We start from the raw sequence: 72,089 nt of genomic DNA on the forward strand, positions 1-72,089 counted from the left end.
TGTGCGAATGATAGTGGGATACATTTCAGTCCGATTGATTTTAATGCATGCAGAGTATATGTAAACTTTTTAAATAGAAGTGCATATTTTATTTCTACCTTTGAAGTGGAAAAGAACGTAAGAATTTTGCTTGAGGGAATTAAATGCCCAGTTTTATCAAGTATCACTTTCAAAACAGTGGGCTAGATTTACAAGCTGAATATTGCAGAACAATGGGCAAATTATAAGCAGTGCAACCATCTGGAGACATGAAGATGGGAATTGCTGATATAGAAGTTTCATTGACTTAACATTGTTGACAGTTTCTCTATTAACTTGTCCAATCTCCCTTCAAAGATATCTAAATAGCCATCTCCATATGTTATGATTTCCAATTCCATAAGTAAATGATGTGCTGTACAAAATAATACCCTCCCTCTCTCTTTGCCTAAATTGAATCTACTGTCAATCCATTCAATTAGAAACCCATGCCTTTTAGAGTAATAAGGGGAGGAAAAAAATGTTGCCTTATTGAAGGATCCATACTGCAAAGATTGAGCTACAAGAAATTGAGATCCAAGTTATTTTCATGTTTGGAAATAGTGAGGCATGACACAAAGACTTTGACTCGTAGTACTGAATAAGTGTACTTTAAATAAGCAGGATAGGAAGTGAAAGTGCCATGTCCCACTGATACAAAGATTTGTTCTTTGCTTTTGAGACACCGTCCTACTGACCAATAGCTGTTATGTGTGTGTACATATGAATGTATGTGTATACATATTGTATGTTTTTGTGCTTATATAAGATGCTCTTAGTAAATAATTTTGTAACTGACACTCAATTACATGTCTAATCATATGATAATGTCATGTGAGCACATGTTCTGGGGTGCTAGATAAAAGAAGAAGCCCCCCTCCTAAGAAAGAGTATATATGCATGTATGTATGGTATGTATGCATGCTTGTATGTGCATATATGTATGTGTATGTATGTCCACATACACACATATACACAGGCAGACCAGTGTTTCTCAACCTTGGCCACCTGAGATGTTGGGAGTTCAGTGTGCTGCAGATCAATTTATCCTTTTACTTACTCAGTTCTCAAATAGCCCAGTTTTGATTCACATACTGTTCTTTCCTATTTGCACAGAGAGGGGGGCAAGCTGTGTTTATAAAGAAGTAATGATATATTCTTAGAAACAATGGAAATAATGGTCCTGGTGGTTACTTCTTTTACATCAGGAGTGTGGTTTAAGCATATGAGTAATGTTGAAATATAAAAATACATTTAATACCAAGCTACCCTTCTTCTATAAACTGCTCTTTTTTGGTGATAGTACTTCAACATAGAACAATTATGCCCAGAATTTATAAGTTACTAGTTAATTCTCTCAAAATATAATTAATGGAAGTATATATGAGATCTTTATGAGCCATTAAACCAAGTGGGACTGCACTTTAAAGTAATAGCTATACTGTAACAATATATAAGTGGCTTACCATTGCCTTTTTCCAGAATCATTTCTTCTTCTTCAATTTCTAATCTATCTTATAGCACCAGATTTTCTAGTTGACTTCCATCCAAGTACTAATTGCTTAGCTATATAAGCTCAGCCATAGTCAGCTATGCTTCTTAGATGAACAACGCTGTAGGACAACAATGAAGTTCATGTCAATTTGATGTGACAAATGGAATCAATAGGTTCAACTAAATTACCAATTGCCATTGAGCATGTGCAAAGGGTGGATCAGAGAGACTATGCTATAGTTTATAACGATGGAAGCAAACTATGGATGTTTGTTCCTTAGCTTGCTTTTGGCTCCAGTCAATTCCCAGGTAACCTATAAACTCTGGTTCTCTTTGTTGTATCTACCAGCTGTTCTAAACTATAATTTCTAATTTGCATTTTTTCTTAATCCGATACCCAGGTCTACTTCATAGTAGTGTTCATGGATATGGATACAAATAATGCATGAATCAGAATACATCTGTTTTGCAACAGCAGAATTACATTGCATTCCCAAGGGATTTCCCTTTATTTTTTCTAAATGTTTCAAAAATCCAAAGCTTATTTTTATTCAGAGCTTTCAGTAATACATAGGGTGACCAGGAGAATTTTAAAAAAATTCACAACATTTAAATGTGTGTGTATATATAGAAAACTTTCAGTGGATGTTCATGATGAGAAGTTCCAGTTATGGTTTGTTTAATTTATATCCTAATTAGCCTCAAAGAGCAAAAAGCAGTGTAAATAACACTCCCTTCTCAACAATGTCTGGTTTGTTTATCTATCTATCTATCTATCTATCTATCTATCTATCTATCTATCTATCTATCTATCTATCTATCTATTTATTTATTAGACTTATATACCGCTTCATAGGGCTTTCAGCCCTCTCTAAGCAGTTTACAATTGTTTTTAGCAAATTGAGTCAGCAACTTGTCCCCACAGTCCGGGTCCTCATTTCACCCACCTCGGAAGGATGGAAGGCTGAGTCGACCTTGAGCCGGTGAGATTTGAACCGCTGAACTGCAGATCACAGTCAGCTAAAGTGGCCTGCAGTACTGCACCCTAACCACTGCGCCACCTCGGCTGGTTGATTGGTCTAAAAGAAACTGATCAGCTCAAAGTCAGCTATCGAGCTTTTGTTGATGAAGGTGAATTTGAATCTGGACTTGGCAATCAAAGTCCTACTACAGACTGATTTTTTTCTCTCTATGTACTTACTATCCTCCCTCATTAAATACCATTTTTTCAAGGATTTTTTAAAAGCAAAAAAAAAAAAAGATACTTGTAGTGCAGAGACAAGAGGAATAAAATACTATATGTGTATATTTGCTGATTCCTTTTTAAAAAACATTTCCAAGCATGCATCACCCAGACTAACACATCTGGGCCGGTGGTGGGATTCAAAAAAAATTACTACTGGTTCTGTTAGCTGGTTGGTATGGTATGGCTTGGTGGGCATGGCTTGGTGAGCATGGCTTGGAAGGTATGGCAGGAGAAGGATACTGTAAAATCCCCATCCCTTCCCCATTTCCTCCAGATCAGCTGGGACTCAGGAGGCAGAGAATAGATGGGGACGGGGCCAGTCAGAGGTGGTATTTACCAGTTCTCCGAACTACTCAAAATTTCCGCTAATGGTTCTCCAGAACTGGTCAGAACCTGCTGAATCCCACCTCTGATCTGGGCTGCAAAATGTCAAATGATCATCACTAGATAACAGCAAAGATACAGAAAACCTTATTTATCTTCATCTAATGTTCATCTGAGGTTGCCGCCCAGTTTAGGTAACCCTAATTCAAGGTCTACTTTTGGTAATAGTTATAAAAACTAACACATCTGGGCCGGTGGTGGGATTCAAATTTTTTTTACTACTGGTTCTGTTAGCTGGTTGGTATGGTATGGCTTGGTGGGCATGGCTTGGAAGGTATGGCAGGGGAAGGATACTGTAAAATCCCCATCCCTTCCCCTTTTCCTAGGGTGACCAGACATACCGATTTCAGCGTGACAAGGACGGATTTTTAACCGTTTTTCCCGCCTCCCTCCGCCTTTTAAAAAAGGTCCCGATCATTTTCTGGCTTCATCATGTGGAAAGCCCGGTGGATTTGCTTAAGGAATCCTAACCGGGGCAAGACAAAAGAGACACCCTGTCTAACTAACCTCTCTCTCTGTCTCAGTACTTTCACTGAAGACATAATTAAAACGTTAAAGCAAAAAAAAAACGGACCTCCCTTCCCCCCCCCCCACCGCGCCGCTTTTTTACCTCATTTTATAAGGAAAAACATGGCCTAGTACCATAGAGCCGCAGGAAATGGCTAGAGAGGTCGCCAGGGTTACTTCCTGGGTTTTCCGGACGGGAGGGGCAGGGAGGTTGGAGGACTCTCCAAAATGGTGGGAAAAGAAACTTTCTGGTAAGTGAGCTGGGTTTTTTTTTCTTTTATTTTTTTTAATGCATTTTAAAGTGATGTAGGTTTTTAAAAACGTGCAGCTGCTGTTTTTTTTTTTATTCAAAACAATATGTGTAATATATTCCACAATATGTGGAAAAATCATTTTTAAAAAAAAACCTGAAAGAACAAAAGGTGTTTTTTTAGGGTATTTTCCTGATCAAAACTGTAATAGTTTCTGCATGACACCCTTAATCACAAATAGCCAAAACTACACTTCATTCTAAATAGTTTTATTTCCTTTATTGTATGTGATTACTCAAGTCCAGAAACTGAGTTAATTGGATAAACTCAGCTCCACCATTTACTAAATATACAGTTACAGGAATTTCATGTGTATAGTCTGCTGTCTCTTAGGGTTTATTGTAGGAGAATAATATGAGAGGGATTTGATGTAATATAAGCTCTTTTAATGAATTCAAAATCAACGCAGCAGGCAAGACACGGGAGTGAACATAATGCACACTTTAACTATATATATGTATGTATGTATGTATGTATGTATATGTATGTATGTATGTATGTGTATGTATGTATGTATGTATGTATGTATATGTATGTATGTATGTATGTGTATGTATGTATGTATGTATGTATGTGTATGTGTGTGTGTGTGTGTGTGTGTATGTATGTATGTATGTATGTATGTATGTATATGTATGTATGTGTATATATATATATATATATATATATATATATATATATATATATATATATATAGCCATCAAATACTGCAGCAAGTGTGTCAGTAATAATAGCAAGACAGGCATGGGATTTTCCAGCCAGGTTAATTTTACTTTTTTATGGTTTTGACGTTGTATTTAATTTTATCTGTATTAGAAACCTATGAAGGCTGTGCAACATTTTGAGGCGATACAGAGTATATGTAAAGGCATGAATACAGTAGAACCTCTGGTCACAACCATAATTCGTTCCATAACTTTGGTCGCAAACTGATTTGGTCATGAATCAAACCTAATTTTGGAAATTTGGCGCTTACAAAAATAATGGTGCAGAAGGGGAAATCAGCAGCGGGGAGGATGTGAATATTTTGGTCAGAAGCGTTCGTGACCAGAGGTTCTACTGTATAACATCTTCACTTAAGACTTAAGATATAACATCTTCACTTAAGATTCACTTAAGAACTGTGGCAAGAAAGGTGGTATAGTGACCAAAGTTACAATGGCATTGAAAAAAGTGACTGATGACCATTTTTCACACTTAGCGACCATTTTCACACTTAGCGACCATTGCAGCATCCTCATGGTCACACGATCAAAATTTTGATGTTTGGCAACAGATTCGTATTTATGATGGTTTCAGTGTCCTGGGGTCATATAATCACCTTTTGACAAAGTCAAATGGGGAAACCAGATTCACTTATGTTACTAACTTATCAGCTGCAGTTATTCACTTAAGAACTGTGGCAAGAAAGGTGGTATAATGGGCTTAGTGACCAAAGTTACAATGGCATTGAAAAAAGTGACTGATGACCATTTTTCACACTTAGCGACCATTTTCACACTTAGCGACCATTGCAGCATCCTCATGGTCACACGATCAAAATTTTGATGTTTGGCAACAGTTACAATTTATATTTGTAAATTGTAGTTATGTTGAAATAAAAAAAACCCATTACAATACTATTTTTGCGTTGTATGAAAATTTTTGTCACCTTAGTAATACATGAATGTTTGTATACCATGCCCCCTAATATCCATACTTCTTATGAACTCCCTGAAAAATAATTTGCTTAAAGGCAGATTTCCCTAATGTCAATCTTGTTACATGGATTCATCCAACACTGTCTAGCTTGATATATATTACAGATATAAATATTTAGTCTAGTCTGATTGATATTACACATTCATCTACATGGAAATTAATGATGGGATTCTTTTACATCCTTTGGGGAAGGTATCCATTTACTTTTGAGAGTTTCATATTCTAGAGGCCTAAGGGGATAAGTTAAACCTGAACAATTCTAACTTTAGCTACTCAGAGGAATAATATTTTAATAAGGCATTCTTCAAGGATAAAAAATTGGGGTGGGAATTATACAGAGATGTTTTTCAAGACAGTTATGTCAATCTTTTATATGTGTTTTGTGAAAAGGTATGACAGAATTCCTTCAGTCAAACACTATGTGGAAAGGAGGACTCAGCCTACAACATAGTGCAATTGAGACTAGGAGAAAGAGGGGTGGGAAGGATACAGAGGATATGCATACAGAATATATAGGGTATGGCAGCCTCCAGTAATGAACTGTTAAATATAATGTCAGATTATATGATCCAATACTTTCAGGATCCCTGTATGAATATATGGAGCTGGGAAACAGATAAGAAGAACTAGAAGTTTGTAAGTGGACTGCAGGAAGGTTGATGTGGTTTAAAAGGAACTACTAAAACCTAGTAGGATGAAAATTGTGGATAGAATGCAGGGGCTGAAGGAGGTACTAATTTAAAGGTAAATAGGCCAAGAACATTTGAGTATTTTGCAGAATTTACGGTATATAATAATATGTGACTGTCAAGAAGTCATGTTTACAGAATTAGATTTTGAATCTAGAATAAAACACAGACTAAATAAAATGCAACTCCCACCCCAAATCCGTATGTATGTATGTATGTATGTATGTATGCATGCATGCATGCATGCATGCATGCCATGAGGGATGCCTGCTAGTAATCTCCAGTGGTACACTCAGTCAAGAGCCGAGGTGGCGCAGTGGTTAGGGTGCAGTTCTGCAGGCCACTTCAGCTGACTGTTATCTGCAGTTCGGCGGTTCTAATCTCACCGGCTCAAGGTCGACTCAGCCTTCCATCCTTCCGAGGTGGGTGAAATGAGGACCCAGACTGTGGGGGTGATATGCTGACTCTGTAAACCGCTTAGAGAGGGATGAAAGCCCTATGAAGCGGTGTATAAGTCTAATTGCTATTGCTATAGTTGGACCATCCAGCCATAGCAGAATGGCTGTAAGTAGACAAATGAGCTGGCAATTTCACTTTGTGGGATAAGTCCAAAGTTTTCTGCTCTGAATTGTTTGTATTTTATCCTAGACTTGTAGCAGGGCTAGCCTTTGCATTGGCAGTTCAAAAGCTAAACAATAGTTCCTGATAAACTCTCACAGGTGTCCTTGAAAGAATAAATGCCAAATTGCTAGAAGAAAGGATACAGATTTTATCAGTGTTTTGTATGTGACAAAAGGTTCAAAGCTTAGTTGTATGTTCAGTCATCATGGTGAGGTCAGGCTATGGTCCTGAGGTTGCTAGGCAACTCTACCCCCCCCCCCCCATCAGAATATTTCTTATTCTCCTCTGTCAATGGAAAGATAAAATTTCATTTAGGCTTGAATGGTGCAAAATCTTCCCACAGCTGATGTTAAATGCAGGTTCGTTGAAACTAAACTCAATAATAAACCACAGAAATAGTATAAAATAAAGCATCCTAATAAACAGGATCATTTAATTTAACCAACTACTGTTTCTTTCTTCAAAATAAAGGCACTGCACTGAATAAGCTTAACAAGAGAGAAAAGTAGTAATGACATTATTGTTAGGGTTGTATTATAAATTACTAAACCATATGGAAAGTCTGGTTTATTTAATCCTAAAACTAGATTATAGATTTTTTTTTTCAAAACAGACAATATAAGACTTCAGATAAGTGGAGAAAAATAATGCAGCCAAAACCCCCAAAATTCTTCAATACATGCAGTCCTTGACGGAGAACCAGTTGTTTCGTAACCATCCAATTATAATGACCATTTTTCACACAGATGATTGCACTGTGTTCTGGGATCTATTGTGATCTTCAGACAAGAAAAAATGTTAAGATGCTTAATGTAATAGCTGGAGCAGTGAAGGGTGGGACAATGAGTAAGAACACACAATTATAGCTAATTGGTTGAAGAGAGCTGGCCACTGCATGTTGTGACTCAGCAGAAGTTTGCTGTGAGTTGAGTCGGGATGCAAGAATGACAATGCAGCTGGGACTCGTTAGTGTGGTCTTCTGGAGATAAAAGGACTGATGGTGCCACGCCCTGGTTGCAGAAGTCAACGTTCATCGGTCGTGGTTTGCTTGTGAGAGGCACTTGGATAAGTGGTTTGCTTTCTGTAACCCTGATTCAAAGAGACACTTGGAGAAGTGATTTGCTTTCTTTCTGAACACCTGGCTCTGCCGTAAGAGATCTTTGTTTTGCATTCTGTTATCTTCTTGCCAGAGACTTTATTTATGTTTATTTTTGGGCTCGCAGCCAGTCTGAGCCAAGGACTGATAAAGTTATTTCCTTTTAAGCCTGTCTGCCTGTCGTCTTTGAACCAGCGAAGGAGGGGGGACAGAACACTGCATGAGGCAATCTAAGCTTGATTGGTTGCTCTGAGTAGTTTCCTTGTTTCCTGCCTTTTTTCCTCTGTGTGCCCTGTATGATTTATAATTTTCCTCATGGCGTCCTTGCTGTATTGATTTTCCCGATGATGTGCCCATTTGCCTATCTTATTTACTGTAAATATATTTATTAACTGTATATATAAAACTACAAGTTTATGTCAGCCTCTCTGACTTCATTTGAATACCAGCTGCACAATTCCTTGACAAAAATCAATGGAGAAACCAGATTCACTTTAACAACCATGCTACTAACTTAACAATTGCTGTGATTCACTTAACTACTGTGACAAAAAAAGGCTGTAAAGTGGGGTGAAATTCACATAACAACTGTCTTGCTTAGCAACAAAAATTTTGGGCTCAATTGCGGTTGTAAATTGAGGATTACCTGTAGTGTTTGTAGTTTGTAGTTTGTAGTTTAAATTTATTTATAGGCCGCCCTTTTCCCTGAGGGGACTCAGGGCGGCTTACAACTTATATAGGAAGGGGAAACATATAATGACATATAGGACAATACATAATTAAAAGAATAGAGCAACATTCATCATTCGGGTGGGGATGGATTACGATCTTTGTCCCCAGGCCTGACGGGATAGCCAGGTCTTGAGGGCTGTGCGGAAGGTCTGGAGGGTGGTGAGGGTACGAATCTCCACGGGGAGATCGTTCCAAAGTGTCGGAGCTGCTACTGAAAAGGCTCTCCTCCATGTAGTTGCCAGTCGACACTGACTGGCAGATGGAACTCGGAGGAGGCCCAATCTATGCGATCTAATGGGTCGCGAGGAGGTAATTGGCAGGAGGCGGTCTCTCAAGTACCCAGATCCACTACCATGAAGGGCTTTGTAGGTGGTAAGTAGCACCTTGAAGCGTGTTGGCTGACTGTTTCATCATTCCAGAAGCCTGAAAGGTAATTATTCTTCTAGATTTGATCCTAAGGAAGAGGAAAATGCTTTTATCTTTAAGAAAACATTGGAAATAAATCCATATTCATCTTGTATTTGAAAGTTCATCAGAAACTGGAGCATAGTCGTGCATTCACACCTGATGCCAGTAGACAATTTATGAAAACAAAGTTATGAGTGTTAATTCTATTTTCATGCTTTATTTAATTTATTTATATAACATGTAAAATTCAATTTCCATCAAACAATGTGTTGTCAGGGTACAATTCTTTTAGGTATTCCTAATCAAAATGTTTACAATAGTATTCATCACAATAATATTAACACTATAATAACAGTAATATTTAACTTATCTACTTTAATAAATCTTTGTTTTAGCATTTATCCTTTTTTATACCCCCACATTTCTAGCTTCTGTTTCTATTGTCTAACCATTGGTAAAATAGATCTCATTTCAAAAAGAATATTCAGTTTCTTCTTTGTTTTTAATAGTCTTAGTCTATGCATTTCTGCACATTCTAATATTTTCTTAATTACACTCTCATCTGTTGGGATCTCATTGTTCTTCCATTGTTGTGCAAATACAATTCTGGCTGCAGTTAGTACACATAAAATCAAATATATAGTCCTTCATCATACTTTTCTGGCAGAATGCCCAATAAAAATATTTTTGGTTTCAAGTCTATATGCTGCTTTATCATTTTTTCCAAACAAGTATGTATTTTCGTCCAATATTTTTTAGCTTTTTATTAAAGGTATATTATAGGTAGGGTATATTCTGAATATAGTAACAGAACCTTGTAAATGTGAATAGTTCTTTCTTCCTTCCTGCCTTTATCTTTAGAAAACTAACGAGAGTCAAGTCTGAAATGTTTTCTCAAATTAAATTCCTGCTTTGGATTTACATTTCTTCTACCTGATCCTGTGCCTCCTTCTCCTGGTTCTCAAGGTTATTCTTACAGCCTGTTACACGGGATTTCAGGATAGCATATTTCAACAAACTTGGAGAGGAAGCCAGTGGTTTGAAATTTTCAAATCAAAGTAGTACAAGAGATTTGGGAATAAAATATCTAAAAAATAAAATATTGCATTCCATTTCAAGGGGAAAAAAATGAGAACAACTTGGGAAATAATTTTGGGTGCGCTGGGAGGAGCCACAACTTGAAATTAAAAGGAATATCCCAGAACATGGAAGATGGGACAAATCAGAGGTGGGTTTTTCCCGATTCAGCATGGATCGGTAGTGGCATTCAGGCCTGAGTCGCAGAACCGGCAGCGACCCAATCTGCCAGGTCCCTGAACAGGTTTCCTCGCCGCCACTGGGCCACCACCATGTTGTTTTCTAGTGACTGTGCATGCGCAGTTTACTGTAAATTGTCCTGCACATGCACGAAGAACAATTTACATTGAATAGTGCACAAACACATAGTGCACAGGTTGTGAATCAGTAGTAAAACTGGCAGCCACACACTCCTGGGACGAACCACCAAAAGTTGCATAGCAAGAAGCTCATCTTTGCAATAGGAAACTTAAAAAGATTGAAGTACAAATACAATTTAGATTCATTATGAACAAAAGCAACAAAACAGTTTTTAATTACTTTGGTAATTAGAAGAAAAAAGGGCAGTGAAGGGGAAAAAAACCCCTTTGTTGTTAATAAATAGAAGTATAATATTTATTGTCATTGCACTTAAATACAACGAAATTGGTTTTAATCTCACTGGTGCAAAATTATAACAGAAACGAAAAAAGAAAGAAAAAAGCTAATGCAGGCTATAGTAAGAGAATTTTGAAAGTGACAGCATTTTTCTCTCCCCTCTCTCTTACGATGTAACAAAGAGAGTTAAAGCACTTAAAGTATATTTTTCCTCCTTTCCTGTGTTTAATTCATGTTTTGTTAGGTGCCATATTTCTTCTCCAAGGTCATTTCTCTGGTCCTCTTTGCCTTTCGTGACCTTTACAAAAACATAGATGGTAGCAATAGTGGCAAAGAATGGGGAAAGGGCAAACATTGTCCAAAGGAGCAAAAAGAGGAGAAAGGGCAATTATAGAGAAATCAATTTAATGTCAACATTGTATAATATTATAGAACCAGTTAATCAGCAGTTTCTTCAAAAAATATCCACTGCTTGGCAGGACTCGACATAGAAACAAGTCATTCCAAACCAACCTGATCACTCTCTTTCTCTCCCCTCTCCTTTGATACTATGGCTAGTTTAGTGGATTGTGGGAAGGTGGTAGAGTACTTTGTCTTTGATAATTTCTCCAATAACAGCCTAGTAGAGAATCTGAATGGGACGCAGTGGCTCAGTGGCTAAGATGCTGTGCTTGTCGATAAGAAAGGTTGGGGAGGAGCCAACGTAGCGATGATATGGACATGCACTTTTGAATCATTTGATGCACTTTTGGTTCATTTTGGTTCTTGATCAGTCTGAGATCCACAAGAACTTGAAATCTTTTTCACATGATCGATGCTCCGAGACCGCAGCCAAATGTTTGCCTCTGGGTGGTCCAATTGGACCTAAACTGTCCCGCAGAGACAGTGAACAGGAAGAATACTTCTTGCTGACCTCAGGGATACCGCAAAGTCCCTGATAGATGCAAGAGAAGTTCTTCAAACTGGTGACAAAAAATCCAGACAAGGCTGACGAAGTCAGGGCAGCTCCAAAACAGAAGGATACGGAAAGAGAAAGTGTTTTCAGCTGGTAAGGAACTTTTACTGTTTTAAAAAGAGACTGCCTATAAAAAACTTAAAATTAATCCAAATTGGAGAACAGAAGAATTAAGCGGCGGAATTAAATTTGGAATGGTTCTAACCAGAGAAAACATGAATACAGATGGAAAAGACCATATTGTGCATCAGATCATGTGAGAAAGATTTCAAGTTCTTGTGGATCTCAGACTGATCAAGAACCAACATGAACCAAAAGCGCATCAAATGATTCAAAAGTGCATTGTAGCTGCATCAACATAATTATAATAACAATATCAAGAATAAGTTTGACAAACCTCCTAAGATGACATAGGAAGAGGAGGGAATCACACGAGGAACAGCTGTAAATGTTGGCTCTTTTGTTTTATTTATTTTTATATATTGATTAAATTATTATTTTGCCCATCTCCTACAAAGTGACTCTTGTAAGGCAGATGAGCAGCAGCATATATATATAAGGATATATAAGAAAAAAACTAATAATATATGTCTTCAAGCATGTACTAGTCAGATGAGACTTGTTCTGTGTTGTTCCAGAAAACAAGACAAGGAAGAAGAGGTTTAAATCTTGAAGAAAATATTCTGATTGTACATGAAGAAGAATTTTCTTTCTTCAATAGGGGAACAGAAGAAGGTAGATGTTCCTTCCCTGGAAGATTTTAAGTAGAGAAGTGCCATCTGTCAAGACTTTTATAATTCTGAAATCCTGCAGTGGGAGGAAGTTGAACCATATGATCTCCAAAATACTTTCCAAGTCTTAAATTTCTATAACACTATGTGTCTGCACATTCTTTTCGAAATCCAGGCTCTAAAATATCAACTATATAAAGTCTTATGTCCAAATGAGGAATGAAAATGTCATTATTTTTTTTACAAAATATAATACCCCAAAGCATTTAATTCTGTTCTTTGGGGGACCTAGAATCAGGGACATCAGCCTTTAACCTTTCCTCCCCAGAAAATAATTGAAATTCTTCCAAAGGTGACATAATTTGAATTGCATTTTATATATTACAGTGTGTGTGTTAAGGTCAGAAAACTCAATGGGAACTTTCATAGTTGGGAAATTGAACCCTAAAATGCTGGTTAAGCCAACTCATTGCAAGGCATAGCACTTGTGATAGTAACTTTATCAATGTCAGGCATGACAAATCAGGGCCACGTGTTAAGTTTCAATTAAACTGATTTATCGCTCATGCTTAAGCACAAGAATCTAATCAACTAATGGTTAGCACTATTTTGGCATTAGATAAGGCTTAATTTAATTCAGGAAAGTTGGACTTAGTCCACTTGTGGCTATGTTGAGACTCTAGGCTGATTCCGTTTTTGACTCCACCCCCAATTTCTTCCACTCCTTGTTCTAAAATTAAGTATGTTTACACCAACCAAGGAATTCGTCAAATTGCTTTTACTTTTCACAGTGGAACACTTTGGTTACTATGGAATACATGTGCTGATGAAATGTGTGCAGTGGCATGTGATATTGGAAGGTATTTGCCCTCAAATAATACACATCAAGCTTTATTTATAATGCAGCTCTATTATGAATAGAATAGAATAGAATAGAAAAGAATAGAATTCTTTATTGGCCAAGTGTGATTGGACACACAAGGGATTTGTCTTTGGTGCAGATGCTCTCATGTACATAAAAAGACAAGATACATTCATCAAGAATCATAAGATACAACACTTAATAATACTCATAGGGTACAAATAAGTAATCAGGAAATTAAAATGCATAAATAGAAGGAAAATACATACATAAATGTATACATTTATAAAATGTTATAGTTTATTATATTACTCATGAATGCTTCCAAAAAAACTATACAAATGGGAAGAAATGTAGATAAAGTTGCAATCTTTATACATTCCTTGCAAAAATATTTTAGGTTTTTTTTTTTAAAAAAATAGATATACGTTTAGTTTTAAATTGCCCCTTCTTTATATAGATTTCTAAAAAAAAAAAAGTTCCTCTGCAAAGGCTTTATAGACTGATGTACCATCATGTTCAACAACAGTCCCCTCACTGAGATCTGCAAATGTAAATGCATTTAAATTTAACCAACTACTTAATGCATAAAATCAGCGAAGTATTTAACAGATTGACAGCCAAATGATTAAGATAAATAACTGTCAGTACCTTATTCCTATTTATCCTTCTGTTACAGAAGGATAATACAACCAGGCCTATTTCTACCTAGGCATATACCATTCCTATATATTTGATATTGCTGCTAAGACTCCAAGAAGCACTGCAAGATTGATTTTAGGTGGGTTCATGCTCCGGAAAGAAATTAAACGACTCAAATAATAAGATTACATCCAGCTATCTATGTAGTTGCTGGGAGTCAAAGGCTACTGGACAGCATATAATCAATCAATCAATCAATCAATCTGGTATTGAAAAAGGCAAGGAAAGTTGGAGTCTACCAGGGTCTTGGATAGAGATTTGTGCTATAGGATAATTAGAACTACTCAAGAAAAGGTATTGATTCAACAACAGTCAAAGTCCATCATGGTCTGACCTGGCATTAATTCCACTTTCTCTAACACACCTTTTCCAGTGTGCACTTAAATCCAAGAGTGACAATCGGGCTTTTTGCTTCCTTTTGACCTAAAGCAGCAACATGAAAGTCTCTTCTCAATGCAGTTATCCTGAACAATGATACATGTATGATTCCAGAAGACACTATAAGTTCCCAATGAGGGAATAGACTTACTTCATTGAATGTCTTCACAGAGATGACATGGAGAGAAATGACTAAATAAAAAGATGGTTCGTTTGTTCACTTGCTAAAGAATGTGGTGCTTTCTACCCAATGAAGAGACATATCATTGATGGCATTTCATCCAACCTATGCAGCTTTGTTTTTTTCATTGGGTTGAGTGGATTTCCTCCTATTGATTTTGGATTTATCAAACTGTTATTGTTGACTGATGTGGAAAATATCATCCAGACTAATAATAATGTTGGTCCTAAGACAACAAAGTTGACTTTGCTTTAAGAAGTGGTCTAATCGCGTGAGGGGACATGTAGTCGGGGAATTCAGATGACCTCCATAACTATATACCACAGAGGGGGGGAAGGTAAAAGGTAAAATCTCCTCTTTGATGTCACTTGGCCACATCAACCTCAATTTAATCACGTCAGCCCTTCAAAGTAGCGAAGGTCGAGAGAAATCAAAACCACAAGTTCTGTTACTACTTTGACTGCAATATTAAAATAATAGAATCTTATAAGTCCAAAAGCTCATCCTTCTCTCCCGCTTCTCCTTTCCAGAGAACTCACAAAGGTCCTTTCTGAGTTGCTTTTTACAACCCCATTCCTTCTTCGAATCCAGATTTCTTAGACCGGTGTTTCTCAACCTTGGCAACTTGAAGATGTCCGGACTTCAACTCCCAGAATTCCCCAGCCAGCATTCGCTGGCTGGGGAATTCTGGAAGTTGGAGTCCGGACATCTTCAAGTTGTCAAGGTTGAGAAACACTGTCTTAGACCATTGTCTAGGCCAATGATAGCTAATCTTTTTGTTGTTGTGTGACCACACCCATAATGCAATATGTGTGCAACACCCCCCTGTACCCCACCCCCTGTCAATGCATGTGTGATCCCCCATGGAAGCATGTGCGACCCCCTCCACACCCTCTAGCAGGCCTCCCTGCAGCCTCTTGGAACCAAAAATGGGGCACAGGGGGTGCCGCACTCTCCCGTGCAGCGTTGCTGCTGGTTTGGCCAGATCGGGTAAACCGGTAGTAGCGGTGGCAGGAGGTTCCACCCACCCACCTGGACACTTCTGCACATGCGCAGAAGGGTCACATGACCCCGCATGGGAGCACACCCAAAGCAGCAGTAAACAAATTGGCAACACCACCGACACATTTTAGGCCTAGCGGGCCTCCCTGAAGCCTCCTAGGACCAAATATGGGGTGCAGGGATGTGTGCACCACATTCCCCTGTGCTCCCCCTGCCCCCCCACATGCATGCACAACACCCACCCCTATGCACGCACACATGTCTCCTGCATGTGCCCCATCCCACACGCATGCACAGCAGAGACCCAAAAATCAAGTGGCTGGCGGGAGGTGCATGCACATGTGCCTTGGAGCTGGCTGGGGCGATGGCTCTCAAGCCTGCATGCCATCAGTTCACCATTACAGGTCTCGACTGTGGGTCTTTTTCCTGCCTTCCAAAGTTATTCTCATAGCCCATGAGAGAGAGAGGGAGGGAGAGGGAGGGAGGGTGGGAGGGAGAGGGAGAGAGAGAGAGAGAGAGAGAGAGAGAGAGAGAGAGAGAGATTTACCCTTTGCAACATTTTTTGAATTCTTCTATATTGAAAAGAAAGTAGGCTCCAAGTATTTGTGTTTCTTGTAGCATTTGGGGAAATATATACAAAGAATTTTCCATTTCTGTGCCTCCTCGCTCCTCTCAGCAGGTAGCTGTGAAGAAGCCTTGTTGTAAACAAACATTACTAGGTAGCTTAATTGTGCACGGGATATCATAGACCCCACGCAGTGCATGGTTTGACTTCCAAATGCTGAATACAATCCTTTTTCTGTACATTTGGTTTTGAGCAAGGTAACGAAAGGCCGGAGGAGAATAGGAAAATTATTCCTGTCTCTAAATAAGGTGACCAGTAGCTTGACCAATATAAAACTAGGGTGGAATCTTTGAATCAAGAGGAACCAACTCCCCCATGGCAGTTTTTGCTTACGTGATTTGTGTAGGCATATGTCACTCAGTTTGATAGATCTGATAATCCTGCAAAAATGGTACAGTACCAAAACCTGAGAGATCTGTAAGAAAGTTAGCAGTGTTTTAGGCTGAGGATACAAGAAGCGAGATTGAAAGAATGCAACTGCTTTATGATCAAGGGTAAGCGTTTTTGATAATGCAATAGCTCACCTTTGCGACAGCTTAAAAGTCACTGAAATGGGAGAAAAACCACATTAGTGAAGCACAAGCACTAAGGGGAACAGGTCATTTTTACTGTTGAACTATTTTCAATGCAAACAGTCATATGCAACCTATAATTTATTGATGCCATTGCTTTGAGAGCAAAAGAAAATAAGATTTTCATATTCTTCCCTGATAAGAAGTTCCAACTTATTGATCTCGAACTTCATGACTTTTCTACGCACTTAATAAAGTTTATTATCTTTCTCCATTATAGTATCTCACATCAATAATAAAAAAAAAATGTATTGTGCAATGGTATTCTCCGGGTTGAGAATGGGGGAATATATGTTTGAAGGACAGATTCTTTTGAAAAAAAATATGTTTCTTTTTATATTACTGTCAAACTAGAGCAAGACTTAATCCTTTGAGCCGTCTTTATTGCACTGAGAAGCTGTAGATTAAAGCATAATCATTATCTAATCAATATCATCAAGACTGCTCTTTAATTTACTTTAATGTACAGTAATGATCAGCAGGTGCTATAGACAGATATTTTCAACACTGGTGTGTTAACAAGTCTTTCAAACCAGCCTAAGGAAATTGAAAGCTTTTCCAATATCTGGCATCGGCTTCACTTCAGTAAGTGCTGATAAAGTTTCCAATTTAAATATAAAAGGGAAATTAACAAAAGGACATGACTCAGATCAGGCAGAAATGGATAAAAAGTGCTCACACAATTCAGGAAACAATGGAATGTGCTTCAAGCTACCACAATGATTTGTGTCTTCCTAGGCAACATTCAGACAAATGAGAGAAACAGGATTTTTTTTTTAGGAATCACAGTACAGCAAATATTTGCCACTTAGCACCTCTGAGTGATTTAGCATTTTCATAATTCCAATTTTTTTTTCAGTGCAATTACACAAAATTTTGTTTTGGAAAACTGGCACAACACTGAGACATATTTACAACTGCCAGGTTTTTTTTGCATAGTCAGATTGAAAGAGAGGAGAATGGGAAAGGCTGCAATCACATACATAAAAACAATCACATATATATATATATTTCCCCCTCTTCATGTGATTCCTTCTTCATGGCTAAATTCTGGGAAAGATCTAAACAAAAGAATGGGAAAAAAATCACAGATTTCTATGAGCAACAAACTTAACCACCCATTGCATGTATTTTTCTTCCCCATCTCTCCACCTTTTTTACTTAGTGACAAGTTTGGCCTTTCAGTTCATCCATACATCTTTATTTTCTCGGTCTTTTTTACCCACCTACTGCTTACATTTGAAGCATCCCTCTTCCAACCCCTGACTCACAACGCAAATATTCTCTGGGGCTCCAATCCGCCAGCCTGGCCTTGGCTGTATTCTCTCTCAAATGCTCTGATTTATTTTTTTTTAAAGTAGTAAATGAAAATGGATACTTTGAAAAGACTGATTGGCTAACAAGTGATGTAAAAAAGGATAGATTTATACTGATGATTGATACTGATGATTGGACTGTTTACCTGGCTTATCATGCACATAAGAGCCATCTGTATGGACTTTGTAGTACCAACAACATGGGCTTTGTATTGTTATACTTTGATAAGCAGTGTGCCTTTTCTAGTATTTTAATTTGTGATTGTTTTCTCTTTTAAATGTAATGTAGAAAGCTTTTTTTCCCTCTGTTATTACTGATAGGGTGATTGATACATTGCAACATTCTCGAATTTCAATATAATGAAACTTTGCTTTCCAGGTGAGGATAGGATAGGAGTGTGTTTGTCTTAACAGGATGTCCATAGTTTGTCTTTTGGTTAGATAGAGAACTCTTCATTGTTAATTGATATCTGGTTTGTCTCTTTTTTTGGACTCTTAAGTGAACTTTACTTAAACTTTTGACATTTTTTTCCTCATTAATATTCTAAATTCTCTGCCCACAGGTCTTGGAAGTTCATTTAAATGATCATACTAAATTATTATGGGTTAGCATTCACTGATAGTTACTGAGCATGGTCTCCATATGGTTTATGATTCAAATTGTATTGCTCAATGAGAGAAAACATTCCAAACCCAATATGTTTGAACTATATATAAAATTATTTCTCCCCTTCCTAAGGGTGTTTCCAACGTGTACCTTGGGAGACCTATCCTTTACTTATGCATAAATAAAGGATATTTATCTACTTTTCTTTAGTTCAGTTGCTATTTTGGGCAGGGGTACATCAAACTAAAAAACCTTATCATGATTTATGGCCAACAAGGCATTCTCTTTATTTTTGTAAGGTGGAATAACAGACTATTGAAAGCTTATTAGAATTTCTCTATACCTTATATTATACCGAAGAAAATGAAAGTGGGATTACTTTAGATTTCTTTCTGATCCTTCATGTTTTCTGATCTTTTCCCCCCATTAAATAGTTTACTCATTTCTTCCTCATTCAGAAGACCAAGCCTAGATGACTTCACAGTGATGATTCTTGCCCTACTGCACATAATTGATACTATGAGGATGAAAGGTAAGCTGATAACCTTACAATTGAAATAGAAATTAAACTCTCTTCTCGGTCTCCATTCCCAAAGCATTACAGAAAAAATGAAGATAAGTTGATATTTTAAAAGAATTAGAAAGCTATGCATACAAAAGGTTTTCTAGCAGCACTGTGGAATCCTGTTATCTACTTTCATTAGTTACCAAATTTGGACTGTGGACATCCTTTCCCCATGTTTTGAGCCAATAGTCGTGAAGTTGCTAATTTACCAGCTTTGAAGGTCTCTGCCGTTTGTCCTCGGTTTTAAAAATAAACAAGGCTTCTGGCATTAAAATCAGAGATCCCATTTCAACTTGTTCAAATCTCACATCACACACTTTAAGCTGTTAGAAAAAATGCAGCATTGGGCTGCCTGCATTCTTGCTTGCCTGCCTGCTGATCCATCTATCCATCTGTTCAGGAATCCATTTTTATAATGCTGTTGTTATGTATCAGAGAGCTTTGGGGAACTCCTTGCTGATAGTCCTCGGGTTATGAACATTCATAGAGTGACTGTTCAAAGTTACAATGGCAATGAACAAGGGGGGGATTTACATTGGGTCTTTTAAAGTTCTGGCTGCAGCAGCATCCCCATCACATTGAAGGGGAATAGTAATAAGGATACAAACTTGTTGATTAGTAGAAATATTTGTTTTCTGTAACACACATATATTATGTGTTGTATTTGTAATGTATAAGCTTGCATGCTGTAAGTGCCTTTTGTTCTCTGCAACTGACTTCCTGTGCCAATGTTTTTAGGGTCTGTAGAATATCTGGCAAATGTCAAAACCTGTGATCCTTGCCATTTGAACTCTTATCAATCTGCAATCTATGGGCATAGAATTTATCCCAGAATGGAGCTATAAAGAGCTGTAAAACTGACACCTTTGATATGCCCCCATCCTGCCTGAGAATGTATCTCACCTTTGACCTGTGTCCTTCACAACAGGGGCCAAATGGCTAATTGTGGGAACAGAGTTTAGAGATCATGCTGATAAGTCTAGTGAGGAGTATTGTAAAGCCGGGATGTTATTCTATGATGTCTCTAACTGTATAAAACGGAGCTATACCTTCTCTGAAGGGGAGTTCTTCCCTGCATATCCTTGGGGTGTGTTGGGAACAACTGACCACCGTGTCTTTAAACTTTGATCAAAGATTGAATGCTGATTGTTATTCAAGCCTCCGTTTAAGTCTCATGTGTGGCTCGTTGTGACTTGGATGTGTTCTCAAACTTCTAAGGGTCTCAACGTATTCTCAGACCTTACAACGTGATCACAATCAAGGCACCTGGTACCAGACTTATGATTATGAAGTCACAGTGGGCCATAGTCATGTGATCATGATTTTCAACACTCCCTGCTGGTTTCCAACAAGCAAAGTCAACGGGGAAACTAGAAGGAGTCAGAAATCATGATTATATGGCCAACAGTATTGACAGAGTTGCCATCACTAGGCGATGTATTCCACTTTGCAAGTGTGCTGTTGGTGATGGAGTTCCTGATCCCAATTGTCATAACCTGAGGAAATAAGACATGAAAGTGATATGTGGGTGCTTTCTATATTCTGTGCCGTTACTATCTTTAATCTATTACAATGATAATCCTAGTGCCATTATTACTATTATTACTGCTACCTATTACCCAAATGCTGTTACCAATATTCTATGCTCAAGCCATTATATTAATATGCACAAAGGTTGGTTTGTTAATCCTCTGCCTTAAGATCCCTGTCTCTGAGATTCATCTTCTTTTTTTTTTCTGTAAATAGCCAGCATGTAGAACTCTTTACACCTCCTTTGCGTTGTGCTTTTTCCTGCTGGCTGCTATGCAGAGGTGGGTTCCTACCAGTTCGCACCTATTCAGTAGAACCGGTTCGTCAAATCTACCGAACCGGTTAGAAGAGGTTCCACCAGTGGACCCGGAAAGCAGGCCACACCTACAGAAGAGGGTCGAAAATTTTTTGAAACCCACCACTGACACACACACATGCACACACAGACTCACACAAAGAGAGAAAGAGAAAGGAAGGAAGGAAGGAAGGAAGGAAGGAAGGAAGAAAGAAAGAAAGAAAGAAAGAAAGAAAGAAAGAAAGAAAGAAAGAAAGAAAAAGAAAGAAAAAGTGAGAGAGAAATGAAAGCAAAAAAGGAAAAAGGGACAGAGAGACAAAAGGAAGGAAACAGAGAGAGAGGGGGGGGACACATGGCCAGCACGCCACTCCCACCAGGTCACATGGCCAGCAAGCCACTTCCACAAAGGAGGCCACACCCACAGAGTAGGTTCGAAAAATTTTTGAAACCCACCACTGGTGCTATGCTTCCTTTCTTCTTTTTTGGACCATCTACTCCTTCTGAAGGGGGGGGGAAACCAAATACCTCTTTTGTTTGGATGATGTGCTCAATTTGCTAGTGATTGCAGTGCTCCAAAAAGAATGCATCTCCTTCATCCTCCTCCAAACTTTCCCCTCTCTTGTGTTAAAGTTTCAGCTTTATTGATACGTCTACTGGCTGAGAGGGAAGGCTCCAATGGGACAGAAAAAAAGCCAGCACAGACACCTGCAATTTTTTTCCCCCAGCAGTCCTCTCTTCTGCACGAATTTTGATATTACTTATGAATTGTCCAAAGTGTCAGGGCACCACCACTGGGAAATGGACTCATAGTCACAAATCTTCATTATTGTTTCTCCTGAGTCAGCTGTAATAAATACTATTCTCTGTTAGATGGAAGAAGGCGCTGGTCCTAATTTTGCTTGCCAATACCAGTTTTAGGGCAATTCACATCACCTCTCTCATGAAGTTAAATAAAAAAAAGATGATGCTTAAAATCCAGAATCTAAAATAGGTAAGAGATTATTATTTTTTTGTGAATGGCAATCCCCTCCTTTAATTAGTTCCATTAAGCAGTTTCTCAATGACTGCAACATCACAGGAAACCCATTCAATAATTCAACATCTCAGAGCCTTTACAGTTTTTGCAACTTCTGCCACCCTCTTTATGGCCCCAGTGAAAATGTTCAGACGTTTTGTCTTTTCCAATATTTCAAAGGAAGGATAAGTGCTAACACTTAATGAATGACAAGCAAGGGCTGCTTCTGTCTGCTCCCCATTAACCTTCATTAATGTAACAATGCCCATCTGAAAAGTGCTTTTGAGAGGACAGCAATGTGTATTTGTGCTTATTTGACAGAATTCTTTAGCATTTTGCCCTTTCTCTCATTGTTCCAGCTGAGTAATAAAAGAAGACCTAGGCAATACCCCCCTTTACTTCACAACATAATAATATTTCACTGAAGTGTAAGGGCGGTTTAATTCTGTTTACAATGGATATTTGATGATTTTTGATTTTCTGTTTGAGGGAAAGCAACGTCTCAGGAACAGTAAAGGGAAAAAAAAACATTTCTGTTATAAAAAGCTTAATTTCAAGATTAGACCTAGCCTACTATATATTCCTCTGACTGTCACTCATCTTGAGAAACAGCTTGATGATTTGTTTATTTATTTATGGTATTTTTGCAGGGTGAATATACAATTAGCTTCTGCATAAATCACAAACATAAAAATAGGATATTAAAATAGAAGACTCTTTGTGTGTGTGTGTGTGTGTGTGTATTAGAGAGAGAGTGAAATAGAAACAAAATTTGGATATCAATAGCACTATCAAGAAGAGTAAAGGTGATCTTTTCTTTGAGATAGAGTTCCAGGAATTCTGATGACCTAGATCAGTGGTTCCCAAACTTGGCAACTTTAAGACTTGTGGACTTCAACTCCCAGAATTCTCCAGCCAGCTCTGCTAATTCTGGGAGTTGAAGTCCACAAGTCTTAAAGTTGCCAAGTTTGTGAACCACTGATCTAGAGAAGTGATTTACCTCATCCATGGACCACAAATTTAACATTTTTAAGGAACAACAGTCCATAACTTATGTGCAATAAGACTGTTTTTGAATTTCTGCCCCTGCGGTCTACTTCTTTTGGTAGATTATTCACGCCAGGCAGAATCACTTGAAAGTAGCTTAAAGTTCAAGCACATGTGAATGGGGAGAATGCAATATTGTTAGTGACACTTCTTGTTGTTGTTGTTAGTTGCAAAGTCATGTCTGATACATCGTGACTCCATGGACAATGTTCCCCCAAGCCTTCCTATTCTTTACCATCCTCTGGAGTCCATTTAAGCTCACGTCTACTGCTTTGGTGACTCCATCCAGCCACTTCATTCTCTGCCATCCCCTTCTTCTTTTGCCCTCCAACATATCTGACACATATAGCTACTGGTTTTCTTGGGATGCATTTTAAAATCTAGTTGTCACTATTATTAGAGAACTATGGGTGTTTTGTTTTAAGTACTATGCTTTTCATTATCTTTAATTCATTCAAACATTCAGTTGATGCATGAGGAGGTTCATGTCACCCTTCCTTCCTTCCTTCCTTCCTTCCTTCCTTCCTTCCTTCCTTCCTTCCTTCTAATGTAAGAGAATGTTAAGTTGATCTGGAAAGAAATGGGCTGTGTATTAAAGTATAACACAATTTTTTCATTCTAGGAATTTTTTTTCCACATTTCTGAAAATTTTAATAAAATTTAATAGGTTTTCTCATTATTTTGGGAAACTTCTACCTCCATTCAAAATTTAAACTAAACTTTTAAAAAATCCTATAGTGTCCAATAATTCGAAATTCCAATGATTATTCTGTCAACCTTCCAAAGTCTCTGTAACAGTGAGATGGGTGGCATATAACTTAATCAATCAATCAATCAATCAATCAATCAATGACACAACTTTGCCTTGACTTAGGTTTTACTCAAGGTATTTACAACATAATCTTACAACTGCCTTTTTAGGATGATTATGAATGTGTAACTGCACAACTATATTTTGTGTTATAATGTTATTGAAACATTAATATAGTATAAAGTTACTCCTTTACGCACACTTTTTTTCTTAAATAGAGACGGTATGCTTTGTCCAAACAATATTCTGTCTCTGGAAAATCTAAAATAAAATTCAAAACAAAACAAAACAGAAACACAAGATAATTCTTCCAAACAATGCTTGAAATGCCTCTAAACATTGGCAAACCAGATTCACTGTTTTGGCTTGAAGGAATAAATGAAAGTGGGCTGCTGGTTCAGGCTTCCTGTCCAATTGCAGTTGAGGAAATGGCTTCTATTAAAATGAGTTACAGAATGAATTTAGTAAAAGAAAGGCAAAAAAAGAGTAATAAATGAAAAAAAAGGAAATTTTTACAGATGGCACCTGGCACCAACAAGGTTAGCTAAAATCTTAACAAATACCTCCCCAAAATGTTGGAAATGTGAATCAATACACGGAACATATTATCATTTATGGTGGACCTGTGAGGAGGCTAAAATTTTTTGGAAAAGGGTCAAAAAATTGGCTGGAGGCAATAACAGGGGTTAAAATAGAATGGGAACCTGAAGTATTTTTATTAGGAAAAATGTCTGCAAAAAACAAAAAAGAAATCCAGTATTTAATATTAAATATAATTACGGCGGCAAGGATTGCCTTTGTCCAGAAATGGAAAAAACAAATTAACTCCAAGCGAAGATGAAATAATAAGAAAGGTTATGGATTGTGCTGAAATGGACAAACTAACTAAAGAAATCCAGGGAAAAGAAGAATCAGAATTCTACCAGATATTGGATAAATGGTATAGGTGGATGGAGGAAAGAAACAAGAATCAATGAAGGAATACAACAAAACTCAAAAATAATAGTTATGAGTAAAATAAGAGGGTTAAGAAAGGTGAAATCCAAATGAAATACAATAGAAGGGGAAATAATATAAGGTGAGCAATATCGATTGATGATTGCTATTAGAAAGAACAGGAAGCTCCTGTTCGTATTGTATTGTGTAAATGTGGTGTACATCTAAGTTTTGTGTGTGTGTATTTTACATGTTTGTTAATTTAAAAAAAAAGGAAAATTGTTATTATAGTGGAAGAATATGGTCATTGCCTTATTACTTTTGCTTCACATATGTTCTTGGAAACTTCTTTTCCATTAAAATATTGATAGTGTTCTTAATCTCATTATGAGCATGATTGGAAATGTTACTTTAATATTAAGTTGGCCAATCATTTAATAAGTTTGTAGAACACATTTAACTTTATTTTCTTTTTAATATCAAGCTACATTAATCTGATAGTTGTGCACAGAAGCCACAACTTTAACATTATATTGGTAACATATAGCTTTCATTCTTTTGACATCTCATTTTTCCACTATCCATTCAACAACTCACTATGATTCCTATTAAGGACAACCTTATTTATCAATTGGTAGGGAATGATAATTCTCTAAACATTTCATATTGTTCATGAAACAATTATTTGTTATCTGAATTTAGTATTTTTTAAATCCTTTTTCAACTTTACCTTTCACTCACGAATCTGCAATAACACTAATAAGTAGATCAATAATTAAAATGAATGAGGGAATAAATTATATAATTCACAGAATGCCAATTCTGTAGCAGGTAATAAAAGAGACACTTCCCTAATAAATACGCTTATGTATTTGATTGCTATCTCGTTATAACCCCATTTATCACCTGTGATTTCCTATTACCTTTAGTCTTCTGAAAACTAATCAAAAAGAGGAGTTTTAACTTGTCCAGCTTTTTTCAGATGTTCTGGGAATTGCTATCAATCTTTCACTAGTATGTAGGATATAAACAGTAAAAAAACTCCCACTTCATGTTGTTGTGCCTATCAACAGCAACCTATAGCTAATATATGCTAATTACCTTTATTTATATGTGATCAACAAAAGGAGCAGGACTTATAAAGCTATGTTGTTGAAGGCCAAGAGCTTATGCACTGACTAATCAACTTTTCCAAACAGTGCCTATTTTCTAGGCATTATAATATAGAACAGAAAGAGACAAATTTCTGACCTTGAGATGATTGTGGCTACAATTCTTACAGCTCTCTGCCGTTGACCATGATTGATGGGAACTGAAGTCCATACTTCTGAATGGCACCTGATTGTTGTAAAATTAACACTAATACAAATTCATTCTTGGGATGCAGTGATCTGTAAGAAGAGGTGAAATCAAATTACCTTCACTACCCATTCGCCAATGTGAGCGTACATGCTTGCTTCACTCACACCGTGCATGCAGAGCACCTTCCGAGCATGTGCAGAGCCTCAAAAATGGCACATGATGGGCGGAGCCTCTCACCACCATCGCTACTGGTTCACCCGAACCAGATAGAACTGGCTGAATAGCACCAGTGCTATTCTGTAGGTAGCCTTCAGCAGTTTTAAGTTTCCAGATTCCTTCAAGCACAACACAAAATGAACCTTCCCATCCCAACTCTTTAAACTGGAAGAGAGAACCATCACAATGAACATTTTCAGAAAGCACTGAATGAAGAAGGAATGGCATGGACTATAATTGAATGGAATATTATACAGGAGGGTAAATCCAAGTTATAACAATGATTAATAATAGATCACAAAGCTTTAGCCTTTCAGGCAACGAGCTATTTCCTATATTAACCGAGTTTTAATCACCCCACCTCCATGAGCACTGCTTCACTTTTCTCCATGATATAAGATATATGTGTAATTACATATACTTGATTATGATAGGGCTTCTTATCAATGCTATCAAAGCTTATGGAATATAGTTCATTAGCAGATTAATTCTGCTCTTTTCTTCCCTGTTTCATAGCTACATAACTACATAGCTGATACTCAGAAAACAAACAAAGGATATGCTTAATTCTCCTATAAGAATGGGGCAGTTAAAAACTTCCTCAACACCTAATCTTTCCTATTTGTAGCTACGTGACAGCTCAATACTGAAAAAACCTAGAAGCTGATTCAAATCTTTAAAAATAAATCAAAGAATATACTGAAGAGTACAGTTAGTACTATCTCAAAAAAAAAAGGGGGGGGGGAAGTGGGTTGATTTAAATTTGAATTGACTGGCAGTGAGAGGCTTCAAAGCTAATTTTGAGTTCCCCGTGACATAAGGGCTTCTCTATTCTGGACAGCATAGAATAGACCACCATATGTACATCCATCCAGACAATGTTGGGTTTCACTTATTTTTACCACCGGTTCATCACACGCACACTTGTTTTGTGCATGCACACACCTTCCGCACATGCGCCCAGCGTTCTGCGCATGCACTTCGCTTGTGCACGCGCCTTCTGTGGCCTGCGCCAGGTCTCAAAACTACCGGTTCGCTCGAACAGGTCTGAACTGGCTGAATACCACTACTGCATCTAGATTTGGAATGGGAAAAGAGTTTAGAGTGTTTAGAGTTTAGAGTTTAATAACATTTATATGCCACCCAATCCCATAGGATTCCAGGTGGCTTACAATACAGAAATAAAATCAAAAATAAAATACAGGGAAAAAGAAAAGATAGATTTAAAAAACAACACACCATATACTCCATTCTAAATGGGGCTGGACCGTATTTTAGGGTCAACAGCCCCAGGCCTGCTGGAACAGCCAGGTTTTAGTGGCTTTCCGGAAGGCCGAGAGAGTGGGAAGGGTCCGGATCTCTGTGGGTAGATCGTTCCACAGGGTCGGAGCAGCTACAGAGAAAGAAGCTTTTCCACTGTGATAAGCATATCTCTAAAGGTTTGGCCTGGATTTAGACTAGCCATTAGGAGAAAATGTGGCAAATCTTTGGGACAGTTTAGTTTTCTGGGCATTCCACATTTCTACATAATTATTCTGACATCTTGCATACCTCTTACCTGGTGATCATGGAGCCTAAGCCCTTTCAACCATTTTAGTGAGGTTCTTTCTAACTTTTTCTTCCACTGAACTGAGAACGGCTTCTTTGGTTTAGAGGTCTTTCTAAGCCCCATTTTTATATTCAATCCGGATGCCTTCTTTCTCCAGTTTAAAAATGATCTAGAGGTCATGGTGTAGGAGCCTCAAGAATTATAGTTTCCAAAGTCTCCCTCGTCACAATGCTCTCTGCAAGATCTTCCTGGATTATGGCTAAGATAAGGAATTGGTAAGCTTTGGTTCCTCAGAAGAGCAAAATAAATGCATGAATGAGCTTGGAAGAAAGAGATGTCTCCTCTTATTCTTCCCAAGTGGACTCAAAATGTAGGGCTGTAACATTTTCTCATACCCAATACTGAAATTTAGTAAATTTAATGATAGCAATAGCAATAGTTAGACTTATATACCGCTTCATAGGGCTTTCAGCCCTCTCTAAGCGGTTTACAGAGTCAGCATATATCGCCCCCAACAACAATCCGGGTCCTCATTTTACCCACCTCGGAAGGATGGAAGGCTGAGTCAACCTTGAGCCGGTGAGATTTGAACAGCCGAACTCAGAACTGTAGTCAGCTGAAGTAGCCTGCAGTGCTGCATTTAACCACTGCGCCACCTCGGCTCATGATCTCTACTGGGGTACTTTCCCCACGTATGTATTCTTCACTGGAAATATTTGGACCAACTAGACTGCATAGGATACACTTAGATATAAATTGAAATACAAACATTCTACAAATAGTTGAAATACTGGTTGTAGATAGACTACAAAGACAATGCTTGAATTATGAACCAAGTTGTTACAACTCTCATCCTAATCTGCACCACACAGATGGCACTTAAATATGGCCCAGCAACAATAGCCAGCCAAACAGACAGTCCAAAATCAGACCATGATTCAAAAATATCCGAACAAACAGCATTTAGACTAATTTGCATTTAATTAAAGGTATGTAAAGACCTGTGCTCTGACAAGAACAATTCAAAACCCACTGACAATGTTTCCTCGAACATTTGCAACTAAAGTGTTAAGCTTGGAGGTTAAACCAACAGCCTAACTACCAATCCAAGCTACTAATATTCAAACACATTTCATTCTCTATTTCTCTCTCTCATTTATCTATCTTCCTATCATCCATCCATCCATCTATCATGCATCTATCTATCTATCTGTCTGTCTGTCTGTCTGTCTGTCTGTCTGTCTGTCTGTCTGTCTGTCTGTCTGTCTACTTATCTGCCTGCCTGCCTGCCTGCCTGCCTGCCTATACATCCACCCACCCACCCACCCACCCACCCACCCACCTACCTACCTACCTACCTACCTACCTACCTACCTACCTACCTACCTACCTACCTACTTATCTGCCTGCCTGCCTGCCTGCCTGCCTGCCCATCCATCCATCCATCCACCCACCCACCCACCCACCCACCCACCCACCCACCCACCCACCTATCTATCTATCTATCTATCTATCTATCTATCTATCATCTGTCTGTCTATCTATCTATCACCTATCTCTTCACTAAAAGCAGCATAAAATGAAGCATGAGCAAATCAGTTGATTGGATGTACCACGCATATTGCTTCCACATATGGTATATCCTGCTGGAAGCCTATTGTTTCTCATTCCTTCCACTGAGCTTTTCATTAAAAAGAAAAAAAAAAACTGCTTGAAAAGTTTGCATTTAAATACTTACATCTAAATATCCATAAGACATATTTTATTTCATAATTGAATGTGTGTTTCTGTGTGTGTGTGTGTTTTGTATAATTCGAGAATGGAAATGCTTGGAAAAAAGATATTGCTGCTAAAAAGAGTTTCAAAAACATAGTAGGCTTGTACCCTTGCATGGTATGAAATATAGATTTGAAAGTGAATTTGAAGTGCCCAAGATAAAATAAGATCTGAACAGTAAGATCAAGGTGTGATTACAATTTCATAAAATAGCTATGCATCCTGTGATAAACCTTGAGCCCCCCTGATCATGATAGTGTTATATCTGCAGTAAAAGTTATAAAGGATGTTACTTCCCTGTTCTGGGGAAATATGGCTTACAGTGTAAACAACTTGGTATTTTCCAGAAGTTTTAGAATTCTATTCCTATTAGCTCCATCCTAAAGGCATAATGATAAGGGATTGTGAAAATTGTCACCCCAAACTTCTGGAAAGTATGAAATTGCCTAATTTAATCCTCAGCTGGATCATTTGGATAAGGCTGCTGGAAAATCCAGATTGTTGGAGAAGTCCAGAGGTTAAAACTATCACCTTGAATTTTGCTCAGGATCAGCTTGTTAACTGGTTTCTGCCCGAGGCCGATAAATTTATGGAGGTAATCATGCGCTACTCTTCTCTATATTAGCATACCTGAGCAAATCTATAATGCTTTTACAAGAAAATGGGATTTTTGTTCTGTGATTCCAATTGTCAATCATCTTATACCCAAAAGCAAGGGATTGTCTTAGTCACCACTGTTTTACTCCGCAGGAATAGTACCAATCGAAGCTGAAAAATAAAAGCCACTTGAATGTTAAAGAAATATGAATCCATTACAATGGTTAAATTTAGTCACTGTCAAAATTGTCTCCCGGCCTTGCGCTGTCTGGGTGAAATAAAGTACATTTTGTAAAATAAAAAAGAAGGAAATTGGAAGGGGAGGCATGGAAGATAACTAAACAATTTCTCAAAGAAGGCACACTGTTTTTTCAATTAAAGAGAGGGGTGAAAATTCAAATAGAGATCATCGGCGTAATTTAAGACAAAACAGGAAGCTTGATTTGTCTGTGGACTTCTCAGTCATCCAGGTCATGGTTGTCTCAAAGGTGCTTTTTCAAAAGGCAAAAGGAGATTATTTGTTTTTCCTGGAAGACATGTCACTTTTCATCCAAAAAGCTTCATTGGTTAAGAATAAACATTTCCGAAGAATAAAAGATGCTTTATTCTTCCAAATAATTAAATAAATGGGATAATAGATCGTGAATAGGCAGCATCTCTTGCCTGATGAATGAAAGCTTGAGGCAAACTTGTGGAGCTACAGATAATACCAAGGTATTCTCGAGGTCACTATTTCAGTATCTTCCAATTTGATTCTCTCTTCTTCTTTTTCTGAAGCTCAGTCAGTCTTTGACACATGTTCAACCACCATGCCATGTCATTTCCAGATGCCTTTGCCCTGGCACAACTCCCATAGAACCAAATCAGCCCATGTCCTAGTGATTTTGCATTACATATTCTAGAAGACGGGACTGTAGCTTCAGTTTCAGGTTCTGTCCATTTTTCATTTTCCAGGCCTTAAGTCTTATTTCTTTGTAAATTTTGAGGTCTGCTGCGGTGGTTAGTACTTGGTTTTGTTTAATTGTCTCATGAAAATCCATGGATTATTTTTTTTATATTTTTAATGAATAAATTATCTCTGCGGTTTCTTTTTTTTCCTTGTGTAAAAACAGTAACATCTGTCTCAGTTTTTCCATCTGTCTGCTTATTTATCTGTGAAGTTAAAAGTTTTACTGGATTTGAACATTCTTATTCGGAAGAACAATGACATTTTAGATGCCTTTTAATTTCCCAGAACGAAATGGATATATTGGCTGTCAAATGTGAAACAAACACATTTCTTCCTGATGCTTATCTTGTAAGCCAAGCCACTCCAGGGCAATTACTGGGAAACTATCACCCTATCAGAATGCTCTATAGATCCTTCCATAATGATACTTTTACACAGGTATCTAATTTACAGCGAGTTGAATCCATGAATCTATAAGCTTTCATTCTTAATGCCAAATAGATAAATTCTCTTGCATTTATTTCTTACCATTTCTCATTTAATCTAATGCAGAAAAAGTGCTCAGGAATTTATTCAATGAGAACTTTGGAGAATTTTTTAAAAAAATCATGGATGATATGAGTGGAGTGAGATGTCCTTACATTTACTTCATTAAAAGGAAAATTTGAGAATATTTTATCTCTCTCCAGGGGGCCTGCAGCCATTCTGGCTTCTCATATTTCTACTAAACTCAAAGAAAGATCTTCAGTTTTTTCAATAAGAGTGCTACTTGTATAACTAAAGGAAGTCCTGCTTTTGAGTAAATGTTGGACATTTTTCTTTCCCCTGGAGAAATTCACAGAAGATACTCAGCCATAGATATGCTGGGGAATTTTGCATATGTGTCCATCTCTGCAATTATATTCAAGGCTGTGGGATATCTAATTTGCAGTTCTTAGACCTAATTGCCCATCCTTTAATCTAAATACTGTTGGTGCCACCAATTAAATCTGCTGGTGCCATTACTGTTATAAAAGGGCCCAATGAAAGTTACTCATTGGTTCCTTTACAAGTTACTTTCTCTAACTTGCTGTAGAAGATGAACTTTGACAAATGGAAAGCATGCAACAACCCTAATTGGAATATCAATAGATTTTGTTTCTTCACCATTTTTATAATTCTATAATCCAACTTGCCAAGACATTTTCAGAAAAGGTTTAAGGAGGGGGTCAGGCTGTGTTCATCAGTTTGTCGTTTTTCCCCACTTAAAAAAAAGAAATAAATATATTGTGCAAAGTTTTGTGACATTATAACACTTGCTATAATGATCCCTTTGCAGGTTGAGCTTTCCTGATATGAACTATTGTGCTGACCTGAAAGGCAGAATGACATTTTCTAAAAGCCAGGAGAGGTTTATGATTAGGGACAGAGAAAATAGGGAAAGAATAAAATTGAAAGCAGGCATGGCATTTACAGAGACTGCAAACAATAAGGATAGAGTAACATTTCACTTGTACATTAAGCAAGTAATGTTGCATCCCTGATACAGCTCCAGAAGAAAAGCTGGATTTGTTAAGAATGACTTCATTCAGGAACCTGGAACCAGCTAGCAAAGAATTGGATCGCTGATTGTAAGACATGTTGCTTTTTGCTGGTTTTTTCCAGCACTTGGCTCACATCATAACGTGCTCATGTATCAGGGCGCTTTGAGTTTTATAGGCTCTGGATTGATGGGTATTCTGTGGGTAGAATGCACTGTGCATCAAAGAGAAATGCCAGCTGGAAAGCAAAGACTAAAACAATGGGAGAAACTCAAGTTTGGTGGGAAAAAAAATGGGCTGCAAAACTCAAATCAGATTTCGCCTGGAGGCATCTCTGAAGCAACGCATTAGACATCCTCCCTTCCTCCGAGAAAGGGCAGGCGTGAAATGGCTCCAACTTGCTTTAACAAGGCACTTTATTATAAGTTGTAAAAATATAGCAGGAGTTAAAATGTCCCTGAACAGCACCAATTGTTCTTTTTTAAGTGGGAAAAACACACAACAGATGAAACCTTTTCAGATCACTTTTATAAAAGATCCAGAAAATCGACTATTTGCCTCACTCAATACAGCAATGGCCCAATTTGCTTCCTTAAGATACAGGGCGGGGCATAACCTTTTCCTAGGGGGTCACAGCAAGATCGACAGCAGTTTACAACTTCCGCGACACCTCATTTTAAAGCCCATAAAAAACTGAATTGAATGAGCTATTAAATGTTAAATTTGCTTTAAGAATGGCTGGAAAATTCGATTCGGAAGAACAAAGGATCATTGACAGAATAAAATGCATTGCCTTTCGAGAGGCTCGCGATGCTGGAGCCAGATCTCAATTCGCCAGATCTCAATCCGGCAGAGAACATTGGGGCCATAATTAAGGATGAAGTGGAAGCTCTGATGATTCAGGAGCAAGGTCAAAATCGATATTCGGTTGAAACTTTGAGAATGAATTTGGAAACTGTGTTGAAAAATCTGGAAAATCGAACGGAACTGTTTGAAGATTTGTTGTGTTCTTATCCACCTCGTTTGAATGCTGTTCGAAGGGCTAATGGTGGTCATACTGACTATTAAATCGTGTCAATAAACTCAGTTTTTGATGGGCTTTCGAATGGTGTATGAATTATTTGTGTTGTTATTACAAGTGTTGCTGTGACCCCCTAGGAAAAGGTTATGCCCCACCCTGTAGTTCAGGATGGCAACTCAGGGAATTTCCAATAGGTAGAAGAAGATTCTGGGCTGTGTTAGTGTATCATATGGGCACACATTTTTTTTTGGCTGCTATCAGTATTCCAAGGACACATAGAGAAGGCCATCAGAAAAAAAAATGCAGCAGCTTTTGAAAGCACATTTGTTCACAATGCAGGTTTAAAGGCATGATTTGCCTGAATCATCACCAGAATGACACATCCTTTCAAAACCTAATGAAGAATATCTTCTATTCCTTTCTCATTCCACAACTCAGAATGCTTGAATCTGAACTCATCCAATAAATTAGCATTCTGCCTACAGATCTGAGCGGGACAGTTTTGGCAACATTTTAAAAAGCTAGGGAAGGAAAAAAAAAACTTTTAGAGCATTCATGGACATTTCAGGAATGCCAGAAGCAGAAATTTCTCTCTTTCTTGTTTGAAAAACCATGAAAAAAACAATGAAAGCACGGACATTGCATTCTAATAGTGAGAATCACGCTCCCTCCCTTGTCCTTTACGATACTTTCTACAAGAATAGACCTTGAAATATTGTCCCTCTAAGAGCATCACTAGAAGTTGGGTAAACGAGAGATGGCTATCTTCAATATCCAAGGATATTATAACTCTAACTATTTTGTCAAACAAAGAAGATGAGAAAATTCTCTTTGAATCATATATACTAAAATATTCCAATTCGTTCCAGAAAGCCATGTAATTTTTTCCTCCCAGATCTCTGATCAAGGAGTGATTCTGAGAAAGTTGGGAAAATTTGACCTAAATAAATTCAAGAAGTAATGGCAGAAGACATGCAGTGTTTTTTCCAACCATATTACCAGTACATTGTCTTTAGGAGGCATCTACATTTTCATCTATGAAACAAAGTTATGCATTGTGTCTTGACTCTGTGTCATTTTATTACACATATCCATGCATGCACATGCACACATGTGCACACACGCACACACACCCTAGGTGGGTTTGGACTGGTTCAGACCAGATCGGCTGAGTAGGTAGAAACTCGGCCACCCACGCACCCGAACTAGTTCTATTGGTGGCGCCTATGGCACCACCATCTTGTTTTTTGCTTCTGCGCGCGCACACACAGACAGACATACTTCTCATGTCATATCTTTATCTGTTTATGCACACGTCTTCTTGGAATCGCGTGGTGAATTGTGTATGTTCCCCTCCAGTCAGATGTCCAAGAGAGATGAAGAGCTCTAAGAATTGAACAGAGGCAATATGCTGCAATATTCTCAAATTATTCTCCCATAGGGAAATACTGAGGGATCGTCTTCTGCATTTTTTTTCTCTGAAATTTCTTCCTCAACTTCATATTTGATTAAATTTTGCTCAAGTTTATGAAGATGGGTGGCATACAAATTCAATTAATAAATAAAAAATAAATACTATTGTAACTGAAATATTTCATGTAGAATTAAATCAGAGCCCAAGGCAAAATGACCCTTAAAGTTCCAATTTAATAAATCAGACATTTTAGCACATCTGTGTTAATCCCAATTCTGGAAATGACATCAGAATTCCACCCAGTTAAAAGTTCATGATCTTGACCCCACACCCACAATCCATCACATGGCCCAATCTTCTTCTTCCACGATGGCATCCACACCCAGCTGTTTCCGGTCAGGTGTACTAGTGCGGAGACAAAAAGACGATCTTGGCTTCTAGAAAAGAATGATAACAATACATTCCACAATCCAACTCCTTTCTATTCCCCCCTCCCATCAACTATACTAACGAAACAGCATATTGAAATAAGAGAAAGTGTGGCAGGCCAAAATTCTAAAAGGAATATAATTGCAGGCCTGACATGTTTAATCAGAAAAATGAAGAAAGCAGTACTAAGTCTGAGAGATGTGAATATAATTAACATGTTTTTAACACAGTAAATAAATAAGTAAACACAGTAGCTCAAAGCAGAGAGAGAGGGATGATATTAGAAAGCTGAGAATATGTTAATGATGGGAAGTAGTAGAGTACATAAGAACCCCAAGTCATAGATTGTATAATTCATTTTTGATGCAGAAAAAGCTGAAATGCTTTCCATAATAAAGAGAGCACCATTGAATATACAGGTCTGGATACTGAATCTTTATTATGTGCATGAAACATTTAACAGGCAAGTCATGCTCAGTAGTTCTTTAAAGAACTGTTAGAAGTGAAGTACTACAAACCTGGATCATTAATTTCTAACCAAAACAAGTCATTTTAATGGCTTCTCTTTCAGAAATAATATTGTGCCTAGGTTTTGGTCTGCATTCTAAACCTATTCTCTCTCAATTATCAATTATCTGTATAGCTAATACATCTGTATTAGGATACGGCTTCCTTTCTGAGCAATGTTGGCTCAGCTAAATATAAACATATCTATTCACTCATGTGCCTCGTTTGTCAATATTGTGGCTATAAATTATTAAACCGCAATACAAAACAACATCAGATTTATTGTGGGAGAGGCTATTATTCAGCTCTCAGTTGGATCCGGAAAATTAAAATAAAACTGCCTGATTTTGATCGTTAGAATATTTGCATTACAGAAATTGATTAAGGAAACGAGGAGCAACACAATTAGCTCCGTCTGATGAACTTTTACACATTTCGAATTTCAAGCAGAATATGTTTCAATGAAAATGAGTTTTCAACTCAGTACCCTCCTGCAGATAAAGCCAGAAGAACACCCATCGCTTTCACATTCAGCACAATGACAACTTGATCTACTCTTGAAATGCAGGTAGTCCTCATGACCACACCAGAGGCTAAAATTTCCACTGCTAAGCAAGAGAATTGTTAAGTGTGTTTTGCTCCATTTCTTGCGTTAAATGAGTCACAGCGGTTGTTAAATTTGTAACACGGTTGTTAAATTAATCTAATTTCTCCACTGTCTTTTGCCTGTCAGAAGATCTCAAAAGGCGATCACATGACTCCGAGTCACTGCAACCGCCATGAATATATGCCAGTTGCCAAGAGTCTGTTTTTTTCATATTTATTTATTTATTTATTTATTTATTTTGTTTGAAATATTTTCTTTTCTTTTCATAACACACATTCGCATGTATACTATACATAGCCCATATCATATAGTATTAAATAATAATTACATCAGTTCCTCTTGTCAACAATGCCCCCCAAAATAGGAACCCATTATAGCTCTTCTGCTCTCCATTCACCTCTTTCTTCTACCACCCTCCAACTTTCTATCTTCCTTCCATCATCCCCCTCTACTCTACTTCCCCTCCCCTTCTACCACTCCCCTCTCCACAATCCACTCCCCCCCATCCTTCTCATCTTCCCCCCCCCACCATCTCTCCCATCCCTCTCTGCCCATCTTTCTTCTTCCCCACTCCTCCTCTCCTTGGTGTATTTCCTTTACATGTCAATATGCTTACCCAATCCTATTTTTAAAGAAAAAGTAATAATAGTAATAGTAGTAAGAATATAAAATAAAGAAAGAGAAAAAAAAGGAACAGTATACATGTGGTGTCAAATTACATTGAAATCTAACACATCTCATCTAACCTGATATATATCCCTCCCCCCCACCTGACCCCCGACCCCCCACAACCTACCCCACCCCCCGGCTTCCCAGAACCCGTACACGGTATAGATTTTTAACAAACACAGTCTAAGATATATTGGGGGGGAAAAAGGAATGAGAAATTAATAATATCTTTACATTGAACTTAGCTCCTCCTTGCTAAACTAGCTAACTTTAAACAATTTAAATCATTCCTGATCTTAAGCATAGGCTATCTGGAATTTTGGCACATTGAATCTCCCCAGGCTCAAGGTTGACTCAGCCTTCCATCCTTCCGAGGTGGGTAAAATGAGGACCCAGATTGTTGGGGTTTGCAAGAGGCTGACTCTGTAAACCACTTAGAGATAGCTGTAAAAGCACTGTGAAGCAATATATATAAGTCTAAGTGCTGTTGCTATTTCTATCTGCGATGAGGAATTTTGGAGAATCTGGACTGCATTATTTTCTCTAGTTATTTTCAGTCTTATGATGTCTGTTTTGTTAAAAAAATCATCTAATCTAGTTCACGATTAAATAAACTAAACTTTCTGCATGGTTTAATGATTTATAACACATCTCAACAATAATGTCACTGCTACTTTTCCCCCTTGTTAAGCTTATCCAGTGCAATGATGACTAAATGAATGGTTGTTGAGGACTACCTGTAGAAATGCAATAATTGGGGACAACATACTACAGGGAATTACTGGGTGGAAGATACATTTTTAAGATTAGATCCTAGGAATCTGATACTGTCTGCATTTATTTCTGTGTAAGAAGAAATGTATCTCCTTTTGCTCTTTCTGTCCTTATTTGGCAGTTAATCTTAAATTTTTTTTTTTTGCATAATATTTTTATTTCCGTTTCATTCTATACAATCACATGTTTACTGTGCATAACCAGGGCATATAACATTGAGTAATAACCACAACCCTCACTTATATAGAAAATGCCCCCTACAATACAAACCCAATATACCCCCTTGACCCACCATACACCCTCTTTCAACCCCCTCCAACTTTCATTCTTCCTTCTCTCATACCCCTCTACACCTACTTCCCCTCCCCCTCTGTCTAACCCTGACCCTATCACTCCCTCTCTTAATCCATTCCCTCCCTTCCTTCTCCTCCTCCTCTCTCTCACCCTCTCCACCCTCCTTCTTCTTTCACTCAGCTCCTCCCTTCGGTATACTTCTATTACCTTCCAATATATTCGGTTTGTTCTGTTTTAACACTAACATTGAAAAGCCACAGTATACAAGTGCAACCATGTACTTTAGAGTTTAACACATATTATGTTTCCCCCCTCCCCCCCTCCCCCTAGATCCCCACCTCCCTTCCCTCCCCCCGACTTCCCAGAGCCCGTACACGGTATAACTTTTTGACAATCACCGTCTAGAATATCTCTACATTGATCTCAGCTTCTTACTGTTACCCAAATTTTAAACAGTTTGAGTTCTTACTGATGCTAAGCATAAGCTATCTGGAGTTTCTTAATCCCATGTTTACTTTGTATATAATCAATCCATTTTTTCCAGTCTCGTTTATATCTCTCGTTTGAATGTTCTTTGAGATATGCTGAAATTTTTGCCATTTCGGCTAAGTTCATAACTTTTAAAGTCCATTCTTGAATTGTAGGCAAATCTTTCTTCTTCCAATATTGCGCCACCAAGAGTCTTGCTGCCGTTATTAAGTACAGAATCAAATTAGTCTCTGCTGCTGTAAAGTCAATACATATCCCTAGTAAAAACAGCTGGGGGATGAATTTTATCCTTCTTTTGAAGATATTTTGCAGAATCCACCATATTTTTATCCAAAATGCCTTAACATTACGACATGTCCACCATATATGAAAATATGTAGCATCAAGAGAACCACATCTCCAACATTTAGGTTGAACATTCGGATACATAGAAGCAAGCTTTTTGGGATCTAAGTGCCATCTATAAAAGATCTTATAAAAATTTTCTCTCAGATTTTGTGCTTGTGTAAATTTCACATTTCTTACCCAAATTCTTTCCCATGTGTCCAGCATTATTGGTTCCTCAATATTCTGAGCCCATTTTATCATACAATCCTTAACCAGTTCCGTTTCAGAATCCATCTGTATTAATACATTGTATATCCTCTTTATATGTATTGAGCTTTGATCTCTTATTTGTTTAAACAAATAAGTTAATCTTAAATTGTAACAACGATTTATATCTGTTATACTTTCACATTCCTTCCCAATTCAGCAGATGTGTTTTTACATTCAGTTTCCATTGTAACATTTGAATGTGACTTCTCTGAAGACAAATGTGTTTCAGGAAGAGAACCTGTATGGGTCCCTTGTTAAAAATATAATTTGATAACTAGTTTTTCTCACGTTGCATCTCTGTCCCTCCACTCTCAGTTCCAGGTGATACAATGCTGATTGTTTTGGTACACCAATCAATCATTGCATGAGTGGGACTGAGATGATTGGAATGTGGAGTTTACTATACAGACAATTTATTTTTATTACGGTGTATTATAATCACAATAGTGATCATCCATACACTCCTACAAGCAGCACATGAGGCATTACGTCTGGAAGAGGCCGATCGTGTCAATGAGCCATATCAACAAGCCTGCCAGACCAGAAAAACAAAAAAACAAATGGCCAGTGGATGATGGTTTTTTAATACTTCTAAAACTATTTTTGAAAGAAAGTTTCCGTATTGATTTAGGCTCTTTGCTGGACATCGAGAATCTATTATTTCCAGCTTCCTTTCTATTAAATTTGTTCAAAAGTAATCTTGTTTCTTTAGAAACTTAAATCACAGTTTTGAATTAAATTAATCCATCTTCAGATCTGAAACTGAAATTGGATCTTGGCTGATCCATATGCCTTTAATAAATAGCATGTTCTTTGTTGCAGGGATATAATATATTCACAAATATGTACGGAAAATATAATTTAAGATAAACACTGCTTGAAGCAAAGAAGCTTTTGGGTAGAAGGAACAGGAAAAGTTTAACGTAGTACATCATATTTAAATCTGGATTCCTGCTAAAAATAGGAATTAAAAAACAAGCCAAAAGTCTTATTCAAAGGAAATTAATATAGGAAAGAATGGGAAATGAATTTGTTTCAATCTTTGGATGTGTTTGGTCAAAAGTCCATTCCAGCCTACTTTCACAATAATGTCTACTTAATATCTGTAGATGTACCCCAATCCACATTATAGTCATATTAGTCAGAAAGCATACATTATCATGAAAGCTAGGTCAAGTTTGCTAACATCCCTACATAGAGGCTGAAAAAATGCCCTTGCTCTATTTTACAAAGATTAAGTTTATGAATTATGGTTCCTGATATGAGCTGTCTGAGTTGAAATTTGAAAGTTAGCATGATTTACAAGTTTTTGAATGATGACCAAATTCCAGATTGACTTAGTATGACATTTTCTCGTCTCTCTGCATATCAGTGCCATACATTATGGCATATTGGTCTGACCTGAGTGTAGTATACAAAATTATCTGCTACAACGTCCTGCCTGTCAATGACTACTTCAGCTTCAGCCACAACAATACATGAGCTCACAATGGATACAAACCACTCCAAACTCGATTGCAGAAAATACAATTTCAGCAACAGAGTGGTCAATGCCTGGAATTGACTACCTGACTCTGTGGTTTCATCCCTAACTCCCCCCCCCCATAACTTTAACCTTAAACTGTCTACTGTTGACCTCACCAGTGGTGGGTTGCCAATTTTTTCACTACTGGTTCAGGCGCACCCTGTGATGCTTCTACGCATGCGCAGAAGCATCTGGGCAGGTGAGTGGAGCCTCCTGTTGTTGCTACTACCAGTTCGGCCAAACTGGGCCAAACCAGGAGCAACCCACCACTGGACCTCACCCCATCCTTAAGAGGTCTGTAAGGGGCGTGCATAAGTGTACTAATGTGCCTACCATCCCTGTCCTACTGTCCCCGCTCATTTGTATCCACTTCCTGTATTCATAATCATATGTACACACATATCTGCTATCTTATACATGCTTGACAAAATAAATAAAATAGAATAAAATATGGTTTTCTCATTGGACATTGTAACCCTCTTTGGGCATTGTTACAGTTTCTTGCTTGTTGACTTACTTTATATAGCAATACTCCTGGCAGTTGTGAGGGCAGAGTTGAGAGAAAGGACAGCGACAAAGTATGTCACCTGTATGGTGATGGGTTGATGTGAATAAGAAGGAGAAATGATGAATGAAGGTTCCTTGATGCTCTCTCAGCTTGTAGATATTTGCGTTATCCAAACTAGGCAACATCATCAGTGCAAGTAGGAAGTGGGGTTTCTTACATTTTGTATTCTAGTCATTGGCCCCGTCCTCTCAATATCGATAGGAGTGGTCTTAGTTAACAAATTGTTAGCTTGTTTGGCAGTTCCTTGATTGGGACATTGTTTGGATAATGCAAACATCTACAAGATGTTTGCAAACATCTACAAGAAAACCAAGCTCAGTGAGCACCAAGGACCCCTCATTCAAAGCCTGAGCTACAAATGTTCTCCTCTATCAAAATGATGGATGGGATATATAAAATTATCATGAGGGTGTGTCAAGAGCAGGCATTTTACATTTCTTTCAGTAAATAATTCAGTAAATAATCACATATAGTTAATGGATTTTTTTAATCACGTAGAGTGAGCAAAGCATGCAGACTATGCAGATCCCAGAGACACAGAAGTAATAATCAACTCTTTTTTAATATATTAACTGTTAACATTATTTGTCTTTCTGTAGATGTGGGTCACGCGCGTGCAGATATCCCTAGTACACATACACATAAAGGAAAGTGTAAGAGGCCTTGTTAATAGAAGGAGAGGAATAAGAGTATTTTTATGTGAATGCACAGCATAGCCCCTTGAGTTATGAAGGGTGGAAAGTAAAGAAAAGAGAAGAATATAATATAACCAACAATGTAGGCCTGATTGAACTAAAGGATGGTGCTTCAGGGAGAATGGAAAACAAGCAAGGGAGAGAAGGTGGCTGGGGAACGAAAGCTAAGTAGATCAGAAGGTGATCGTGAAATGTTTATGGAGGTTCTCAGCAATCCAGGTCATGGTTGTCCCAAAGGTGCTTTTTCAAAAGGCAGTTAGACTTCCTTTGTTTCTCCTTGAAGACATTTTGCCTTTCTCCAAGAAGCTTCTTCATCCAGAAGCTTCTTTGATGAGAAGCGAAACACCTTCAAGGAGAAACAGAGGCAGTCCAGCTGCCTTTTGAAAAAGCACCTTTGGGGTGATGGGGAAACAAAGGAACGGACTTAAGTAGTCCGAATCTCTTATGTTGCTTCTAGAATGAGACAAAGTTAGGCTTCAACCAAGAAAACAATGGCATGGATGATGTCCTACAGCAGCGGATGTTAGAAATAATTAGATAATGCTTTCAATCAAATCTAATTATGTCAGATTTTGGGGTATATATGTTTAAACAAAATGCATTAAGTCATGGGATTTGATATACAATAAAGCATTGCTGGTATGCAAACATGACTAATAGCATCCATATTTCCATATTAAAAATGAAAAATAACAATAACAAACAAAGCTCAATTGTTGTAAGTTTGGAAATACAAAACAAAGTGGTTCTTTTGATATATATTTTTTTCAACTCTGTTTGAATATTGTGGCCATTTATATGGTGACTTCCACAGTTATTGTCTTGATGTACCACGTAATCTTTCCTAGAAGGCAATTTAGGGGGAAAAAAGGCAATATATTTGGGGGGGGGGAATGTTACATTTCTTTCAGTCTATGTCCTGACAATGCTGATAAATCTGTTCCTAGTAAATTTGCATTCCAAAAGAGAGTACAAGAATATATTATTAAATTGCAAGGCCTAAATGTAATTGTATGTAGGAAAGACCTTGGGAGTTCTGGCAAAAAGACATTGCCAAGGGAATGCTTTGATAGGAGACAGTGTTAATTTAATGCTGAATAAGCAATTGGATTGTGAGTGGGGGGGAAAGTCTGAGAAGAGACCCTCCTTAGTTTATCAGTCCATAAGAAGAGGGGGAGGAAGTTGTGCTTTCAGACATGCAAGATTCTCTCAATAGAGACAGAATCTACTTTACAATAAAGTAGAATGGCTCATCTGGTTGCTGACTCCTATCTGGTTTACCTCAGCAGGTTGACACCAATTTGTGTTTCATTTAGTAAACCATTCATGATTTATGCAGAGTCTGGATAGCATATCTTCATAACTGACCACTGACTTTGCAGATTGGATGCAGGAATTATTTTGTTTTTAATGGTAGTCATAAGAAATAGGGTGGTTTGAATATGGATCGACAGCAAAGGAGGTATAAATAGCAACTGGGCTATGCTTAAACCACAATTGTATTTAACCATGTTGTAGTAATTCCTTAGCAATTTATTTTTTTCCTGCAATGTTCCATGACATCATCATCTTCTCCATCCCATGAGTGAAACAGACTACAGTTGCCCGTAGCTATACCAAAGGTATATTAAATGGAGAGCATGAAGCACTGTCTTCAAAACAAATCTGCTTTGTCACTAATTTGGGTGACTGGCAGTGACCAGAAACAGAGATAATAGAGGTAATTAGTAACAATTAAAATACAGTAGCTCATTTTTGACATTTGTATTTTTGCATTCCTATGATTAGCTTAAGAATGCAACAATAATTTAATTAGAAGTGTGGGCTAGTTTATTTCATGTTTTTAACAATAACAATAGCAATAGCAGTTAGACTTATATACCGCTTCATAGGGCTTTCAGCCCTCTCTAAGCGGTTTACAGAGTCAGCATATTGCCCCCAACAACAATCCGGGTCCTCATTTCACCCACCTCGGAAGGATGGAAGGCTGAGTCAACCTTGAGCTGGTGAGATTTGAACCGCTGAACTGCAGATAACAGTCAGCTGAAGTGGCCTGCAGTACTGCACCCTAACCACTGCGCCACCTCGGCTCTTTTCCAGATTAATGGAAATGGAATCAAATTTAGATTCTACTCCCCTTCTATTTCTCTCCATTTTAAATGCACTCTAATTGTTAGAAGTGGACTGATTCTCCCATCTCAGAAAGTTTTGGTCTCAGCACGAAATGACATCCTTAACATGCTCAAAAGTATGACTTCATTTACAAAAAATTTCCTGTCAATTGTGTGCTGGGACTATTTTCTCTTGCCAATTCTTACCACGCATACTGCTTGTGAAAATAACACAATATGTCTGGGTCAAGCGGTTGGTAGAAACAGCAGTGAGGAGAAGTAGGAGAAATGATGACAAAAATCAAATCATTTTTGAAATCAATAGTGAGAAGTTCATCCATCCTTAGGCATAACCATATATGTAATACTTTGAAATTGATGATCCAAATAATTTTAGTCACTGCATGCTACCAGCAGGGAGCAAAATAAATGATCAAGTGATGTGATGCCAGAATTGCTTATGGGACAGAACATATATTGATGAAATGTGGACCAATGCTATTTTATCATTTGCAAGCTGGAGAGACTGCTATAATTGTAAGCTATTCCTCATAAACCTCATAAGCATTCAACTGGAAGTCGAACCAGTATATTGCTTTCACTATCAAAGCACTTCTTCATCATTAGAAGTCTCAGGATAGTTTCAATGGTTTACCAGCTTTTTTTTGTATGCCCATTTTCTTTAGGGATCCATTTCAAACTAGATAGCTCTAGATCTCCATTTCCTAAGGCATTCTTACAAATCACTGCTATAAACAGAGATGGATAATAACTGAAATAGACAAACTGCACATTACTTCATAATAGATAATATCCTCAGTGCAGCTCTGGAAGGAATGCTCCAGAGGAAGGATATGAAACACGCAGGTAAAACTATTGGTGACGTTTTATCCTTAATGGGCTCTGAGGTAAATGATATGTGAAGTCATAAATTTGGTTGACATATTTGCTGGCTTTGATGTTCTAATATATATGTGATAGCTAAGTAGACGCCTGTTTTCAGTTTCATTACTCTTTCGTAATTACATAGCACACCAATGTGCAAGAAAATATAATTTGAAAGTAGTTCCAACTGTGTTTCAGTGTTAATTGCTTTCAAAACAATGAATGTTGAAAATCAGCCACATTTCATCTGTCTAGAATACAGATTAAAAATCTTTCAAGCAGTGGCCAGTTCCGGATCCCGTTCCAACCAGTACAGTTGGAACGGGCCTGGCGTCATGCACATGAATGTGCACAGCGGGCGCATGTGTCTTACTGCTTCCATGAGCCTCTGCGATGTTTCAGCTGCTCAGTGGAGCATCACACAGGTGTTGTATGCACTTGTGCAAGTGTGCCTTCTGCCAAAGACTTAAAAGACCGGTAAGGAACTTGGGAGGGCAGGTGGGCCCACCAGAGCACCGTATCTGGTGCTCTGAGCAGGCTCCGGAACGCCCGTACCGGGACGTACTGCCTTCAACCCACCACTTTCAAGCCAACCTCAACTCCTTGTGTCTGCATAGCATAGACCTGTTTAACAACCTGACACTGTGGTTTCTTCCCCAAACCACCAAAACTTTAACCTTAGACTGTCTACTGTCGACCTCACCCCATTTCTAAGAGGTCTTTAAGGGGCGTGCATAAGTCAACAGTGTGCCTACCGTCCATGTCCTAATATTCCTGTCAGCGTTCCAAGTATCATGTAGAATTAAATCAGAGTCCAAGGCAAAACGATCCTTAAAGTTCCAATTTAAGAACTTAAAGCAGACATCTTAGCACATCTGTGTTAATCCCAATTCTGGAAATGACATCAGAATTCCACCCAGTTAAAAGTTCATGATCTTGTCCCCACACCCATAATCCATCACATGGTCCAATCCTCTTCTTCCACGCTGGCGTCCACACCCAGCTGTTTCTGGTCAGGTGTAAAAGTGCGGAGACAAAAGATAACTTTGGCTTCTAGTAAAGAATGAAAACAATACATTCCACAATCCTATTCCTGTCTATTCCCCCCTCCCATCAACTTTACTAAACAAACAGCATAATGAAATGAGAGAAAGTGTGGCAGGCCAAAATTCTAAAAGGAATATAATTGCAGGCCTGACAATTCCCTTTGTATTCATATTCATTTTATGTATTCATAATCATGTCTATACTTGTATCAGTTATCTACTTCATGCTTGATGAAATAAAATAAATAAATAAATAAAGTTATTTGATCCACCCAGGGACTTTTTAAAAATATTATTTCCCTGTCTAAGCCATAGCACTGAATTTTCCAATCCAAGTACTAACAATCCCTTTGTTTTTCTAAGATCATTAAAGGTGGGTTATTATAACTGCTAAAGTACTTTGATGATTTCAGGATCCAGGCTGCAGGTTTAATCTTACAAACTTTCAAAGTCATGTTGAGCTCATCTTCAGGGAACTTTTCTCTACCGGAAATGTGTGCTTTGGGCCTTGATTTATCACCCAAAGTTGACTTTCTGCTGAAACAGAATCTGTGCAATGGTTTCAACTTGAAAGGAAATAATTATTCAGTATCTTTATTGTATATGAACTTGCCAGCTGAGTTTAGGAGTACAAACACTTACAAATCCTTAATGATTTTGGTTACTTTTCTCTGTGCATTTTGAATTTCTGTGTAAATAAAGCAAAACAGATATACAGATTAACCTTCAAGGTGAGCATTCATCTTTGATTTATAGCAGTGGGATTAAGATATTTCTGTAATATTTTTTCCACTTCATTTGCAATACATGAATTCTGTTATCTTGCTTTATGGACAGATGAAGGACATTGAATGCATTCCACAACAAATTATTTCTGCAGTGACTCATGCCTTAAATAATTTTACCACCACGACAACCCAGTTCTGGGCATTTTTATAGTCATAGTTCTAACAATTTTAAAACTATTTTGGTAGAATTTCAATTGCAATAGATAGCAGAGTGGGAATCACTATTATTGTATCCATTGGTATCTACATACAATACACTCTCTGAGCTCAGAAGTGAGGAAAGATTTGAGTCACTATTACAATTACATACTGCCTGTATTTTTCAGAGTATAAGACACACCGAAGTATAAGATGCACCCTAATTTTGGGGCAGGAAAACAGGAAAAAAAAAGTTTCTGCCTCTACCCCTGCCTTGGTATTAATCTGGCCAGCATCCTTGCAGCAAACAGCAAATGTCCTGGTCAGCTTCAGCAGCCTGATTCAGCATGAGCAGCTGATTGGTGGGTGGAAAAACCCCAATCAACTGTTCCGGGCTGTAGGGATTGCCATAGACCATTGCGAGACCTGTGCGCCTCGCATTTTCGGGTGGTTCCAGGCAACAGGGATCCTCACTTTCACTTGGATAATGATAATGAGCAGCACACACAGATCTTTTTACCCATTTAAAACAAACCCTATCACCCTAGGCACATTTAGATGGGGTACATGGGGTGGGTGGGGTGGGGTGATTTTCATGGGGGCAGAAGAGGGACTTGGCTGCTTGAAGAGGCTGGCCCATTGCTGGTGCCACTCAGGATCATCTCTTCGAGCAGGCAAGTCCCTCTTCTGCTCCCATGAAAATCATCCCACCCCATGCACTCCAGGAAAATGTGCATAGGATGATAGGGTTTATTTTAAATGGATACTCCTAAAAGTACGGCAACTACTTCAATTGTTAATAAAGTGCCTTCTTAATAGATTGTGATGATCTAGGGGTTGGGATTGAATAAAATAGATTCCTCTTTCTCTCTTTAAGTATGATATGTACAATCTTTTTTTTTCTTTATCGGTGGTGAGAGGGCACTTGGCTACCATTCCTGTTTTGCAATTTAACAACTTAAGCAGGATCCAAATAAACTAGACCAGACTAGAATAGAATAGAATTAAATAAATAAATAAATAATAAAATAAAATAAAATAAAATAATAAAATAGAATAAAATAATAAATAATAAAATAATAATAAAATAGTAAATAAATAAAATAATAAAATAATAAAATAATAAAATAACAATAAACAATAAATAACAAACAACAAATGAATAATGAATAATGAATCATAACACATAACAATAAACAATAAACAATAAACAATAAATAATAAAATAAAATAAAATTGTGGATAAACTGTTTATCTATTCCACGTAGAGTAAATCTCATCTGAAGTTGAACAGGGCAAGATGACCTTATGATGAGAAAATTTAAGATGCATAATTTGTCAGTCTTCTCAGGAAGATCAGATAACGAGCACAACCAGATGATCTTATTCTACTTTATTGTAAGACTACTTTCTACATATAGAACATGGATAGAATAGAAATTATAAGTGTGTGTGTGTGTGTGTGTGTGTGTGTGTGTGTGTGTGTGTGTGTTATATAGACCACTATAGTAAGGGAAAAAAAGAAACCTACCATATTCTATTGGAAACATAGTTTTTCTCTTCTTTTCAAGTAATACCAGAAGGATCTGTTTCTCCTTAACGGTATTTATTTAATGAGATGACTCTTTAACTCAATGAGGAGGCAGGATTCAAGTCATTATAAATGGCTAAATCTGACAGCTATGAGATTTTTACTGGGCCTCTCTGGTTAAGCTCTGCTTGAAGCTAAATGAACAGGGAGCCTCCTCTGACATGGCAAAGTCATCAGAGCATTTTTTTCCCCAGCCTTAAGTGACATTCAGCTGAATAAGGCGATTAATATACTTACTCAAACTATGTGGAAGTAATCACACGGAAAAGGTCATTCTATATGTTTTGCTACGCGGATGTACAAATAATAATTTCAACAATAAAGACATAAAATAGGTTCTACTCTGACAAATTTGTCTTGTCCCAGATCATGTCGGCAGTGTACCCCCAAATTATATGCGTTTATGGTTGACTATATACTGACAGTCAACCTATCATTTTCCTTCTTCTTAACAATTCTGGCTCTGTAAATCAGTGAAGTGTCATGGCTGATGACAACGTGCCAAATGAAACTGTTGAAGGCTTAGTAATAAAACACACGATTGTGCAATTCTATTCAAGAAGCCAAACCAATTTGTCAAAATGAAAATTTAAAATCTTCATGCTATGCAGGTTTGCAAGCAAATATAAGATGCAGCCTTATCTCTGGGATGAATTGAAAACCTTCCCCCCCCCCCCTTTGCCATGTTCTTTTACCAGGCTTATCTGCTTCTACTAAAGCCAATAATTTGTAAAAAATACTATAGGTCAGAGCAAATGTAAAATTTCCACATCAAAAGGTGAAGTTGCAAATCGTTGTTTTTAATCCAAAACTTTAAAACAAGGATATGACATATTTTCCTTTCATCATTCCTCTAAACTGTTTTCCAGATAATAGTATTACTTGGGGATAAATGGATCATCTATTTTTATGTGATTATACAATAGATAACCTATAACCTATAAGAGCCGAGGTGGTGCAGTGGTTAGGGTGCAGTACTGCAGGCCACTTCAGCTGACTGTTATCTGCAGTTCAGCGGTTCTAATCTCACCGGCTGAAGGTTGACTCAGCCTTCCATCCTTCCGAGGTGGGTGAAATGAGGACCCGGATTGTTGTTGGGGGCGATATGCTGACTCTGTAAACCGCTTAGAGAGGGCTGAAAGCCCTATGAAGCGGTATATAAGTCTAACTGCTATTGCTATTGCTATACATTTTTTCAGAGAGGTAAATAAATGTTTAGGAAAATTGAATATATTGATAGAAATCATGTGGAATGACATTTCCTAAAAAAAAAAGAGATAAAAAATATCAAAGTAAGACAGGGGTGTCAAACTCGATTTAATTGAGGGCCCCATCAGGGTTGTTTTTGACCTGGGGGGCTGTGTGGCTTTAAAGATGGTTTTAATGGTGGACAGGACCACGTGGCTTGAGCCCTGAACAGAAAAGGGGATCACATGCTTCAATGTTGGTGGAGAAGAAGAGAAGGAAGGACTGAGATGCTGAAGTCCCTGGTTTTATACCCTCTCTGGCCTTTGATCTTGAGCTTGTATTCTGATTGGTTATCAGACTCCCATGGGCCCATGCAGGGGCAACTCCCTAGGCTGCGTTTTCAATCCAGGTTTGGTTGAGTTCTCAGATGCCATGTGGGGAGTTGGGTAAAAGGGCCAATATTATCATGCCTTAATCCCATCCCCCTGGAGCTGAAGTGGAGAACTCTTTATTATGTAAAGTGGACTAGCTCTGGCTTTAATGGCTCATTGACAAAGGGGGATGGGCAGGAAGCTGCAGGCAGCTATTCTGTCTTTTAAAACATGTTTCTTCCTTTTCACAGAGAAATATTCTGCCTTTTCAATATTTCCTAGGATATTTCATTTTTTGGGAGAGGCCTGGGTGATAACTTCCTACAGCTATTTCCAGGATGGCCCCATCCTGATCTAAGCATCCTGCAGGCCATATACAACCCCAGGGCCTTGAATCTGACACCCCTGCAATAAGACATAGCAATAAGAAATATTATTCAATTACTTTTTTTTACCCATAAAATTGATTAATTAAAAACATTGAGGAAATAGAAAAGGGTGAAACAAATAAAACAGAGAATGAAGGAGGGCTGGGCAAGAGAAATTATATTATCTTAATAAAAATCTGACATTTAAACTTTTCTCTTTTAATATCTGAAATGCCCCATGCATATTTAAGCAGCACGAAGATTGTACTAGTCTGGCAGCATATCTAGCAATGTCTGCATGAGCATTCAAAGCAGAATTTCAAAGATCAAAATCCTGTAGGTGAAATGTAGGCTTTCGTCCTGAAAGTACTCTAAAGGAAAACTCTACTTCATGGGTGTCACATGACATATCGTGACTCTTTTGCCTTTGTGGAGCTGGGGTGAATGTAGCCTGCGCATGACACATCCAGCCCACAGCAATAACAATAGCAGTTAGACTTATATACCGCTTCATAGGGCTTTCAGCCCTCTCTAAGCGGTTTACAGAGTCAGCATATCGCCCCCACAGTCTGGGTCCTCATTTCACCCACCTCGGAAGGATGGAAGGCTGAGTCAACCTTGAGCCGGTGAGATTAGAACCGCTGAACTGCAGATAACAGTCAGCTGAAGTGGCCTGCAGTACAGCACTCTAACCACTGCGCCACCAGGCCTGTTCTACCTGGTTGATAGATTATAAAATGAGAACCACAAATGCTGTATCAGTATTTTGCCAACTTGGAAACTTCAAGATATGTAGCCTTCATCTGTCAGAATTCTCCAACCAAGAGAACTCTGGGAATTGAAATCCACACATCCTAAAGTTCTCAAGTTTGGGGGAAAAAAACCCTGCTCTAAATGTAAACAAAAAGAATGATAGACTACCTTTTAGACATTTCACATTTTTTTAAAAAAAAAAAGATAAGGACAATCCAGACAAGGACAAACCATAGTGACACAATAGAAGTTGATAGCTTGATACTAAGAAATAGAAGTGTTTAAGAATCTGTGAACCTTTTTTGAAAAAGAAAGTGATCCTTGAAGGAGAGTAAAGGCTCTTGTTCAACAATGTATGTAACACTGGATCAAAGGTTTTTGTTTGAGGCTGTTCTAACTGCCTGAGGCCATTCAATATTATCGTGAACCGTTGTACTGCCAAAGGAGCTTCTTGAGCCATTGTGCCACCACATGAGTAACAGAGGTTTCTGTGGTTTGCTTTAATCTGTGAATTAACATCTAGATCTGAAGGAGAAAGAGAGAATCCCGATACAATTAAAACATTCACTGTGGAAAGAATGTGGAAAGATTTTTCCTGTGAGGTCTAAGCTTAGGTATCATGAAATAATTTCAAACACTGAATAAATCATACAAAGGTTTGGAATGAGAGAAGAGCTTTCATGGACCTCAACTCTCAGTAAATATCAAAGAATCCACCCAATGCAGAAACCTTATCAATAGGAAGAAATGTATTGCACTGGAAAACCTCAACTGGCATCATTGCTAATTTTCTTCAGCTGACACTTACTATTTCTAAGACAGGAAATCTTTATGAGAGGTTCTTTCTAACCTGTGCATATTATGCTTGATCAGTAAAACACATGATCAGGAAATATTTGCATAACAGAACATAAATGATATCAGGCTAAAGTAATGGCCAATTGGGGGGGGGGGGGGTTTCAAGGGATATATAGAATTCCCTGGAAATTATAAAACTCTTTGAGCAATTTCATAACTTTTTCTGCCCATTAAATATAAATTTCATTTTTAATTTATTTTATTTTTAGTTTATGTATTATAAGCTTTTTTGTAGAAAAAAAAGCCCAGGTATTTTAAGCTATTTTTTAAATTAAAAAGCTTTTACTAAGAAAAATTAGAAATATAGTCAAGATAATACAAGCATAATTTAAACTTCAATTTATTTTTTAAAAATTGCACATAATTCCCTGGAGTCTCTTTTGGCTCTGTAATTTAAGATTGTTAAACAAACATATTAGTGGCACTTAGAAGATGACAGGATCTTAATTTAATAGGGAGAAGTAGCTTGAAGCTGGAAAAAAAATATTAGTAGTAAATACAGTAATTGTTTGCCATGGACACAAAGATATAACCATTCCTTGTGGGCTGTAAGGTCTTGGTAATTTTTTGAAGAACATACGTCAAAATTGCGTGAATAAACTTGACCTTGTATTCCCCATGTTTGAAGTTGAAGGACATGTTGCTGGAAGAAAGGAGGAAAGTTATAGATTGTAGCTTTCAGAATGAAAATGATTTGGACCTAATCCAGGAAATGATGCTTCCCAAACTGACTCATTACTTTGATAGCATCCACTGTTACTGTAGCATAGCCAATAGGACTCTGTGCTCTCAGGCTTAAAAGCCTGTTTTTCTTCACCAGCCTGGCATTAGCCTGAAAGCAATCAAAGAGGATGTGTTGAGCCAGTGGAGTGAGATTTCCAATTTCAGGAGGAGAACTTATTTTGGTGCTCCAGTGGTAAACATACAAACAAAACTGGAGCTAATAGTGTAGTTCTTGCCTAGAGATAAAGCAGTATAGGAACATACTCTCTGGCAACGAATTCCCTCTATAATATTTGGAGAAAGGCAGCCACTTATTGAATATAGTCATCATTCGTGAAGTGGTCAGCCAAGTGGATCAGGAAAAAAAAAGTTTGGCTTGGTTCTTGGAGTGGACAGCTTCACATTATGACCAAACGGATGTTTCCTGTGTTCATTCTGCCATTCGTTGTTATAAGACTTCCCAAATCGCTCTCTGTAATAGCGAAATACGTCGCGTATATGTTGTTCTCCAACAAAATCTGCCATGCAATCTGTCAGGACATGAAGCTTTGCAAAACGATTTGGCAAGTCACTGCCGTTTTGTTTTGTGGAAGGTTTTGTGGAGAAAAATGAAGACGGAAAGTTGTAAGGAAAGTTGATGTTTTATTGAAGATTTCCTAAGGGTGGAAAATTTTTATTGCTCCTACCCAGAGAAGAAACATACATCTTATAGACAATTTGGGTAAACTTGTAATAGTAATAGTATACTTGGATCTGTTTTATCTGTTGAAGTAGCAATAAACCTGGATTTTAGAGGAAATTAAAATGCTGTCGATGCAAACAGTATTTGCCATAATCTTGTCTTGCCTCACCTTGTCTCACTCGGATGACTTTTGATCAGAAGCAACTCTGTTTTGCTTTGTTTAAATCTGAACTTCTTTCATCAGATTTTTGGAACTTCCTGACACTGCATCAAGAGATCTTTTGAGTCTCTGACTTACACAACCCATGCAGCTTTGAGGATAGTCTCTAGCTAGGCCTCAAATAATTGCCTAATGTCAACCCTGAAGTTAGCCAAACTCTGGCTACTTTCTTTTGGTAGTTTCTCTAGGGAGGTTTCTCTTCTCATGGCTTCAGGGCTGACACAGCCTGGAGCAAGGGGCCAGGGAGTAGGGTGCAAAGATAGCCGAGGTGTTGTAGCCTACATAAAATTATTTCCCCTGGGAATCAAGGATGTTGATGCAGGTGTTGGAAAGGTGGAGATTGAGGTCACCTAGCAACAGGACTGAATACTGATTGTAATTTAATTTGTAATTTAATAAACTTATATGCCACCCAATCCCGTAGGACTCCGGGCATCTTACAATTACAAGAATAAAATAAAAAATTAAAATATAGGGAAAAGAGAAAAACAGATTTAAAAACAACACAACATACACTCAAACCTAGATGGGGCTGGACCGCATTTATGGGGTCAACAGCCCCAGGCCTGCCAGAACAGCCAGGTTTTAGTGGCTTTTTGGAAGGCCGAGAGAGTGGGAAGGGTCTGGATCTCTACGGGTAGATCGTTCCACAGGGCCAGAGCAGCTACAGAGAAGGCCCTCCCCCAGGGGGTCGCCAGCCGGCATTGCCTGGTCGACGATACCCGGAGGAGGCCCAGCCTGTGAGATCTTATCGGCCGTTGGGAGGTATGTGGCAGGAGGCAGTCTCGCAAATAGCCAGGTCCTAGGCCATGTAGGGCTTTAAAGTAATAACCAGCACCTTGAAGTGTGTCCGGAAACCGATAGGAATCCAGTGCAGCTCGTGGAGGATAGGTGTAACATGGGTGTACCTAGGTACACCCGATATCGCTCGCGCGGCTGCATTCTGAACCAACTGATTGGACCATGTGACTGGAGACTCTGGGGGGGAGTGACAAACATTTTACTTTTAATTGGGTGAAAAACCAGTGGGAACATAGAGTCAGTTTTCTACCAGGAACGTTGCCAATTTGAAATGTCCCAATGAAATGTTCTTTGAGGAATTTGCCTGCCTTGGAGTTCTTATTGCCTAATGTCACCTCCCAACGTCCGATAAGAACTCACAGGTTAGGCCTCCTCCGGGTGCCGTCGGCCGGACAATGCTGACTGGCGACCACTCGGGGGAGAGCCTTTTCTGTAGCTGCTCCGGCTCTGTGGAACGAGCTACCAGCAGAGATCTGGACCCTTCCCACTCTGGTGGCCTTCCAAAAAGCCACCAAAACCTGGCTGTTCCGACAGGCCTGGGGTTGCTGATTTATAAATCAGGTCCAACCCCCAGCTAAGCCAAATGTATGTTGTGTTTTTTAAACTGTTTTTGTCTCTTTCCCCTATTTGTTATTTTATTTTATCTCGTATTTGTAAGCCGCCCGGAGTCCTCCGGGATAGGGCAGCATATAAGCTAATTAAATTACAAATTAATTATTGAATGGGTTGTATAACTTGGAACCCTGAAGCTTGAAGGCGGTCCCCTTTAATGTCACAATGGCTCTGCCATAGGCTTATTTCCTGTCTATGAGTTGTCCATTCTCTAAGCTTCTTTCATAAGTAGATATAGAATTGCTATTTTTCGACCTGGATGCCTCAGACATACATATGAGGAATCTTCCGGGTACCAGAATAAAGAAGGTTGGTGAAGACTAGTCAAAAATTGTCTGCACTTACAGCCAAACTTGTCCTTTAAAAAAAATCTAACTTGGTTCTGAATGACCACCAGTCTATACTGCATCCATAGCAACAGCAGAAAAGAAAATTTAAGGAATAAAATAAAATACCCTGTTGTTGGTGAGACAAGCTTATATTATTGACTGTTCTACAAATAGAATAGTAGAATGAACACAGGTAGTTCTTGATTTACAACAGTTCATTCGAAGTTACAATGGCACTGAAAAAAAGCGACATGTGACCATTTTTTACACTTATGACCATGTGACAGCCCCATGGTCACATGATTTACATTTGGATGCTTGATGACTGACTCACAGTGTCCAGGGGTCATGTGATCACCTTTTGCAAACTTCCGACAAGCAAAGCCATTGGGCAACGAGGTTCACTTAACAACTGTGTTACTAATTTAATAGCTGCAGTGATTCACTTAACAAATGTGGCAAGAAAAATGGGACAAATCTCACTTAACAAATATGTCACATAGCAAATTTTGGGCTCACTTGTGGTCGCAAGTTGAGGACTTGGGTATTTTTCTATAAAAAAGGACACATGGGAACAATTTGAGTCCCTTTAGCACTTGTTAGTTACTTAGGTAATATCTACTTTAAAACATTGAAGAAACAATGCATGTATTATGCAACAGCAATAACAAAGCGAGTAATAAACTGTGAGACAAGCATGCATCTGGATTCTTTGCAAAATTACCTATATATAATTGTTAATTGCTTTTTTTATATGCTAAAAGTAGCAAGTTGGGCATTTAGTTAATTTTGTTTTGTGTAATGCAACTTCCCGCCTCTGATATTAGTCTGTTGGAAGAAACTGACTGTTGTTCTTCTGACAAGGTCTAAGATATCTTTGATTAAAGAATGGATAGCAAAGTATTGCTGCTGTGTATATGCTTTCAATAGCTTACATTATTTTTTTCCCCTTTTATTAAAAAATCTGTAGTTTTAATTCATCAGCATATATCCTTCCTCTCCCTAAAATTAAACTTTTTTTATTAAGTAAGAACACTGATATACTGCTACAACAATATTTGTCACTGGATTATTATCAGGGAAAATTAAAAACAAAAATAGAAACAATTTAAGCAAACAAATTAAAACATAAATTATACAGCAGTGTAAAGTTCATTTCTACTTTTAAGTACATTTCTTAAAAACAAAGAAATGTTGTGCTCTGGAGTTTCTATGGATTTTTTATTAAAAAAAAATCTAACTTGATATCTATATCATAATATTTTAGAACATTTCTAAATGTTTCAAGGACAGGATGCGCATATGTGAACATATCTGTGTGCAGATATATACCTTAATTGACTAGTAACCATTAATCATTTGTGAAACTGTTGGGAGTTTGAGATATTGAGGGGGAGATGTGGCCAAAATTTTGCTTTAAATCTTCAGTGCTGTCAATCACTTAAACAATCACTTAAAAATTAACATAAAACGGATAAGAATAAGGATAAGAATAAGGAACATATGAAAACATATGTGTGCAAGCTTGAAATGAGAGCTAGTGTGGTATAATGGGTTGGAGGCGCTGAATCAGCCACTTAGAAAATCTTGCCAAGAAAACTGGAGGGAAATTGTCCAGGACATGACCAAGTGTCAACATAAAGACATAAAAATAAATAATAACATACCTATTTACATCCCTAAAATATATCACCAATGCTTCCTTGCAAAAAAGAAAAAAATGCTGTATTAGGATAACCACCTATGAGAACGCATACCTTAAAGAGAATGCCTATAACTTGTGTATGTTAAACATTATGTAAACAAAACATGTTTATACATTTTCAGTGTATTTTTTTTAAGGCAAACTCACATCAAACTGGGTGAAAACAACTGAAGATTGGAAAATGAGATGCTGAAAAAGAAAACCCAGCCATGGCCAATTCTACATGAGTTCGATACTTAAATGTGCTGGATTGTTAACAGGAATTATACTCTTGATGTTTTGTAAGTCATCTATGATGGTGTGGAACAGGGGTGTGAAATTTGCATCGTCATGGCCTTGTCACAACTTTTTTCCCCTTTGCTAAACCGGGCATGGGCGTGGCCAGCGCATGACACATCAGGCCCATGGGCTGTGAGTTTGACACATTTGTGATACCTAGCAATTGACTTTCTCCAAGTCTAGCAAAGGATAACTCTAGGTCAGATTTCTGACTTCTCCAAAGATTCTCTCTGATGATCCAGAGATAATGCAACTAGTCCCAGGTCACCTTGAATGTGAATGCTGGCTGGGGAATTCTGGGAATTGAAGTCCGGACATCTTCAAGTTGCCAAGGTTGAGAAACACTGATATAGAGCTTTATGTTCAATTTGTTCTCTCTGGGCCGGAAAGATGCATCCTCTATAAAGAACTGCAAATGAGACACTATTTTTGTATCCATACTTGCTCTGAAGCAATGTTATAGAATCAAATCTGAAACCCTAAACAGTCCCATTTGCTATTCCTGTTGTGCTTGTACAATACTCCCTTTTTCTCTTTTTCTACAGCAGAAGAAGGAAGAGGAGAAATTTTACAATTTGCCTTAAAGAAGACAAGGTCACTCATAAACAAAGATGCCTAGAGCAGCAACAGCTATGATTTTGCACAAGTCTTTATTCCAGGCATTCATGTAAGTTGACTCATTAATCATGCCTCAGCTACCGTGATCATGCAGGATAATTACTTCTTTTGATTGTGTAATAGGTGAAATCTAAGCTATTTGAAAGTACTTAAGCTCCCAGTCCATTAATTTGTATTGCGCAAGCAAGAAGAGAATCCAGAATGTTTGATTTCCCCCTCTTTCATTTGTCAAAGCCATCCTAGCTATCATCTCGGAGATGTTGAACATAATAGCAAGACAAGAGTACAAGTATTTCAGTCCTGGAAAAACTTATGTATTATTAAAGTGAAATCAAATAAGGGATAAAACTAGAAATCAGTTAGCAGAGAAGTTGAAGGAATTTATATGTCTCTATTTTCTCCACTCCCATTGTGAGTTGTGTGGCAGCTTTAACCTAGTACAGTGAAGATTAAACTGATTATGCACCAATAAAGGAGAATATTTGTAGCTCAGGGTTGAAATGCAGGGTCTCTGATCTTGCTTGTTTTCTTGTAGGTGTTTTCATTACCCAAACTAGGTAACATTATCAGTGTTAGTGTTGCGCTGATGATGTTAACTAGTTTGGGTAATGAAACACCTACAAGAAAACAAGCAAGTTCAGAGAGCGCCAAAGACACACACACACACACACACACACACACACACACACACACAGAGACACGATTATGCACCATCACATCAATGTTTGGTGATTGTGTACATAAAATATTTTCCAGTTTGAATACACATTTTACTGTCATTTTACCGGCTTCTTCTAGAATTGCCAAATCATCAACAGGATATGGTTAGGCAGTCTGATTATAATGAAGTTAGAATTTTGGCAAACTTTATTTGGTGTAGAATTTCAATGAACTGAAGCAATCCAAAGCAATCATAAAATAGATTAGGGTGCATTAAAAAGCAACACACAAGCACACTGAATTCATACCACTGAAGATGTAGACTTTATTATTATTATTATTTCCATTTCCTGGACCAGATGCAAGCAGAGGTCCTTCTGAGGTGTGTCTTCTGGTTGACCTTAACTTCTGTTCATCTGAGCTTCTTCTTGGGTAAGTAAAGCTTAGATGAAAGAAGAACAAAAAAATCCCAGTGTTTTTCTTTAAATGATGGAGGCGGGCAATACTATGAGAAAACCCAAATGAGCATATTTGCATATTATATTAGCATATTTGGACACTGGAAACAAAAAAAGGAAGCAAGTCCCAAATGGATTGAATTGAATAACCACGTATATCTATATAATGTGAGTGTTCAATGTGATAGACAAATATCACATGTACTGTAAAATATCAACATTGAAAAATGCCAGTCCTTCACAATTTCTTATTTGTTTCAAATGTATTGAACATTTACTGTCCCAGAGATTTTTTTCACATGTTTCAAATAAAGAATTGCATATCACATATTCTCTATCAAGGAGAACAAAATACACATTGTACTAGCCAGTACATTTGCACAAAGCATCAAATTGGGGAACTATTAAAGTTTAGTTTTCTTTCAAAGGAGATCACTGATATTAAGGAATTTAGAAACCTTAACTTTATTTACAATCACTCTAAAGATTTCCAGGAGAGGAAAGAATCCTGAATATCCCATTGCTGATAACATTTATGTTTATCTGCTTGATTGTTTGGTGGTGAAGAGCCGAGGTGGCGCAGTGGTTAGGGTGCAGTACTGCAGGCCACTTCAGCTGACTGCTATCTGCAGTTCAGCGGTTCTAATCTCACCAGCTCAAGGTTGACTCAGCCTTCCATCCTTCCGAGGTGGGTGAAATGAGGACCCAGACTGTGGGGGCGATATGCTGACTCTGTATACCGCTTAGAGAGGGCTGAAAGCCCTATGAAGCGGTATATAAGTCTAACTGCTATTGCTATCGCTATTAATGAATGTGGGATTTTTTTTTCAGATTTCTGATCTGAGTAGAACTCTCTTCTAACCCTACATTTTTGCTCACTGTGCTCATGACATTTCTACACTGATATGAGTTGCCAAGTGTGAAACTTGGCTAAGTTGACTCCAAGTTCTGCCAGCAGAATAGGAAATAAAAACTGACATCAATCTGTAGCCTTGAGAAAGTGGTGATATTTACATTGAGCCAAAAAGTTGAAAAAAAAGCAGTGATGTTGGATCACAGCACAGGGTTTTGACTGACAGTGCTAAATTAAGTCTTATTTCCCTTCCGCTATGTTTAGTCTAGAGAAAGAAGCAAATTAGAAGAAACCCCGCTGTAGGCAAAGGTGAGCTTGCAAATGTTCAGCAATGTGAATCTGAAAATGTAATCGGTGGAGGAAGGACCAAACTTGCTTTTCTGTAATGAAGATGCTCTGAAGGTCACAAAAGTGGGCATTGATTATAAAATTAATTTTTCAGCAGTGGTGAAGATTTGGATAGTCACTAAACAAGGCAATTGCTATGTGAGATCTACCTGTATAGAGTTTTTTTTTTTAAATTCTGTGTTGCTGCCTAAACTGAGAGATAGGAATTCCTACAAATGGAGAAGAAGAAATGAGGGGGGGAGAGAAGGTTAGAAAGGCATTTTATCACTGCATTAGAATGTTTGCTTCCTTTTGATATTTCTCTGTGTTAAATCTATTCTGAACAATATATTGTAGAAACGGAGATTTTTTTTAAAAAAAAAATCAAAAATAAACCAAAAGGTGTTATAATTAATCAACCAGGAAATAGGCGTAAGAAAATAAAGCATAATATCCTCTTAGTCTTTAGCTCTTTTCAGAAACTCTTAAAGGAGAAAGCAATCCTTATAGGTGGATGCAGCTGTTCAAAGAAGGGATACCATACTGAGAAGGGCTTTGCAGGTGAAGTGGATCCCCAGCAGAACCTCATTCCTCAATCTTAAAAAATGGACAGGTTCCCTTTGCAGCAGACAATAGTCAGGGCCTGAGCCTTGTCGGACTTTAAAGGCAATTATACTTTTAAAACCACTCAGAAACTGACTAAAAGCTAAAGGAGCCCCTGGAACAGAGGTGCTTTTGGGACAAATGCTGAAGTGCCCAATACTACCCATTCTATTGCACCAGTCTTTGCTTCTGACCAGTCATCAAGTACAATTCCATGAAGAATGAATTAAATTGATAAGAATAGAAACTATACTCGATCTTAGCCAAAAAACTAAGAACTGTATCTACGGGGAAAATATTGCAATTGTTCAATCATGAAGTGACAAGGTCCTGCGTGAATGCTCGTGTCTCCTGTTCCAGGAAAGTTTGCAAGTGACATTCAAGATGTAAATATGCAAAAAGCCTTCTGGCTACAGGGTCTGCCTGCTGTTCAGATAGGAAGGATGAGTCCAGGAGAACCCCAAATTACAAGGCTATTCTACCAAGGGCACATGACTCTGTTAACAATTAAAGTTTGTCCATATCTGGAATCAGAAGGTTTCTGTATTCACAGTTACATTGTCTTTCTAGATTCTAGCCTGACTTCCCCAATTAGATCTCAACAGCACACAGGTACTGAGACAGTTACTCTCTACCACATCGCAGAGTTGGTATACAGCAGGTTCTGACCAGTTCTGGAGAACCAGCAGTGGAAATTTTGAGTAGTTTGGAGAACCGGTAAATGCCACCTCTGACTGGCTCCACCCCCATCTATTCTCTGCCTCCCGAGTCTCAGCTGATGTAGAGGAAATGGGGATTTTGCAGTAACCTCCCCCTGCGGTGGGGAGGGAATGGAGATTTTACAGTATCCTTCCCCTGCCATGCCCATCAAGCCATGCCCGCATAACCGGTAGGAAACATTTTTGAATCCCACCACTGCCACGTCACCTATCATGTGTGTATCAGGCAAACATATCTGCATTTTGGATTTCAACTCTTATCAATCTCAGCTCCTCATTTATAAAGGACTGCACAAATTCTATATCTGGAAAGCATCAGTGAAATTAAGAGATATACAGGACCTAGTTCTCAAGCCTTTTGTTATAAATCCCAATTCATTGCAGCCTCTACAAAGAGCCCAAGGCCTTGGTGTTGTTGCTCTGTTTTTTTTTTCCATTTAAGCAACTCATCCACGGGGGGAGGCAGGTTTTGTTGCCAAGTGGAACCAAGCACAAAATCTAAAGTGAAAATTCAGGCACCACCTCCACTGTCTAGCTGTATGTTGTTTCAAAGAGCTCCGTTGAAAAGGGGCTTTTGAAAAGTGTATTGACTTAGCAGGTTTTCAGTTCTCCTCTGCCTTGTAATTACTTATTGGGTTTTGGCTCGGAGGTTAATGGAAAGCAGCATGATGTCAGGGTAATAGATCTACAGTCAGTCAAACACATTAGCTATTCCCTAAAGAGCTCGAACACTGTTTTATCAAAACCAGGAGCCAAGAATGGCTACTGAGCAACACATTTTTAAATGGCCATAGGAAACGAATTAAAGAGTTGAATCAGCCAACAAAGGTTGGGGGTGGGGTGAGGAATCCATTAAACTGCTTTTCCTATTTGAGCCTACCGAGCTAATACTCCAATTTTGCACTGCAAATGTCTGTACTAGGCAACTACACCAAAACATTTAATTACTGATATTTCTCCACTCGAGATTCTCCCCTCCTTATTACTGAAGCAGCTGCAGGCTGAGGACTTCTGCAATCTGCTGTGATCAACAAAGCACAGGCTGGATCCTGGGCATAACACAATAGGAAATACACTCAGTGCATTAAACTGGAGGAAAACAGAAACGTTTTGGAGAGCCTGGAATTTTGACTGCACTCTTGTTTCCGTTTCATGCCCAGCCACTCTTTGCCTTTGGAAGGAACGAGCCTCATTTCAGGACACCTTACAAAGACTACTTGTCCCGATAAAGCTAGGCTTAAAATACCTTCTGCAGTTTTTTTTTTTAAATCGGATTCACTGAATTTCATTTCATCGTTCAATAAACTGTTGGTGAAACTTCAGAGTCTTCTAGGGTTAGGGTTAGGTTCAGGATTAGGTTCAGGTTCAGGGTTAAGTTCAGGATTAGGTTCAGGTTTAGGTTTAGGGTTAGGTTCAGGGTTAGGCTCAGGGTTAGGCTTAGAGTTAGGGTTAGGGTTAGGTTTAGGTTTACAGCATGCTTCTGTCACCATGGTGTCGGTGCGATTCAGCGCTCATTCATCGGCGCGGTTTAAAACTCGTGGTTTTGTCACCGCGGTTTAGTCGGGCGCGTCTTTGTCGGTCGCGCTTTTGTCGGTGATCAGACTAACACATCTTCTACTTAAAACAAACAAACAAAACAAACAGAATCATCTATAGATTTTTCCATAGTGGCCCCTACCCTATAGACAACTTTTCCTGGCAATCTAGCGAGCCTTCCAGGAAGCCATCAAGAGCTTTCTTTTCTCCCAAACACAAATGTGTGTGTGTGTGTGTTTATTCATGTCAATGTTACATTGTTGTGAGTCACCCAGAGTTGTGGTCTGAAATGGTCAGCCATACAAATATTTTAAACACATAAATAGTGTCATGTGAACGTGAATTATATTTATTTTGATTCAGAGATTCCATCTTCCCTGATGGAGAGGTCTTTGTTAATATCATAGAATTTGTCCTTTTTATTAATATTCTGGTTATGACAGAACAGTGAAATCACATTAGATGAGAAAAGACACTTTTTTTTCTCAGGATTATGTCTCATAGGACCTGAGACTATATTATAACAGGAAAGATCCGGAAATTTCTTCCTTTGTGTCACTTGGAGCCTCTGAAGATGATAGAAAGGGATGTCACTGGAGACAGGGAGTCCTTACAAAGGTTATTGTCTATGAAAGCGACTAGGTAATTTCTTTTCAACAACACACAATTGGCTGAATTGACAGAAATTATACACATTCTACCCTTATTTGTAAAAAGGGGCTTCTTTCGAGTGTCACATATTTTTTTTTTTAATTTTCAGCCAACTTACAAAAGGTTTAAGTTGCGGCTCTGCCAAGCAGAAGTCCCAATTACCGCAAAGCATATGCTTATGTTGCCACACAATTAGAAGCAGTAAACTGTGTCATGCCTCAAAGGCAAGAGACAGGTCCCATCCCCCGTTGCTCTGTGTTGATGCCATCGTGTGCCATTTTCTATCTTTGATGCAAATTGCATCACCCACTGTGTGAATGGAGCTCTGCCAATGCTAGACGAGAAATAACTGAAAGCGAGAACGAATCTTTCTTTGTCTTCCACTACTTTGTCTAAATAACATCACAAAAAAAAGCTACCAGTGGTTACTTTTCAACTTTCCTCTGATAGTAGACTTAACTTAGTACAAACAGATGAAAACAGCCAAATTAGGGGATACATGAAAGCAGTCAGTTAGAAGAAGGTGGATAACACCTTTTTCTGACTTACAGATTTTGTTAAAGGCATAAGCTTTCGTGTGATACAGCCTTTTAATAAAATCTGTGACTCGGAAAAGGTGTTACCAGACTCCTCCTGGATTTTTGTCACAGGAGGCTAACATGGTTCTCTTCCTGCAAGATTAACTAGAATACTTATCAGATATTTGTTCATGCCTGTAACTCAGGAGTGTTAATTGTGCAATCCTTCTAGTTTCCTTCTAGTATAGCTGGTTTTTTTTCCCCTTTATGCAACAGTAGAAGACATACAGAGGCCTTTTAAATTCACATTTCTTTAAAAAAAAAATCTGATTTATCTATTGACTGCAATATTTGTAGTAAATCTGAATAACCCCTTGGTGCTTCAGTTCAAAGTTTAAGGCAATATTTATGTGTTGTCTAGCAGCTTATAACGTTCATAGGATGCTAAAAGAGCATAGGATACTTTCCCTCAGTGATGTCTCTCCAGAATTGATATAAATCATCTATGCCTTATAAATGAATTATATATTATTAGGAGGAAAGATTCTGACTTATCTTTTATCTTCCTTGAGAGTATGTTGTCCAAAGATGTGTGAGACAAGTAGGTATGTAAGTAACAAAAATTGAATAAATGCTATTGGTTCCCTAGCTGTCTCAATCTTTATTCATAAATTTCACTTCAGAATATGCACTGTTTCTGCCAAACATCACAGGTCTAAAGCAGTGTTTCTCATACTGCCTGGGGAATTCTGGGAATTGAAGTCCACACATCTTCAAGTTGCAAAGGTTGAGAAGGATAGAGCTGGACGGGAAGCCAAGACTGGAAGTGGAAACTAGGCAGTTCTGCTTCCCAGCTTTTATATCAGTGCATAAGAGTGGCTTTCATCTCCTTAAGTGATTCATGAAGAGTAAGGTTTTAAACATTCTTCCCTAGAAGTTCCCTGCAATCAATGCATCTTCTTTGGGGTGGGCTGATAGGGGAATTGTGCTGTGAATGTTTTTATGCATTTGTGCACAACTATATTTTCCACCTTTCACAGAGACACTTTCCTTCTCAGAGAAAGATACTCTGGAAATGTATCTTCTAATTTGGTATCATGTTTAAAACAAAATGAATTCCTAATAATATTTCTTACTTTCAAAAAACCTTTCTTATTACTGATGATCTGGGGAGTGGGGGGAGGGAGGAAAGGGAAAAAAAAATATTTCCAGGCATTTTTCCTTAATAGTCTTCATTGGTTATTGCATAGCAGTCACCATCCTTCCTTTCATCCTCCATAATCCTAAAGTTTGAAGTTTTATTTTATTTATATGCCGCCCTATTCCCTAAAAGCGTTTCAGGGCAGCGAACAACTCCAATGGGAAGGGAAACCTGCAAATACAAAATAGACATTTAAAATGACCAACAACCACACCTGTTGAGAGGGGAAGGGAGCTCATCAACCCCAGGCCTGCCGGCACAGCCAGGTCTTAACGGCTTTTCGGAAGGCCAGGAGAGAGGTGAGGGTCCGAATCTCCGCGGGGAGTTCATTCCAAAGGGCTGGAGCAGCGACAGAGAAGGCCCTCCCCCGAGTCGTAGCCAGATGGTATTGGCTGGTGGATGGAACCCGGAGGAGGCCAACCCTGTGCGATCTAAAGAATGATGGAGGATGAAATAAACGTACAAATCAACAAGGAAACAAATATATGGGAGGACAGAGGGAGGATAGGGGGAGGGAGGGAGGAAGAAAGGAAGGAAGGCATAGGTTTCTTTTAATAATGTCCAAGTCTCAGCCTGAGTAATTATTGAATAATGTCACCAGTTGGATAACTTGCTCTTTGTGATGACATGTCCAAGGTCATCTGATAGATTTTCAGAGGCACCCATGTGTTCATAGACACCTGCTGTGGCACTTATTATAATCCCTGCACCATTGAATTTTTACTAAGTGATGATGATCATGATGACAACAATAACAACAATGTTGATTGATGATGATGATGATGATGATGATGATGATGATGATGATGATGATAGTTTTAAGGGACAACTTCCCCCCCTCCCCCATTTAGCAGACTTTGAATGCAACAGGCCAAATTTCTGGCTGGAGTTCCCCCATCCCATCCTGGTGGGGAAAATTCCATGGCAACCAACCAAAGAGACAGAAAAATATGTTATTTTTAACATAAGTAAAATTATTTTTTACTTTAACATTTTGATATTCATGGAGAATTAGGTCATCTGCATAGTGACACAATTATGGGAATAATGCAATACTCAATTGAATGAATACCTCTTACTATACCTTCGGCAGAGAGGGAGGGAAGGATCAGTGGAAACTTAATGCTACCATGATTGGATAATGTATATTGTTATCACAATAGGGCAGGTTGCCTCTCTCACAGTCGCGTAATTTCTATTACACTTGAGTCATCATCTTAGAGAAAATACGTAGTAGTACACTAGAAGACTTGCTAACAATTTCATATCATAGAAGTAACTATTCCTCATTTTTATTTTTCACAGTTTGTATTAAGCTGTATGAGCCAAAATTCATGTGATTAACAGAAATATTATTGCCTGCAACATGTAAACATTATACCCCAAATAGCTCTCCCTAGTATTCAGTATTGGCACTTTACAAATTTCATGATTAAATATGCCAAAAAAAAATGAATTGAATTAACATAGCAAAATATAGTTTGCAAAATAGTTTGCTAGCATAATCATTGCCACGGGCCTTAATTAACATAAAATTAATTTCAGAACCTGGTGTAAGAAACTTTAATCATATGTATTATCATCATTGCATGAAAACTCTGAACACCTCTAGGATACAATTTCTTCAAGGGGATCTCAATAAATCTTTAGGATGTTATTAAGGGGGGAAAACAACACACTCTGTGTGTCTTATATAAAAGGGCAACTTTAAATCAAATGAGTAATGCTTTATATTGAAAGTATTACTCAATGGGGCCCTCTAGCTTTTATTTTATTTTTTAATGAAAACAAGAATTAAGGTGACAATTGAAAATGCAGATCTGTTTCATTCTAAAAGATAATTGCATATTCTTTTAACTTTGGGATTCAAGCATAAGTGGTCTATTCCAGCTTTCTCTTTGGATGTCTAGGAACTTTACATAATATAGGACATGCTGTGAACTGAAAACATGGAGGTCTGACCTTTAGTTGACAATGAAATGGGCATATTTGGCCCCATATTTGGCTAGGAAAAATCGTATTGAACAGGAGCCCCCTAGGCTGTGAGCTCCCTCCATCACTCTTAAACAATGACTTCATCTCGAAGGATCCCCAATTGGAAAATCTATGGGGTGAGGAGGACAATAATTTATACTCGGCTGAGGGAAGATTGCTACAAAATGTTTCACAGATGGTATAAATGTCAACAAATGGCAAAGTGAATAAATTATAAACAATAAATTGTTGGAAATGCCACAGCAAATATTATTAGTTTCCAATATCTTCAAATGAGCAGCGTAATTTAGAAAGAATTGAATTGGATTCAAAAGCATTTATGAATTAAAATTCTGACATAGGGACTTCTCACGTATCCAGTGTTTGGGTTTTGCTATTGAATTTCCAGGATCTTTTGTTAAATTCCCAGGTTTCCTTACAGGTTTAGAATTTCCTGGTAGTAGTCTCCTATCTAAGTACTAATTAGTTTTTATCCAACTTTGCATTTCAAGATCACTCCAAGAAAGTTGCAGGCTTACTGGGTAGCTGATAGTAGATAATAGCAATCTATCTTTGTATTGTTTTCAAAAAGTTATGTCTTCCACATACTAGGAGTTAAGATAAATATATAAACTTAGAGAGCCCTTGAAAAGGTAAAGGTTCCCCTCCCACATACAGTATGTACTAGTCATTTCTGGCTCTAGGGCAGTGTTTCTCAACCTTGGCAACTTGAAGATGTCCGGACTTCAACTTCCAAAATTCCCCAGCCAGCGAATGCTGGCTGGGGAATTCTGGGAGTTGAAGTCCGGACATCTTCAAGTTGCCAAGGTTGAGAAACACTGCTCTAGATGGTAGTGCTCATCTCTGTTCAAACCTGAAGAGCCAGCACTGTCCGAAGACGTCTCTGTAGTCATATGGCTGACATGACGAAAGGTGCAAAGAATGCTATTACCTTCCCACCAAAGGTGGTCCCTATTTTTCTACTTGCATTTTTATGTGCTTTCAAATTGCTAGGTTGGCAGAAGCTGGGACAAGTAACGGGAGCTCACTCGGTTACGCAGCGCTAGGGATTTGAACTGCCGACCTTTCCAATCGACAAGCTCAGCATCTTCGCCACTGAGCTACCGCCTCCCTTATTAGAGCTCTTACCTTTATCTAAAAACATATATTGGATTTTCGAGTCAAAGATCATTACTAAAGGCATCACGAGGACTGTTTCTCAGATGATGTTTTTGAGCCAAGGATTAGTTTGTGTGGAAATAGAAGCACGTGACAGATATACTATGTAGAGCTATCAAATAAAAGAGGGCATGTAATGAATAAACTGCAAAACCTAAGTAGAGTGTTCAAGTCTACGTAGCTATTTTTCTGATCTCCAACTAAGAGAGAAATTCAGGTTACAAATAGAATTATTATGAGCCATCAAATCACCCACTTATTTTCACATTATGCTTTTCAATGGAATTAGTTCAGACATTCAGCTGATGATGATCAACTGAGCAATATTATTTTTAAAAGGTGTGTTATTTTTAATTGATAAGTGCTAATCATGTCAATATATGTAACCCATATATACAACATGCCAAACATGATTTCTTTGATCATGGTTTTTAGGAAAATACAGGTCATGGATTATATTAACTGCACAAAATAATAAATCATGATATTAAGACAATGCCAAAAGCAAACAAGCCACAATTGTATTTTAGAGTGATGTACATCATCAGTAATCGTAATAGATTTTGGGGTAACAACCGATATTTTGTATCTGTAATCTCCATGTTCAAGTTCAAACACGTCAAAATACTCTGATTGTTCAGTGGAATGTTACATGACAATTCAGAATGAAGGTTTCTTGAACTTATGCTCAAATACCTGCAGAGATGATTTCAATCAAACACCAAATCTACTAAGGATGTATCATTGAAGAATGTTAATGCAAATATATTCAGGATTCCTGGACTCTATTACTGAATTTTCCATAATTAATAACCTAAATAGTGCATTTGATTATATATCTCACAAGAGTTTTAAACTGTTTTGTTAATTATTATTGTTGCCAAATAAAATGTTACAAATAGCACAAGTCAGTGAATGCAAGCTGTTCATCAGATGAACAGTGTTATTTACGCTGCACGGAAAATGGGGATCCATCTGTACACTACTATCAAGTAAAATGCATTTCCATCAGAATGTGATTCTGGTCTTATCTATAATTAACCACCAGATGCCAAGTGAAACCCAGCATTGCAGCCAGTCCCCTAATCACAACCCCTCTTTTTTTTTAAATCTATTAATGGATAGTCTGTCTGAAATCCCATTGTTGTTAACCAAAACACAGTCCACTTTGAGATTTCATATTTTGTTCTTTAGCAGCACAGTATTACCACAATGATAATGCAGCACTACAAGCCAGGTTGAGATAGTTATAGGTTACAGAGATATGGGAGATCAGAAATGGATAGCTAGTTCATGAAATTATATACCAGATGGTAATAGTGAATTATATGTGAGTGGAATCAGGATTGTTCTATACTAATAGCATTTTCCTATGTTTGTGATGAATGCATCCTCTAAATCAAATGATCCCATTTTTCTGAGAACTCTGGAAGAGGAAAACAGCTGAAGGCACCAAAGTTAACTATGGTTTTTCAAACTCTTATGTATGTATGTATGTATGTATGTATGTATGTATCAGTGGTGGGATTCAGCCGGTTCACACCTATTTGGGAGAACCAGTTGGTAACTTTCTAAGCAGTTCAGAGAACCGATTGTTGGAAGAAATCTCCTTTTGTTTTTTTCCACTTTACAGGGCTAATCCTGTAAGGAAGGCAGGAAGGAAACATTCTGGTGTTGTTTCTAGCCTCATCTTTATTGCCCTGCTTACAGAAACTGCGTCTCCCATCAACCCTTATTACATTGTAACAGCTAAAGTGAAGCGCCCATCAACGTGAGTGATGTTGAGTTGGCCACGCCCACCCAGTCACATGATTACTGAGCCACACCTACTCAGCTGGTCATTAGGGCAGAGAACCGGTTGTTAAATTATTTGAATCCCACCACTGGTATGTATGTATGTATATAGCATGTCTATATGTGTGTGTATGTATACACTTTTGAGAGCAGGAAATAGAATTCCCTTTTTTATTTGTGCCAGTGTGCCCAAAGTAAAAGAAAAAATGACAATAAAGTTTATCTTATCTTATACTAATGTAAAATTAGCTCCTTCTGGAAAAGGTTCCTATCAGGCCCTAAGAGTAATATTCACACATAAAAGTTTTAACTAATTGTTTAATGCTCAAGTCCATACACAAAAATCTACTCAGACTAACAGTTTGTACTAAGTAAAACTAGACAAGTTTGAATGCATCCAAAAAAAGGGGGGGGGGAGATTGGACTTTGTGTCACCCCTTATGCCTAAGTAAAGACTCGAATCTAATCCCTGCTTGACTTCCTCCACTCTAAGCAAAAGCCCGGCTTGAGCCCTTCCCCTGCCTCTGTCAGGCTCTCTCCAACAATGCCTGACAATATTATGGACAGCCAAGAAAACACATTTTCATGAAATAAATCAACCCAGAATTTGTACTCAAGCTACAAATGACCAGACTGAAATTATCCTCCTTCAGGCACATTATGCAAGGACCCAACTCTCTGGAAAGGGCTATAATGCTGGGAAAGGGGTTTTAAGAAAAGAAAAGGACGATCAGCAGCAAGGTAGGAGGGCTCAGTTACAGAGGCATTGAGTGCAGACATGGAAGACTTGGAAGAAAAGATTAGGGATAGAAAATCTTAGAGAAAATCTAGTTATGCGGTCACTAAACTTGACAGCATATAAGCAGGGGTGACATTCAATTTTTTCTCCTTACCGGTTCTGTGAGCGTGGATTGGGGGCTGGTGTCCTGTGACTGAGTGGGCATGGCCAACTTGATGTCAGAATCATGGTCACTCAGTCACATGACCCCCTCACCAAGTCACACCCACAAAACCTAGTAGGAAAAAAATGTATGTATAAGA

The sequence above is a fragment of the Thamnophis elegans genome, chromosome 11 (genome assembly GCF_009769535.1).
Source record: "Thamnophis elegans isolate rThaEle1 chromosome 11, rThaEle1.pri, whole genome shotgun sequence".
NCBI lineage: Eukaryota > Metazoa > Chordata > Lepidosauria > Squamata > Colubridae > Thamnophis > Thamnophis elegans.